The sequence below is a fragment of the Peromyscus californicus genome, unplaced genomic scaffold (genome assembly GCF_007827085.1).
Source record: "Peromyscus californicus insignis strain IS unplaced genomic scaffold, ASM782708v3 Scaffold_4__1_contigs__length_199733344, whole genome shotgun sequence".
NCBI classification, from domain to species: domain Eukaryota; kingdom Metazoa; phylum Chordata; class Mammalia; order Rodentia; family Cricetidae; genus Peromyscus; species Peromyscus californicus.
Genome location: NW_026294562.1, coordinates 184,405,083 through 184,477,171, shown reverse-complemented (window position 1 = coordinate 184,477,171; position 72,089 = coordinate 184,405,083). Strand labels below are relative to the sequence as shown.

General features: G+C 39.6%; 2 protein-coding genes across 2 annotated transcripts; both read left to right on the top strand.

Moving 5' to 3' along the window:
- The first annotated feature begins 25,460 nt into the window (after nt 1-25,460).
- LOC128124174 (killer cell immunoglobulin-like receptor 3DL1) lies at nt 25,461-50,719 on the top strand. Its single transcript, XM_052760367.1, has 7 exons — nt 25,461-25,863; nt 27,013-27,318; nt 36,067-36,360; nt 38,888-39,055; nt 39,629-39,675; nt 39,775-39,906; nt 50,366-50,719. Exons 1-7 carry the CDS (start codon nt 25,461-25,463, stop codon nt 50,717-50,719), a joined length of 1,704 nt encoding a protein of 567 aa, XP_052616327.1.
- A 4,026-nt stretch (nt 50,720-54,745) lies between these two features.
- On the top strand, nt 54,746-65,376 carry LOC128124173 (killer cell immunoglobulin-like receptor 3DL1). Its single transcript, XM_052760366.1, has 5 exons — nt 54,746-54,842; nt 60,041-60,325; nt 61,836-62,141; nt 63,623-63,916; nt 65,330-65,376. Exons 1-5 carry the CDS (start codon nt 54,746-54,748, stop codon nt 65,374-65,376), a joined length of 1,029 nt encoding a protein of 342 aa, XP_052616326.1.
- The last annotated feature ends 6,713 nt before the right edge of the window (nt 65,377-72,089 follow it).

The window sequence follows — 72,089 nt, the reverse complement described above, 5'->3', positions numbered from 1 at the left end:
AGCATTATTCACAATATCCAGAAAATGGAAACAACCTAGATGTCCATCAAATGAAGAATGGATAAAGAATATATTACATTTATACAATAGAGTATTACTCAGCTGTTAAATTAATGACACCAATAAATTTTCTAGCAAATGGATGGAACTAGAAAAGATCACCCTGAGTGAGGTAACCCAGACCCAGAAAGGCAAAAATGATATGTACTCACTTATAAGCGGATAGTAGTCATAAAGTAAAGGAAAAGAATGCTATAATCTACAGACCTTAAGAAGCAAAGTAACAAGGAGGACTCAAGGGAGACACATAAATCTCACTATGAAGGGTAAACAGAATGGACGTCATAGGTGATTGGGGGTAAAGGATATGGATATGAGTGTGTTAATGGGAAGAGAAGGGATCCAATAAGAAGAAAATGGAGAGGAAAAAGTGCAGATAGAGACAATTGGATTCAGGAGGATCTTTGGGGTGATCTATAAAACCTTGTGCAATGGAAACTCGCAGGAATCTATGAGAATGACATTATATAAGACTCCTAAGATTGGGGGATTCAGAGCCTGAACCAGCCATCTCCTTAACAAGTCAAGACTTCCAGTAGAGGAACAGGGGTGCCCATCCAGCTGCATAACTTCTAACCTACAATTTTCCCTGTCAACATGATGTGCTGGGGTAAAGGTGGCACAAAAATTATGGGAGTGGTCAACCCATTACTGGTGCAGCTTATGACTCATACCATGAGAGGGAGCCCACATCCAACATTACCTGAAAGACCAGAACACAGAGGCCTAATAGACCAGAAACTTAGGATAAAATTCAACATGACTAGCAAAAAAAAAGTCAATGAAATGATTCCTAATGATATTCTGCTCTACTCATAGACTGGTACCTAAGCCGGTTGTCATCAGAGAGGCATCACCCAGCAACCAATGGAAACACATGTGGTGATATTTTATTTGTATGCTAATAAAGGAAGTTTGCATGGAGATCAGTGGAAATAGCAAGCCATTTTAAGTAAACACAATAGTCAGGAAGTGGTAGCACAGGCACTTAATCCTATCACTTAGCAAAAAGGGTCTGTGTGTTCAAGGCCACACTAGGGAACAGAGCCCAGCATGGTGACACATACCTTTAATCCAGTACCGACCATAGAGATCTGGAGGTCTGTGCAGAGGGACAGAGAGTAACAGAGTTGTGTAGGAAGAGGAAATGAGGTAGCTGGGCTAAGATAGCCAATGAGAGGACCGAACAGCAAGGCAGTAAAAGCCTGGGTAGACAGGAAGTCATGGCATTTAGAAGCTGCAGAGTGGGTGAGGTAGGTTGGCTGGTGGATCTCACTATTTCCCTGATCTAAGGCTTTAACTCCTATATTCAGCTCCACATTTTTTAATTAATAAGATCATTTGTAATTTGTCAACAAACAGACGCAGAGGTCCACAGACAAAACATTAGACGGATCTGAGGGAATCCTGTTGCAGAAGGGAAGGAAGAATTGTGGGAGTAAGAGGGGTAAAGGGTACCACAAGAAAGCCCACAATATGAACTAACCTGGACTCAGAGAGGCTTGCAGAGCCTGAACTGATGACCAGAGAGCTTACATGGTACTGATCTAGGCCCTCTGCATACATGTTACAGTTCTATAACTTGATCTCCTTGTGGGACTCCTAACAATGGGAGCAGGGACTGTCTCCCATTCTGTTACCTGCTTTTGGAATCCTTTTCTCCTACTATATTGCTAATCAGGCCTTAACAGGAAGGAGATACATGGGCTTGCTGTAACTTGATGTGACATGTCTGGCTGGTATACATGGAAAACCTACCCTTTTCTGAAGAGACAGGAGAAGTGGATCGAAGAAAGAAGGAAAGTTAGAGGAAGTAACAATAGAAAAGATGGAGGGGACACTCAGATTGAGCTGGAAAAAATAGTGAATGAATTTAAACATATAAATAAGAGTATAGGTATCCTTAAATGATGACATTGTCAAGTAAGATACAAGGGAGAAGAGAAGGGATAGCAAGAGAAAGACTCTCTACTCACCTGCTTTGTCCAGTAAGTTCATGGTTTTGTTTTTTTTGGGGGGGGTTTTGTTTTGTTTTGTTTTGTTTTTTTGAGACAGGGTTTCTCTGTGTAGCTTTGCGCCTTTCCTGGAACTCACTTGGTAGCCCAGGCTGGCCTCGAACTCACAGAGATCTGCCGGGCTTTGCCTCCCGAGTGCTGGGATTAAAGGCGTGCGCCACCACCGCCCGGCCAAGTTCATGGTTTTTTAATACAAGCAAAATGAATTTTACCCATCCAAGTAAAACTCTAACTCCCATGTTATGACTGACCCCAAGTATCTTCATTTTGAGAATAATTACAGAATTTTAAACTAAGAAGATATGTATTTATTTTGAGAATAATTTGGTAACATTAAATTAAGAATATTTTGCTTGTAAAAAAGTTGTTTGTAGGACTGGAGAATAGCCCAGTGGGTAAAAGCACTGGATACTCTTCCGTAGGATCTGGAATCAATTTAAAGCACCACATGGCAGCTCACAACCACCTGTAATTCCAACTCCAGAGAATCAAGTGCTGTCTTCTGGAGTCTACAGGTACCAGATATCCCCACTGTACACAGACATACATTCAGGTAAAACACCCATATACAAAAAATAAAAATTTGAAACATAAGTTGAGAAACATCTAATAAAAGGAAATAACTCATTCCAACTATATTAAAAAGATGGTTGGAGTGCAAACTTGTACAGCTACTTTTGAAATCAGTGTGGCGTTTTCTCAGAAATTGGGAATCAATCTTCCTCAAAACCCAGCTATACCACTCTTGGACATATAACCAAGAAATACTCAATCATACCACAGGGATACATGCTCAACTATGTTCATAGCATTATAGGATTTGCCCTACACTAGAAAAGTGGTTTACCCTTCACTGAGGACTTAGCCCTTCACACTGGTTGTTAGCTGTGGGGATCCTTGCAAATGTTATGGGTGGCAAAGAAATTAAACTTGAAAGGCAAGAAGGAAACACATTTCAGCATGACTTAGTTGTCCCCGCTGGTACAAACTTCTGGAATCTGACACCAAGCAGTTTGTTTTAAGTACATTGAAACACAGTACACTTTGAGGGAAAAATCCTGATATAATACAATCCCTAGTACAAAAGGAAGTATAATGGAATCTAATGTCAGAATATTGGTTTGTTCCAAAAGATAGACTGTAGAGATAGGCTACCTGTGTTAGTTTAAGGGCCTTGGGTAGACTCTTGTGTGTTCTCTATCACACAAATAGCTTAGCAGTCATTTGGGCTATTAGCCAACTCTGGTCCTGGTTCTTGGAACAGGAGGGAGTACCTGGCTGTGCAGATAATGTAAGGGACACAAAGACTATTAAGTTTCTGCAGTCCTCATTTTAGGAGCTTGATTTGGCCGGGTCTTTCAGAGAAAAGAGTGATTATATAGACTATTAGCTGCTTCTAGACCTTCTTGTAGGAAATTGATAGGAACTGAGCCTTCAGACAACACAGATCACCAAGGTTTTAATCACATTTAATTTCCATATATCCAGGAAAAATTCAGGCTATACATCTGTTTTTTTAAAAGACAAGCATGGATGGTTAACATTCCTGGTTTCCCTAGTGAACAGTGGACACAAATATTATGTTTTCCCAACATGTATTCATAATGAAAACTTAAATAGAAAGTTTACAAGAAAATGGATGCAAATGGGAATCATAGTTTATCATAAGAGCAAGTTTCAGAAAGATAAATACCACATATTTCATTATGTGGAATAAAAATTAAAAAGTGTATTTCTATATTTTTAATTTTTATTAATTTTTAGATTAGCTAACAAAGTATAGAGTTTCTTTATGGCATATTTATACATATATGTTATACTGTGTGTGTTTGTGTGTCTGTGTGTGTGTGAAAGAGAGAGATAGAAAAAGAGAGAACTAGCCGGGCGGTGGTGGCGCATGCCTTTAATCCCAGCACTCGGGAGGCAGAGCCAGGCGGATCTCTGTGAGTTCGAGGCCAGCCTGGGCTACCAAGTGAGTTCCAGGAGAGGTGCAAAGCTACACAGAGAAACCCTGTCTCGAAAAACCAAAAAAAAAAAAAAAAAAAAAGAACTAATGCTGTCTCTTACAATGATCCATGAGACTTGTAGTGACAGATGTGACAGAGAAGAAGAGGAGAATAAAAGTGGTGGAGAATAAAGGATGGTGGGTAAGAAGTGCATGGAACAGGAAAGCAGAAGAGAGAACCAACTAGAAGTAGAAAGGAAACCAGCAGAAGTAGGGTTGGTAGTGATATAAAGTCTTCCAAGAAAAATTGAAACATTTCTCAGACACATCAGCCAAAGAGTTCTAAAACACTATGTAGAGACAAACAGCCATCTTAGAACATCTACAACGACCCCTCCAGCTTCAGGGACCATCATGAAAGAAGGCTTTGAAATGAGCATAAGAGTTAGAAGATGGGAAGGAGTACAGTGAAAGTCTGGTCTCTGAATAAGACATGACAATACTGCAAATGAACTCACAGCAGCTAGGATTACCTAGTAGATCAACAAACATAAATATGCAACTGTATCCATGGTGTGCTGATGAATAAATTCCTTCAGGAGTATTCTCAAGAGAGGTGTAGCACTTGTTTCTAAATATCTTAGGCAATTGTAAATGGCAGTATTATCTTGGTATATCTGCTAGTGTGAATTGAATTTAAAATATCAATTTGCCAGAATACAGAATAATTTCTAGAGTCTAAGAGTTGTATAAATCACAGAGAGTTTGCTTATGAGCATGTCTGGGGGGGGGATTTTCCTGTTTCGTTTAATTGGTGTGAAGAGACCTGCCCAACATTTAGAGAGTGGCATCATCTCCTAAGGTAGTCCTTAAATCTTTAAGAGTGAAGTAAACAGTTCAGTATAAGGAAACACTTCTTGATCTGATTTTTAATTGTGGGTCCAAATGTGACAGTCCCTGCGATTCACCCAGAGTGATGGAACTGTAAGTGAAACAAACCTTTTCTCCTTTAAAAATAAAAATAAAGATAAAAATGTTTACAGACAAGTGTTAGAATGAGCTTCTAAATTCCTAGAATTGGGCAGGATTGAAGAGATTTAACTCAAGTTTGGGGCTAGTATCTGCTCCATGACTGAATTCTGGTATAACCTAGGCTAAATTTAAGGAGAAAAGAGAGACAGGAATTTGAGCAACATAAGACATTTTTAGGTAAATCCTCCTTTCATATTGGAAATATGAAAAGAAGGATTCTTTGTTTCTTCTGCAATTCCCCACAAGACCAACTAAGTATTTCAAAGAGGAAATGCTTATTTTGCATGTGAAGTAACAAATTTAGAAATGTGTGGTCAGTAACTGAGACCTCACACCTCCTGTGGGTCCTACTATCTCACAAGTACCTGTTGTTCTGAAGGCACACAGACAGGATGCTTACTGGGCTGCAGCTATATCAGCATTTGAACCCACAAATAAAAAAAACTTCCTGTGTCCCCATTGAGTCCTAAACAAAAGTGAGTTACCAAGGGAAAAGGGACTCCCACAAAAGCTAGACTATCTCTTAACAGGAATACTAACTTATTTTAGTGGCAGGCAAGGATAGTCTAATCTCCTTAACATTCTGCTAAGGTAACTGTAATTGTGTCTGGAACTGTGAAGCTTGGTTGCCTCTCTTCAACCCATGGCATACTGTCTTGGTTGCATGATGAATGAAAATTCTTGAGAGGAGACTGAGGGACTGAAAACTCCAAGGAAATCCTCAAGACTGTGCTTACTTTGAAAAGAAAAATATGTTGTAAGTATACAGAAAAACGTATGATATTTAGAGCTATTTAAAAGAATATAATAGGCAGACAGAATGACAAGCAGAGGTAAATAGATAATGGGTAGAAGAAAGATGTGCAAAAATAGATGATTGAAAGATAGATTAATAAATCACAAATTCATAAATAATTGACTGACAGATCATCTGATTGATAGAATGAAGAGGAGAGAAAAAAGATGATGGATAGTTAATAGGTATATATGTATTTAGATAGACAATAGATAGATATTAAATTATAGATAGATAGATGATAGATAGATGATAGATAGATAGATAGATAGATAGATAGATAGATAGATAGACAAATAGATAGATATAGAGATAGATGGATAGACACATACATACATACATACATACATACATCATAGAAAAAATACAAAGATGGCTAGGTACATGATAGATAAATAATAGATTCATAGATGATAGGTAGATAATAGGTGCTAGAAAAATAGATACAAACATGATTAAAGGTCACAGTGACATACATAATGGATATACCCAAACTTATGGTTAGATCATTAAGTACATATATAAAATATTGTAGAGGTATAATAAAAGGAAATTAACAGCAACACCAGAGAGCTCTAGAACAAAAAGGAGAAATCACGCCCAGCAGGAGTAGAGGGCAAGAAATAAACAAACTCATGGTTGAATTTAATGCAGTACAAACAAAATAAATACAAAAAAACAATAAAACAATTTTAGTCATCAGGAAAAATCAATAAGATTCACAAACCCTTATCCAACTTAACTAAACCATAAGAAGAATATCTAAATTAAGAAATAAGACAAAACATGGGACATAAAAACAATAGACAAAAGTAAATCAAAGGAATCATAAGGACATACATTAAAAACCTGTTCTGCACCAAATTGGAAAATCTAGAAGAAATGGATAATTTTCTCTATGCATACCACTTATGAAGGATAAAGATTAAATGAAGATTAGATAAGCAATTAAAGTGAAATCAAAGCATCAATAAAATATCTCCCCAGCAAAAAGAAATAGATTTAGTGCAGAATTCTACCAGAATTTCAAAGAGTTGATGCCAATATTACTCAAGTTATTCCACAAATATAAACACAGGGTATCTGAGGCCACAATTAGCCTGATACACAAACCAAGCTATGGTCCTTCGTAAGTGGTAAAAGGCAATTGTAAAAGGGGAGTCTGCTTTAGCAAATTATGAGAGCACACACTGATTAAATGATGTGTGAATATGTACATGTGAGTTCTGGTGCTTGTAAGGGCAGAAGAGGGCATTGATTGAATCCCCTGGAGCTGGAGTCACAGGCAGTTGTGAGCTTCCTGCAGTGAGCTCTGGGAACTGAAATTGGGTCCTCTGCAAGTTCAGAACACACTCTTTTTTTATAATTTTTTTATTTTTATTTTGCAATACAATTCAGTTCTACATATCAGCCACGGATTCCCTTGTTCTCCCCCCTCCCACACCACTCACCGTCCCCCCAGCCCTCCCCCATTCCCACCTCCTCCAGGGCAAAGTCTCCCCCGCGGACTGAGATCAACCTAGTAGACTCAGTCCAGGTAGGTCCAGTCCCCTCCTCCCAGGCCGAGCCAAGCAACCCTGCATAGGCCCCATGTTTCAAACAGCCAACTCATGCAATGAGCACAGGACCTGGTCCCACTGCCTGGATGCCTCCCAAACAGATCAAGCCAATCAACTGTCTCACCCATTCAGAGGGCCTGATCCAGTTGGTGACCCCTCAGCCATTGGTTCATAGTTCATGTGTTTCCATTCGTTTGGCTATTTGTCCCTTTGCTTTATCCAACCTTGGTCTCAACAATTCTTGCTCATATAAACCCTCCTCATTCTCGCTAATTGGACTCCCAGAGATCTAACCAGGGCCTAGTCATGGATCTCTGCATCCAGATCCCTCAGTCGTTGGATGGGGTTTCTAGCACGACAATTAGGGTGTTTGGCCATCCCATCACCAGAGTAGGTCAGTTCAGGCTGTAACTCGACCATTGCCAACAGTCTGTTGTGGGGGTATCTTTGTGGATTTCTGTGGGCCTCTCTAGCACTTTGCTTCTTCCTATTCTCATGTGGTCTTCATTTATCATGGTCTTCTATTCCTTGTTCTCCCTCTCTGTTGTTGATCCAGCTGGGATCTCCTACTCCCCCAAGCTCTCTTTCCCTCAACCCTCACCCTTCACTACCCTCACTCATGTCCAGGCTGTTCATCAGAACACACTCTTAACGTGTAAGTGATTTCTCTAGCCCTATACACTCACCATTCTTTACCTAAAACACCAGATATGTATTTTATGTCTTGTTGTTTCACTTCATTGTTCAATGGTTGACATAAAAATATCTGAGAATGTTTAATATGTACAATTTGACAAGCTGTTGTAGCATGTTTCCAGATATTTTTATTTTACACGGCTCTTTCCTGACTCTACAGCACATGTTCGTTATTTTAGTAGGACATATACTACTCTTGACAATGAACAGAGATATGAAACATCAATATTCTTATGATGTATTTCTAGAGGATTCTGTCAGAGGCCAAGAAGCTGCAAAACACTGAAAAGAATTGGGAACATTTGAAATAGGAATGACTATTGGCCACAGAAATACTAGGAGTGAAGTATACATAGGTAATATTTAGTAAATACAACATTTTATTATATTGTTAGGCTTTTTCTTCTATATTATTCTACAATTCTAAACTTGAAACTTTTATTAATATATTTTTTCAAATATATTATAATTAAAACATTTTCTCTTTCTTATTCCTCTCAACCTCTCATATACAGCCATTTTCTTCTCTCAAATTCATCTCTATATTTAATTACCATTAAATATCTACATATGTTCCTAACTTTATGAATGTAATCAGATTAATGTGTATAATGTCATTTATATTTACATGATTTTATATCTACATTTCTAACAGATGCCATCTCACAGCAAACATCTTCTTCCTCTGGGTATTACAATCTTTCTTTCCCTTCTTGTATGATGTTGCCTGAGCCTTAGGTGCAGGAGTTCTGCTGTAATAGATCAGCTAGGCCTGGATACCTCATAATTATCTCTTCTCTCTATTGTTTGTTTTGGGGTTTGTATTGGTGTTTGTTTGATGCTGATCAATGGGTCTTTTTTCCCTTCAGGTGTGAGAGCTACATTTCTATGTATCTATAAGGAGAATATTTAGATATTTAGAATGCAATTAGTGATCATACTTCTTTTGAGTTTGTTGCAATTGATAAGTATGAAGCTATTTGCAATCTTCTACACACAGCCATCCAGTCTGATCCAAACCATTTGTTGAAGATACTGTCTTTTTCCAGTGAATGTTTTGAGTTTCTTTAGCAAAGATCAGCTATACATAGATGTCTGCAATTATGTCTTGGTCTTCAAATTGATTCCTTTGAACCTGTCTGTCTTTCTACCAATACTGTGGTGTGTTTATTCACATAGGTCTATATAGTATGACTTGAAGTTAGGAGTAGTGAGACCTCCAGCAGTTCTTTTATTGTTCATGATAGTTTAACTATGCTGTTAGTTTCTCTGTGTATTTACATTAAAGCCAGAAATTGTCCTTTTAAGACCTGTGTAGCATTGTGTTGAAATTTTGATGTGACTGCATAGATGGGATTCTTTAGATTACTTTTGATAGGATGGGCATTTTTACTATGCAGTTCCTACTGATACATGAGCATGAGAGATTCTCCATCTTTTGATTTTTTTTCAACTTCTTAAAACAAATTTCAAATACAGCAAAAACCTACTTGATTTGTTTGTTTGATTTTTAAAATGTGAAATTTTATTATTCTAAATATCTACATGATTAATTAAGAAATTGAAGAACTATAAACTGAAACTGGAATAATAACAGTATAATCATTTTAAATGACACATTAGGACTATTCTTACAATATGAAAAATAATTATTGGACATGTTGCATAGAATGACAGAGGAAACACTGAGTCTCAAATTTAAAAAGCAAAGAACACAACAAAATTTTGAGTACAATAATCAGACTTAACCATTTTGAATAGAGGGAGTGGATTCAAGATGCAACTCAGTTTTAGTCATGTTAAATACTTTTGCTGAAAAGCTAAAGTCGGAACAATTTCCAAGAAGTTATGATCCACAAAATCAATGACATAAGAGATTTTTTTAGCCTAGTATGAGAATACACAAATTTAATCAAAGCACTTGGGAGGCAGATGCTAGTGGGGCTTTGAATTCAAAGCCAACCTAGCCTAGTCTACAAAGCATATTCCAGTATAGCCATAGCTACAGAGAAACCCTGTCACTCACACACACACACACACACACACACACACACACACACACACACACACACACACAAAATGAATGTGGCGGTTAGGGCGGACGTTTCTGTTGGTAAGCTTTCCGTGCTGTGGTCAAGCAGACACCTCCAGCCTCTCACATCCTATGATAAGTTTTATTCTGGTTCTGCCTCTTGTCAGCCTAAACAGCACCATGCTGTCTGTTCTCCTAAACCTGGTCTGTACTGGTGAGTACTGCTGGGAATAGATAGTGTGGAATAACAGGGTGGAAATATCATCTTGGGAGGCTGAATTTGCCTCCCTACAGCAGAAACACTGGCTTCCATGGTTTTTATTAGTACATGAGTTCATCTTAACTAAGCAAGCTCTGATTCTAAAGTACAGAGGCCCAACAGGGACAGGGATGTCAGATGGCCAGGCTACTGAAAAAGAAAGATGAGTTCATCATGAGTTTTTCTTTCCAGGCCTCTTCCTAGTCCTGTGGACAGTGGCACAAGAAGGTGAGTCCATCTTTAAATATTGAGATACTCACAGAGATGCGCCTGCCTCTGCCTCCTGAGTGCTGGGATAAATGGCGTGCGCCAACCTGGGCTACAGAGAAAGTTCCAGGAAAGCCACAAAGCTACACAGAGAAACCCTATCTCGAAAAACCAAAAAAAAAATAAATATTGAGATACTATCCTTTGCAATAGATAGGCTTCATTCTAACAGGAGAGGAGGCATCACAGGTTGTTGGCTGGTGGCTTCTGTGAGTGACTTGTTGGTGAGCCTTCTGAATTTTGAAATTAGAACTATGAAAACCTGTCAATCACTTCTTTCCTAGATTGTCCCAGATACAGCTCTTGGCTGAATCAGACTTCAACGTATATTGGATAAACTTTTAATTTCTGGTTTTTCAACACAGGGTTTATTTGTGCCCTGGCTATCCTAGAATTTACATAGTAAACCAGGCTACCCATGAACTCAGATTTTCACATGCCTCTGTCTCCCAAGTGCTGCAATTAAAAGTGTGGGCCATAACACCTGGTAACTCATGACCAGACACTCTTTCAGCTTGAGGGATTCCACAGACTTTCCTGAGCTTATTGTCAGGAACTCTGTCTGCTACAGTTTTTCTGAGAAAAATTTTATTATCTCTGAAGGAGAGTGTTGTTGACATTTGTAGGCAGAATTTTTTCTTTTTCCTCTCAGCTGGTCATCCTGGTCTCCTGTGTCCTGTAGGTGTTTACTCAGAAGTCTGACGTTAGCTGTACTGGAAGTCATCCATGTTCTTTTCCTCTTTTGTCAATCTGATGTCAGGCTCTCTCATGACAGTTATATGCTCGGTGAGCTTGATGATTGGATTTGAATTTGTTTCATGTCATTTGACCATCTTTAACCTGACCATTTTCAGTTTTCTTCATGTCTCAAGAGAGTTGTACAGTATTTTCTCTAAGTAAGGTATCCTCTCCTTTTTTTTCTAATCTTGGTTTTTCTGCCTTTTTGTAAATATTATACAATTTCTTTGTGATTTTTCATAGAATATTTAAATAATATTCATTCTGCTCCCAAAACTCATTCTAAATGCCACCTCCATCCTCCCAAGTAAACCTCAATGTTCCTTTAACCTTTCTTGAATTTTTATGACTTACAATTTGGTATTTGGATGGTTTCAATTTATTTTCATTGTGTATTCATTCAGGTTTTGTATTTACATGTTTGATCATGTAATGCATGATCTAAGCTCACTCACTCTCCTATATTATCATCAAGAAAACTGTTGGAATGTTCTCTTAACTTCTTAATTTTTATATTTAATTGGTGAATGTGTGAGTGTGAGTGTGTGTATGTGTGTGTGTATATTTGTATGTAGATGCATCATGGCACAAGTGTGGAGGTAGAGGAAAACCTGCTGGAATCAATTTTCTATTTTCACCATGTGCATCCTGGCAATGGCTTTCAGAGAGTCAAGCTTGGCAGAAAGAGCCTTTACCCACTTAGACATCAAGCTGGCCCATATTATCTTCCAATTCAATAGCTGATTTTTTTTGTCTGTGGGGGTGGTTTACAAAATTTTTATGTTGTTGGTGATTCTTTTCAAAATTTCAAAACAGTTTCTACCCAGAGTTTCTTTTTTTCATAGTTAGATTGCATCTTTTTTCTTTTATAAAAGATGTTTTTCATTGTAAATTAAATAATGGAGAATTTCATACATAACTATTATATGTACATTCTTTCCACCCCTTGGAATGTATCCAAAGAACTTGACATCCTGTGGCATAAATGCTTGTTCAGTCATGACCATTGCTGCTCTATTTTCTTTCTTTTTTTTTTATTTATTTTGCAATACAATTCAGTTCTACATATCAGCCACGGATTCCCTTGTTCTCCCCCCTCCCGTCCCCCTCACCTTCCCCCCAACACCCCCCCCATTCCCATCTCCTCCAGGGCAAAGCCTTCCCCACAGACTGAGGTCAACCTGGTAGACTCAGTCCAGGTAGGTCTAGTCCCCTCCTCCCAGGCCGAGCCAAACAATCCTGCATAGGCCCCAGGTTTCAAACAGCCAACTCATGCAATGAGCACAAGATCAGGTCCCACTGCCTGGATGCCTCCCAAACAGATCAAGCCAATCAACTGTCTCACCCATTCAGAGGGCCTGATCCAGTGGGGACCCCTCAGCCATTGGTTCATAGTTCATGTGTTTCCATTCATTTGGCTATTTGTCCCTGTGCTTTATCCAACCCTGATCTGGATGCTGCTCTATTTTCAATAGCCAGGACAAGGAAACAACCTGAATGTCCTTCAGCTGATGAGTGGATAATGAAATTTTAACACATGTACACTGTGGAATTCTGTTCAAAGGTAAAAACAATGCAATTAGCATTGACATAGATAGAACTAGGAAATCTCATACTGAACAAGATAACCCAGACCCAGAAAAACAAATGGCATATTTTCTCTTTTGTCTGTGGCTGATAGCTCCAGTGCTTTATTTGTGTGTTTTATTCTCCTAACAATTGACAAGGATTTTTTTTAATTTTTATTTTACAATACAATTCAGTTCTACATATCAGCCACGGATTCCCTTGTTCTCCCCGCTACCGCCCTCCTCACCTTCCCCCCAGCCACCCTCCATTCCCATCTCCTCCAGGGCAAAGCCTCCCCCGCGGACTGAGATCAACCTGGTAGACTCAGTCCAGGTAGGTCCAGTCCCCTCCTCCCAGGCCAAGGCAAGCGATCCTACATAGACCCCAGGTTTCAAACAGCCAACTCATGCTATGAGCACAGGACCTGGTCCCACTGCCTGGATGCCTCCCAAACAGATCAAGCCAATCAACTGTCTCACCCATTCAGAGGGCCTGATCCAGTTGGGGACCCCTCAGCCATTGGTTCATAGTTCATGTGTTTCCATTCGTTTGGCCATTTGTCCCTTTGCTTTATCCAACCTTGGTCTCAACAATTCTCGCTCATATAAACCCTCCTCATTCTCGCTAATTAGACTCCCAGAGATCCAGCCGAGGCCTAGCCAAGGATCTCTGCATCCAGATTTTTTATTCTTCTTTCATATATTATATTCCTACCACAGTTTCTCCTACTTCCACTTCTCCAGCACACACACACACACACACACACACACACACACACACACACACACACTACTTTTCTTCCCCATATCCACCCTTCCTTCATTTCCCTTCAGAAAAGAGCAAGGCTCCCTGGGATATCAACAGAGCAAAGCACAAAAAGTAACACAAAGCCTAGGCACATATGCTTGTATCAATACTGGACAAGGAAACCCTGTAGGAGGAACACGATCCCAAGGGTAGGTATAAGAATCCTAGACAGCACCAATTCCCAATTCTAGGAGTCCAAGAAGAACACCAAGCTACATATCCATAACACATATGCAGAGTAACTATCTTAGACCCATACAGGTTCCCTGATGAACTCTTTTTTTTTCTCTTTTTTTTTTATTAATTTATTTTGCAATACAATTCAGTTCTACATATCAGCCACGGATTCCCTTGTTCTCCCCCCTCCCGTCCCCCTCACCTTCCCCCCAACCCCCCCCCCATTCCCATCTCCTCCAGGGCAAAGCCTTCCCCACAGACTGAGGTCAACCTGGTAGACTCAGTCCAGGTAGGTCTAGTCCCCTCCTCCCAGGCCGAGCCAAACAATCCTGCATAGGCCCCAGGTTTCAAACAGCCAACTCATGCAATGAGCACAAGATCTGGTCCCACTGCCTGGGTGCCTCCCAAACAGATCAAGCCAATCAACTATCTCATCCGTTCAGAGGGCCTGATCCAGTGGGGACCCCTCAGCCATTGGTTCATAGTTCATGTGTTTCCATTCATTTGGCTATTTGTCCCTGTGCTTTATCCAACCTTGGTCTCAACAATTCTCGCTCATATAAACCCTCCTCATTCTCGCTAATTGGACTCCCAGAGATCCACCCGGGGCCTAGTCATGGATCTCTGCATCCAGATTCCTCAGTAGTTGGATGAGGTTTCTAGCACAACAATTAGGGTGTTTGGCCATCCCATCACCAGAGTAGGTCAGTTCGGGCTGTCTCTCGACCACTGCCAGCAGTCTGTTGTGTGGGTATCTTTGTGGATTTCTGTGGGCCTCTCTAGCACTTTGCTTCTTCCTATTCTCATGTGGTCTTTATTTACCATGGTCTCCTATTCCTTATTCTCCCTCTCTGTTGTTGATCCAGCTGGGATCTCCCGCTCCCCCAAGCTCTCTTTCCCTCAACCCTCGCCTTTCATTACCCCCACTCATGTCCAGGCTGTTCATGTAGATCTCATTCCATTTCTCTGTCACTGAGTGATCCCTGTGTCTTTCTTGGGGTCCTGTTTTCCAGGTAGCCTCCCTGGTGATGTGAGTAGCAGACAAGTCATCCTTGTTTCATGTCTAGTATCCTGCTATGAGTGAGTACATACCATGTTAGTCTTTCTGAGTCTGGGTTACCTCACTCAGGATGATTTTTTCTAGATCCATCCATTTGTCTGCAAACCTCATGATGCCATTGTTTTTCTCTGCTGAGTAGTATTCCATTGTGTATATGTACCACATTTTGTTTATCCATTCTTCAGTTGAAGGGCATCTGGGTTGTTTCCATGTTCTGGCTATTACAAACAATGCTGATATGAACATAACTGAACAAGTGCTCTTATGGTGTGGTTGAGCATTTCTTGGGTATATGCCCAAGAGTGGTATAGCTGGATCTTGGGGGAGATTGATTCCCAATTTTCTAAGAAAGCGCCATATTGATTTCCAAAGTGGTTGTACAAGCTTGCATTCCCACCAGCAGTGGAGGAGAGTTCCCCTAGCTCCACATCCTCTCCAGCATAAGGTGTCTTCAGTGTTTTTGATCTTAGCCATTCTGACAGGCGTAAGGTGGTATCTCAGAGTTGTTTTGATTTGCATTTCCCTGATGATTAGGGATGTTGAGCAGTTCCTTAAATGTCTTTCGGCCATTTGAGTTTCCTCTTTTGAGAATTCTCTGTTTAGTTCTATAGCCCATTTCTTAATTGGACTGTTGGGCATTTTGATGTCTAATTTCTTGAATTCCTTATATATTCTGGATATCAGTCCTCTGTCAGATGTGGGGTTGGTGAAGATCTTTTCCCATTCTGTAGGCTGTCGCTTTGCCTTGTTGACCGTATCCTTTGCTCTACAAAAGCTTCTCAGTTTCAAGAGGTCCCATTGATTGATTGTTTCTCTCAGAGTCTGTGCTACTGGTGTTCTATTTAGGAAGTAGTCTCCTATGCCAATGTGTTCAAGACTACTTCCTACTTTCTCTTCTAGCAGGTTCAGAGTAGCTGGATTTATGTTGAGGTCCTTGATCCACTTGGACTTAAGTTTTGTGCACGGTGATAGATATGGATCTATTTGCAGCCTTCTACATGTTGATATCCAGTTTTGCCAGCACCATTTGTTGAAGATGCTTTCTTTTTTCCATTGTGCACTTTTGGCTTCTTTGTCAAAAATTATATGTTCATAGGTGTGCGGATTAATGTCAGGGTCTTCAATTCGATTCCATTGGTCCACATGTCGGTTTTTATGCCAGTACCAAGCTGTTTTTATTACTGTAGCTCTATAGTAGAGCTTGAAGTCAGGGATCGTGATGCCTCCAGAAGTTGTGTTATTGTACAGGATTCCTTTGGCTATCCTGGGTTTTTTGTTTTTCCATATGAAGTTGAGTATTATTTTTTCCAGGTCTGTGAAGAATTGTGTTGGTATTTTGATGGGGATTGCATTGAATCTGTAGATTGCTTTTGGTAAGATTGCCATTTTTACTATGTTAGTCCTGCCTATCCATGAGCATGGGAGATCTTTCCATTTTCTGACATCTTCTTCAATTTCTTTTTTCAGGGACTTAAAGTTCTTGTCATATAGGTCCTTCACTTGCTTGGTTAGTGTTACCCCAAGGTATTTTATGTCATTTGTGGCTATAGTAAAGGGTGATGTATCTCTGATTTCCTTCTCCGCTTCTTTGTCCATTGTATATAGGAGGGCTACTGATTTTTTTGAGTTGATCTTGTATCCTGCTATGTTGCTGAAGGTGTTTATAAGCTGTATCAGTTCCTTGGTGGAATCTTTGGGGTCGCTCAAGTATACTATCATGTCATCTGCAAATAGGGAAAGCTTGACTTCTTCCTTTCCAATTTGTATCCCCTTAATCTCCTTATGTTGTCTTATTGCTCTGGCTAGAACTTCAAGTACAATATTGAATAAGTATGGGGAGAGTGGACAGCCTTGCCTCGTTCCTGATTTCAGTGGAATTGCTTTCAGTTTCTCTCCATTTAATTTGATGTTGGCTGTTGGCTTGCTGTAAATTGCCTTTATTATGTTTAGGTATGTTCCCTGTATTCCTGATCGCTCCAATACCTTTATCATGAAGGGGTGTTGGATTTTGTCAAATGCCTTTTCTGCATCCAGTGAGATGATCATATGGTTTTTTTCTTTGAGTTTGTTTATATGGTGTATTACATTGACGGACTTTCGTATGTTGAACCACCCTTGCATCCCTGGAATGAATCCTACTTGATCATGGTGGATAATTGTTTTGATGTGTTCTTGGAGTCTGTTTGCCAGTATTTTATTGAGTATTTTTGCATCAATGTTCATGAGGGAGATCGGTCTGTAGTTCTCTTTCTTTGTTGTATCCTTGTTTGGTTTAGGAATTAGGGTAATTGTAGCCTCGTAGAAGGAGTTTGGTAATGTTCCTTCTGTTTCTATTGTGTGGAACAATTTAGAGAGTATTGGTATTAACTCTTCTTTGAAGATCTGGTAGAATTCTGCGCTGAAACCATCTGGTCCTGGGCTTTTTTTGGTTGGGAGACTTTTAATGACTGTTTCTATTTCGTTAGGGGTTATTGGACTATTTAAATAGTTTATCTGGTCTTGATTTAACTTAGGTATGTGGTACCTATCCAGAAAGTTATCCATTTCTTTTAGGTTTTCCAGTTTTGTCGAATAGAGGTTTTTGAAGTATGACCTGATGATTCTCTGGATTTCCTCAATGTCTGTTGTTATGTCCCCCTTTTCATTTCTGATTTTGTTGATTTGGATGCTCTCTCTCTGTCTTTTGGTTAGTTTGGATAAGGGCTTGTCTATCTTGTTGATTTTCTCAAAGAACCAACTCTTTGTTTCATTAATTTTTTGTATTGTTCTCTTTGTTTCTATTTTATTGATTTCAGCTCTCACTTTGATAATTTCCTGGCGTCTATTTTTCCTGGGAGACTGTGCTTCTTCTTGTTCTAGAGCTTTCAGGTATGCTGTTAAGTCTCTAGTGTGAGATTTCTCCAACTTATTTATGTGGGCATTTAGTGCTATGAATTTCCCTCTTAGTACTGCTTTCATAGTGTCCCATAAATTTGGATATGTGGTGTCTTCATTTTCATTGATCTCTAGGAAGTCTTTAATTTCTTTCTTTATTTCTTCCTTAACCCATTGGTGATTCAGTTGGGTATTATTCAGTTTCCATGAGATTGCAGGTTTTCTGTAGTTTTTGTTGTTGTTGAAATCCAACTTTAGACCATGGTGGTCTGATAGAACACAGGAGGTTATTCCAATTGTTTTGTATCTGTTTAGATTTGTTTTGTGGCCAAGTATGTGGTCAATTTTAGAGAAGGTTCCATGGGGTGCTGAGAAGAAGGTATATTCTTTTTTGTTAGGATGGAATGTTCTGTAGATATCGATTAAGTCCATTTGAGTCATGACATCAGTTAAGTCCTTTATTTCTCTGTTAAGTTTCAATTTGGGAGATCTGTCCAGTGGTCAAAGTGGGGTGTTGAGGTCTCCCACTATTAATGTGTGGGGTTTTATATGTGATTTAAGCTTTAGTAATGTTTCTTTTACATATGTGGGTGCCCTTGTGTTTGGGGCATAAATATTCAGAATTGAGACTTCATCTTGGTGGATCTTTCCTGTGATGAGTATGTAATGCCCTTCTTGATCTCTTTTGATTGATTTTAGTTTGAAGTCTATTTTGCTGGATATCAGGATGGCTACACCCGCTTGTTTCTTAAGACCGTTTGATTGGAAAGTCTTTTCCCAGCCTTTTATTTTTAGGTAGTGTCTATCTTTGAATTTGAGATGTGTTTCTTGTATGCAGCAGAAAGATGGGTCCTGCTTTCGTATCCATTCTGTAAGCCTATGTCTTTTTATAGGTGAATTAAGTCCATTGATATTGAGGGAAATTAATGACCAGTGATTGTTCATTCCTGTTATTTTTTGGTGGTGATGTGTGGGTACTTCTATACGTTGGGGTTTACTGCTGTGGCTTTATCTGTTGCCTGTGTTTTCGAGGGTGTATCTGACTTCCTTAGATTGGAATTTTCCTTCTAGTGCTTTCTGTAGGGCTGGGTTTGTTGATAAGTATTGTTTAAATCTGGCTTTGTCATGGAATGTCTTGTTCACTCCATCTATGGTGATTGAAAGTTTTGCTGGGTATATTAGTCTAGGTTGACATCCATGGTCTCTTAGTGTCTGCATTACATCTGTCCAGGTTCTTCTGGCTTTCAAAGTCTCCATTGAGAAATCGGGTGTTATTCTGATGGGTTTGCCTTTATATGTCACTTGGCCTTTTTCCTTTGCTGCTCTTAATATTCTTTCTTTATTCTGTACGTTTAGTTGTTTAACTATTATGTGGCGAGGGGACTTTTTTTGGGGGTCTAGTCTGTTTGGTGTTCTATAAGCTTCTTGTATCTTCATAGGCATTTCCTTCTTTAAGTTGGGAAAGTTTTCTTCTATGATCTTGTTGAATATATTTTCTGTGCCCTTGAGTTGGTATTCTTCTCCTTCTTCGACCCCTATTATTCTTAGGTTTGGTCTTTTCATGGTGTCCCAAATTTCTTGGACATTTTGGTTCATGACTTTGTTGGCTTTAGTGTTTTCTTTGACTGATGAATGTATTTCTTCTACTGTATCTTCAACGCTAGAGATCCTCTCTTCCATCTCTTGCATTCTGTTGATTATACTTGCATCTGAAGTTCCCAATCGTTTTCTCAGATTTTCTATTTCCAGCATTCCCTCTGTTTGTGTCTTCTTCATTTTTTCTATTTCCCTTTTCAGGTCTTGGACTGTTTCCTTCATTTGTTTCATTGATTTTTCTTGATTTTCTCTCAGTATTTTCTTGTTTTCTTCCAGGACTTTATTGATTTCTTCTAATTTGTTTGCCCTTTCCTCTAGTTGTTTACAGCGTTCTTCACATTTTTTTGTCTTTTCCTCTACGCAAGCCTCTAGCTTCTTCATGATGTCATTCATAAGGCTGTTTTCTTCTGCTTCTTCCAATTTCTGATGTTCAGGTCTAGGTGTTGGAGGAGGGCTAGGGCCTGGTGATGCTGTATTGCTATTCATTTTGTTGTATATGTTTCTGCCTTGACGTCTGCCCATCTCCTTGTGGTTCGTTCTTGGCCTTATTCGCACACTTGGTTCAGACAGACCAGTGTTCCAAAACGGAAGTCAGTGTTCCAAAAGGGAAGTCCGGAGCAAGATGGGAGCTGGGGGCCGGCCTCTAAGTCTCAGGAAGAGGCTTGGGGCTCAGGCCGATGGGCGTGGTGGCAGGGCGTGGAGACTGCAGGGTCTGCCAGGGGTCTTGGAGAAGGGGATCCTTCCTGGTGGGGCTAGCAGGGAACCTGCCCGGTGGCCAGAACCTGGGGCCAAGTTGGGCAGGTCTTCCCTGGAGTGGCTGGTGCCCAAGGATGGGGTCTGGGGCAAGGACGGGCACTCACCAGTGTTGTAAAAGGGAAGTCCGAAGCAAGATGGGAGCTGGGGGCCGGCCTCTAAGTCTCAGGAAGAGGCTTGGGGCTCAGGCGGATGGGCGTGGGGGCAGGGCGTGGAGACTGCAGGGTCTGCCAGGGTTCTTGGAGAAGGGGATCCTTCCCGGTGGGGCTAGCAGGGAACCTGCCCGGTGGCCAGAACCTGGGTCCGAGTTGGGCAGGTCTTCCCTGGAGTGGCTGGTGCCCAGGGATGGGGTCTGGGGCAAGGAAGGGTACTCAAGAGTGTTCCAAAAGGGACGTCTGGAGCAAGATGGGAGCTGGGGGCCGGCCTCTAAGTCTCAGGAAGAGCCTTGGGGCTCAGGCGGATGGGCGTGGGGGCAAGGTGTGGAGACTGCAGGGTCTGCCAGGGGTCTTGGAGAAGGGGATCCTTCCCGGTGCTGCTAGCAGGGAACCTGCCCGGTGGCCAGAACCTGGGACCAATTTGGGCAGGTCTTCCCTGCAGTGGCTGGTGCCCAGGGATGGGGTCTGGGGCAAGGAAGGGTACTCACCAGTATTCCAAAAGGGAAGTCCGGAGCAAGATGGGAGCTGGGGGCCGGCCTCTGAGTCTCAGGAAGAGGCTTGGGGCTCAGGCGGATGGGCGTGGGGGCAGGGCGTGGAGACTGCAGGGTCTGCCAGGGGTCTTGGAGAGGGGATCCTTCCTGGTGGGGCTAGCAGGGAAACTGCCCGGTGGCCAGAACCTGGGGCCGAGTTGGGCAGGTCTTCCCTGGAGTGGCTGGTGCCCAGGGATGGGGTCTTCCCTGATGAACTCTTCAGTCTCTGTAACTGAAGGCCATGAGCCCATCCTACTTGAATCCTTGGGACATTTTTTGGTGATGCCTTTACCTCTTTGGCTCCTACAATCCTTCCTTTCCCCTCTTATTTGGGATTTTGAAATACTGCCTAATGTTTGGCTGTGGATCTCTGCATCTGCTGCCACCTATTAATATATCTGGTTTGATGTTGAGGTCTTTGATTCACTTAGACTTTAGTTTTGAAGGGTGATAGATATCCATCCATTTGCATTCTTCTGCTTGTAGGCATCCAGTTAGACCATTTGTTGAAGATGCTTTCTTTTATTTTCCATTGTGTATTTCTGTTTTCTTTATCAAAAATCAGGTGTTCATAGCTTTGCAGATTGACGTTTTGGGTCTTCAATTACATTCTATTGATCAACCTCTCTCTTTTATTTTTCTATCTTTTAATTTTTGGTATTTTAAGTCAGTGTTTATCTGTGTAGTTTTGGTGCCAAATTGCATACATACAGAGTAGTGGACAGCCTTGTGTTTTTCCTGATTTTAGTGGAATTGCTTTTAATTTCCTTCCTTTTAATTTGATGTTGACTAAAGGCCTTCTGGATATTGCTTTTGTTATGTTTAAGTATAATCCTTGTATCCCCAATATCCCTTTATCATGAAGCTATGTTAGATTAATTTCAAAGGCTTTTTCAACATCTAATAAGAAAATTATGTGGATTTTTTTTCAGAATTATATGGTGGATTGCATTGACAGATTTTCATATGTTGAAACACCCATACATCTCTGTGATGGAGCCTACTTGATCACTGTGGATGATCTTTTTGATATGTTCTTGGATGCATTTTACTAGTATTTCATGGAATATTTTTGCATCAATGTTCATGAGGGAGATTGGCCTGTAATTATATTTTTTTGAAACTTGGTATGGTTTGGGTATCAGGGTGACTATGCTTTCATAAATGAAGCAATGTTACTTCTGTTTCTAAGATTAATTTAAGGAATATTGGCATTAGTTCTTAAGTCTGGAAGAATTCTTCACTAGAATCTACTGACTCTGTACTTCTTTCTTTGGGAAACTTTTATGGAGAACTTCTGTTTATTAGGGGTTATAAGACTATGTACATTGTTTATCTGATGTTCATTTTACTTTGAAAAGTGGTAGCTAAGAGAAAATTATTCATTTCTTTTAGATTTTTCAATTTTGTGGATTACAGGTTTTTAATGAGTGCTCTAATGATGCCTTTGTTATTTAGATGTCTGTTGTTATGTCCCACATTTCATTTCTGATTTTGTTAATTTGTATATTCTCTGCCTGCCTTTTAGTTATTTTGGATTAAGTGGTGTAGCTGAAAGGTTTCCCCAACCCAGCCCCACGGACCACAAGCCACTTATAAAATAATCACTTAAGCTCATCCCATTTCTGTGAATCTTTTTGTCACCATGTGTTCTGTGGCTTTACCTGTGAGGAATTACATGCTGCTTCCCAGACTGCAGGCTGTCATCTCCTGACTCAGACTTCCTCTTCTCAGAATTCTCCTTCTCTGCTCATTCTGTCTATACTTCCTGCCTGGCTACTAGCCAATCAGGATTTATTTATCATCCAATTGGAGCAACACATATTCACAGCATACAGATCATCCCACAGCAAGGTAGTGTCCATTCTGTTGATTTTCTCAAAGAATGAACTCTTCATTTTACTGATTCTTTATATTATTTTCTTTGTTTCTCCTTTGTTGATTTCAGCCTTCAGTTAGATTATTTCCTGCTGTCTTGTGTATGTTTGCTATTTTTTGTTCTAGATCTTTCAGGTGTGTGGTTAAGTTGCTAATATGAGATCTCTTTAATTTAAATATGTAGGCACTTAAAGTTATGAACTTTTCTCTTAGCACTGTTCTCATTGTGTCCCATTGGTTTGCGTATGGTGTGCATTCATTTTCATTGAACTGTGTAATGTTTTTCATTTCTTTCTTACTTTGGTCTTGGCCCAGTTTTCATTCAGTATAGGGTTCTTAACTTTCTATGAGTTTGTAGGCTTTCTTTTGTTTCTGTTTTCTAGAATTCCAGCTTCAATCTATAGTGGTCTGATATAATACAGGGGTTATTTCAATTTTCTTATATCTGTAGAAACTTGTTCTGTGAAAGAGGGTGTGGTCAATTTTTGAAAAAAAAAATTCATGATGTGCTGAGGAGAAGGTATATTCTTTAGCATTTGGGTGATATGTGATGCAGAATGTTATTATGTTCATTTGGGACATCATGTCTGTTAGCTCCAGTATTTCTCTGTTTAGTTTCCTCCAATAAGACCACAGCAACCCCAGCAAGGCCACTCCTCCTTATAGCCCACTCCATTTCAGGCCATTGTCTTTCAAATCACCACAGAAATTTATTTTGTTAGATACTAGAATAGCTAACCTAGTCTGCTTCTCATATTCCTTTGCTTAGAAATTCTTTGACCAGTGCATTATTCTGAGATATTGAGGTGATGTTTACCTTTGATATTAGTGGTGTTTCTTGTATGCAACAGAAGGATGGGTCCTGTTTTCACACTATTCTGATAATCTGGATCTTTTTATTGAAGATTTTTGTCCAATGATATTGAAAAATATTAATATCTGATGATTGTTAATTCCTGTTATTTTGGTGGTAGTAGTGGTAGTCCCCTGCCTCTGTGGGGGGGATTGGGGGGAGAGTGTTGGCAAGTACATGAACATACATGTTCTTCCATTATTTGCCTTAACTAGTGTGAAATTATATATTTCCTGTTTCTACATGGGTGTAGTTAAAGTTATTGGGATGAAAATGTCTTTCAAGTATTTTTGTAGGGCTGGATCTTGAGATAGATATTGTTCAAATTTGACTTTATCATGGAATATGTTGCTTTTCCCATATATGGTGATTGAAAGTTTTGCTGGATGGTAGGACAAGAACGGTGGCAGCATGTTGAGTCTTGGAAAACTGAACCTACTGAGTTAGAGAACTACATGTGGTGGAGCGCAGCCTGTCTGTTCTTCATGCTGGTATGGCCTTCACCTCTTCTTCTGACTGTTCTGGCGTGTCCATGAGCAGCAGACATCTGCCCAGGTTTTGTTGGTGGTTTCTTAGACTTCTGTAACTTAATTAAAAACACTCTGGGAATTAGTCATCATGGGTTTAGAGGTCTCCCTTTTTGTGTTACTTCTTGAGTCTCACCATTGTTCTCTGTAATGTTCAAGTCTCTGATTTTAATGCTTATGCTCTTACACTTGGGTGCCTGTGTACTAATAATAAGGAACTCCTCTGCCATGTAGAGGAGTTCACTGTTGGTAAGTGGACCTTTACTATTTAGTATAACTGGTGATAGTAGTCAGGTCAACTTACTGCATCCCTGGATAGGCTGACTTTGGTGTCAGCTTCTGTAGTTCGGCTGGGTTCCTTCTTGTATTTTGAGATCAGATGTTGTTGCTGGATGTACTCCCTGGTGCTTTATGAGGCCTCAAAACACTCTGTAATGAGGGACAGTCTCTGGCTAAGACCTATGACGGCTGTTAGGTGGCCAGTGTTGCAAGATGTCCACCAGAGCTGACTGGTAGTATAGCTTGGAGTCTACATGGTCTTCATTACAGAGAAGAGCTATTGTCTCATTGCTCAGGAACATCCACAAATGGATACAGATAAATGAACAGGATTATTGGGCGGATCATTATGAGTTCAAAGGCATTCTAAATACAAATAAACAAGTTGCTGAACTATACTAGACTCCCAATATTTCACATAAAAGGAGCCTTGAAATGATGAAGGAAGTATCTATCAGCCTCTAGCTTATCATTCTTAGTGTAGAAACATGAGTCTGTATAAACTCTGTGAATAAAAATTTTTACAAATGTACATAAGGAGCAAAGTAGTTCAAAAGACTCATTCCTCACCATTGTTATACATCTTCTCAATTCTGTGGTCCTGGCGGCTATCTCTCCATCATCCATGAGTTTTGGAATATTCATGATATACTTCTCATCTGAATATTGTTAGATTTCTACAGTTGGTGAATGAAGTTACTGATAGGAGTGGACATTAGGGGTTACTCACAGAAGCAAGGGTGACTCAAACCTTACTCAAAGCACACCCCAATATGAGTGAATATCATGAAGCCAAAACCCTGAAGGCAGTGCACAACTTGCGGGCAGCCAAACAGGTCTTAGACATTAGCACTCAGAGCTCAGCTGGTCCAGTATCTTACCCTTTCTATAGAGTTGGGAAGGGCCACTGATGAATCTTGAATGTTTCATCTTTGCATGACATAGAAAGTTTGTTTACATTCTGAATATCCTGAACATCTCAGACTCTTGTATTGAAGAAGGGATGTATCAATTCAGAGAAAAGTGTTATACAAAGGACCCCAAAGAAGAGAAAATTGGAGACTCAGCTCTCAGGGATGAAGGAGCATCATTAAATATTTTCTCTGTGCATCCCTCTGCAGGATATGATGACAAGCCTTCACTCTCTGCCCGGCCAAGCCATATTGTTCCTTTGGGACAGCGTGTGGAACTTCAATGTGACTCTAATAGAAGCTATTATGCATTCATGTTGTACAAAGAACATGGTAATCCTATCCCTCAGATCCAGGGAAGACCATTCAAGAAGAAATTTGTCTTGGATCCTGTGACATCAGCACATGCAGGGACATACAGATGCCAAGGTTTTAATTATCATTACCTTTTTAAAAATTCAGCCAACAGTGACCCTGTGAAGATCATAATTTCAGGTTAGAGATGATGTTTTGAGTGCCTTTCATTTCCCCAAATCTCCCAACCCTGGAATTTTCAGTGTTAGTAAGAGGTTTGGACTTATAACGAATATTCAAACAGAGAAATATATAATGTTCTGGGCATAATAAGATATACAATGTCATGCATTTTTCTAGTCCCTAAGGCTTCCTGTGTGTTCAATAAGTCAAGGAAAAGTTGGGCTGGAAGATGGAACTCAGATCTTAACCAGTTGATATCAGGATGCAAGAATATCCTGAATTGTTCCAGGTCTGGAGAACTACAAGGGTTTATATAACAAAATAGGGAAAAAATCAGTTGTGGGCAAAACAAATCATCATGAGGAGACACCGTGTCACAAACTCTAAACATGGAGGAAAGGTCCAAGTGCCAAGGAATGCATGAGGCTCTAGAAGCTGGAAGGCAAAAAAAATGGATAATTTCCTAGTGATTTCAGCAGTTACTATCCCTGAAGAAACCTGATTTATGCCATTTGACCTTTTCAGAATTCTGATCTCCACAATACTTGTATTCATTTTATGAATCAAATTTGTGGTAATTTGTTATGCTAGCAATTGGAAATTAATATAGGAACTCATGTCAAGAGCAAATTTAGAAGCATGGAAGGAATGATCTGAGATCAGTAAAGTCAGGATGTTAATTCATCAACATGTTAGGAGGAAACAATGCTTTGGATTCTGGATCAGGAATGTCTTATGGTGATTTGAACCATGCATATGGCTAGAACTGTTTTCCTGATAACCATGTTCAATAATAATTCCTTCATTCTGCCAAGGATTATACTTTATCCAAAGCTGATAAAAAGGACACATAGAGCAGCCTGGTGTGAAAAATGGCCATTTTTCCTGCACTTTCTAGTCTTAGAAAAAGACAATAGGGCCTATGAAAAAAAGGGTTTAAAACACACATTCTTGCAACAAGCCAGTGGGAAAATATTGTGCTAATCCTAGAGTCAGATAAGTAGGAAATGGACACAGAAGGATGGAGGAGTCTGTGTCTAGAGTTGAAATAGACAAGAACAAGTGCACTGGAGCACTAACAGGGAGCACAGACCAATTGAGGGAGAACCATAGGTCTTCAAGGAAACAGAGATTTTGATCAGGTTCATACAATTTCTTTATCCTTAGGAATCTACAAGAAGCCTTTCCTTTTGGCCTTACAAACTCCCCTGGTGGATTTAGGAGAGAAGGTGACACTGGAGTGTCGATCAGAGATTATGTTTGAAACCTTCATTTTGACATCACATAAAAATGGAACAATCAAGGACTCTTTAAAGCTTTCTGCAGAACATCATCTTGGGGTTTCCCAGGCCAACTTCTCAACAGGTCCTGTGACACCTGACCATGCTGGAACTTACAAATGCTACGGTTTTTACAATCGCTCACCATATGAGTGGTCAGACTCTAGTGACCCCATTGATATAAATATCACAGGTAAGAGGGTGCAGACACGCTTTTCATTTTCTTTGTGACACAGAGAAATATTCTATACACTAAAAGCTGTGGGAGGCCACAAGAAAATGAGTGTGGGAAATTTATTTGAAGGCAACCTTGGTGAGCATTTTACTGACATAGACAATGAAAAACACACAAGAACAGACCATTGGTTATAACATAAAGCATAGATACAGGAAGGTGCAAAGGAGTCCTAAGTAGAGATACATAGAAAATGGCAATTAGATGAGCAGAATATGAACCAGAGAGAATGAAGTCTTTCTACTAATGTTCAGAAATTTTTTACTTCTACCTCAATAAGAAGTCTGTCAAGATCATGTGTCTGACCTGAGACATAATTGAGCTTGTTAATATGAATCCTTATGCCTTCACACAGGTGAAACCCAGAAAGGACTATGAATTAGTAAAGATGGAATGTGTGCTAAGAGAAAAACTACAAAAAGACAGAAGCCTGAATGGAAACTTTGAAAGTAGACATGGAAAAATTATAGCAGATGTTAAATATGTTAAGACAGATCTTGTCAGATACAGGATATGTCTGGTTCTCTTGGTAGAAGTCTTATAAAGGCAGAAGCAAAAACCAAATTCTGAACTAAGTTCTTGGGAAGTAGATGACAGATCACACTTGATCAGTTCACACACTAAGAGGAAAAGAGAGGGAAGATCACCATGGCCATTGTTCAAGAGAAATATATATAGATATAGATAGAGATATAGATAGAGATAGATAGATATGGAATATTCTGTACTTTGAAAAGAGAGACTAATTAACACAGATATGTAAACAGAAACAAGACGTACCAAGAAAAATAGAATGATATTAGATTCTAGATTTTTTTTTTTAGATTTTTTTTTAATTTATTTTGCAATACAATTCAGTTCTACATATCAGCCACGGATTCCCTTGTTCTGCCCCCTCCCATCCCCCTCACTTTCCCCCAACCCCCCCCCATTCCCATCTCCTCCAGGGAAAAGCCTTCCCCACAGACTGAGGTCAACCTGGTAGACTCAGTCCAGGTAGGTCTAGTCCCCTCCTCCCAGGCCGAGCCAAACAATCCTGCATAGGCCCCAGGTTTCAAACAGCCAACTCATGCAATGAGCACAGGACCCAGTCCCACTGCCTGGATGCCTCCCAAACAGATCAAGCCAATCAACTGTCTCACCCATTCAGAGAGCCTGATCCAGTGGGGACCCCTCAGCCATTGGTTCATAGTTCATGTGTTTCCATTCATTTGGCTATTTGTCCCTGTGCTTTATCCAACCTTGGTCTCAACAATTCTCGCTCATATAAACCCTCCTCATTCTCGCTAATTGAACTCCCAGAGATCCACCCGGGGCCTAGTCATGGATCTCTGCATCCAGATCCCTCAGTAGTTGGATGAGGTTTCTAGCACAACAATTAGGGTGTTTGGCCATCCCATCACCAGAGTAGGTCAGTTCGGGCTGTCTCTCGACCATTGCCGGCAGTCTGTTGTGTGGGTATCTTTGTGGATTTCTGTGGGCCTCTCTAGCACTTTGCTTCTTCCTATTCTCATGTGGTCTTCATTTACCATGGTCTCCTATTCCTTGTTCTCCCTCTCTGTTGTTGATCCAGCTGGGATCTCCCGCTCCCCCAAGCTCTCTTTCCCTCAACCCTCGCCTTTCATTACCCCCACTCATGTCCAGGCTGTTCATGTAGATCTCATTCCATTTCTCTGTCATTAGGTGATCCCTGTGTCTTTCTTGGGGTCCTGTTTTCCAGGTAGCCTCCCTGGTGATGTGAGTAGCAGACAATTCATCCTTGTTTCATGTCTAGTATCCTGCTATGAGTGAGTACATACCATGTTTGTCTTTCTGAGTCTGGGTTACCTCACTCAGGATGATTTTTTCTAGATCCATCCATTTGTCTGCAAACCTCATGATGCCATTGTTTTTCTCTGCTGAGTAGTATTCCATTGTGTATATGTACCACATTTTGTTTATCCATTCTTCTGTTGAAGGGCATCTGGGTTGTTTCCATGTTCTGGCTATTACAAACAATGCTGATATGAACATAGCTGAACAAGTGCTCTTATGGTGTGATTGAGCATTTCTTGGGTATATGCCCAAGAGTGGTATAGCTGGATCTTGGGGGAGATTGATTCCCAATTTTCTAAGAAAGCGCCATATTGATTTCCAAAGTGGTTGTACAAGCTTGCAGTACCACCAGCAGTGGAGGAGAGTTCCCCTAGCTCCACATCCTCTCCAGCATAAGGTGTCTTCAGTGTTTTTGATCTTAGCCATTCTGACAGGCGTAAGGTGGTATCTCAGAGTTGTTTTGATTTGCATTTCCCTGATGATTAGGGATGTTGAGCAGTTCCTTAAATGTCTTTCGGCCATTTGAGTTTCCTCTGTTGAGAATTCTCTGTTTAGTTCTATAGCCCATTTCTTAATTGGACTGTTGGGCATTTTGATGTCTAATTTCTTGAATTCCTTATATATTCTGGATATCAGTCCTCTGTCAGATGTGGGGTTGGTGAAGATCTTTTCCCATTCTGTAGGCTGTCGCTTTGCCTTGTTGACCGTATCCTTTGCTCTACAAAAGCTTCTCAGTTTCAAGAGGTCCCATTGATTGATTGTTTCTCTCAGAGTCTGTGCTACTGGTGTTCTATTTAGGAAGTGATCTCCTATGCCAATGCGTTCAAGACTACTTCCTACTTTCTCTTCTAGCAGGTTCAGAGTAGCTGGATTTATGTTGAGGTCCTTGATCCACTTGGACTTAAGTTTTGTGCACGGTGATAGATATGGATCTATTTGCAGCCTTCTACATGTTGATATCCAGTTTTGCCAGCACCATTTGTTGAAGATGCTTTCTTTTTTCCATTGTGCACTTTTGGCTTCTTTGTCAAAAATTATATGTTCATAGGTGTGCGGATTAATGTCAGGGTCTTCAATTCGATTCCATTGGTCCACATGTCGGTTTTAATGCCAGTACCAAGCTGTTTTTATTACTGTAGCTCTATAGTAGAGCTTGAAGTCAGGGATCGTGATGCCTCCAGAAGTTGTGTTATTATACAGGATTCCTTTGGCTATCCTGGGTTTTTTGTTTTTCCATATGAAGTTGAGTATTATTTTTTCCAGGTCTGTGAAGAATTGTGTTGGTATTTTGATGGGGATTGCATTGAATCTGTAGATTGCTTTTGGTAAGATTGCCATTTTTACTATGTTAGTCCTGCCTATCCATGAGCATGGGAGATCTTTCCATTTTCTGACATCTTCTTCAATTTCTTTTTTCAGGGACTTAAAGTTCTTGTCATATAGGTCCTTCACTTGCTTGGTTAGTGTTACCCCAAGGTATTTTATGTCATTTGTGGCTATAGTAAAGGGTGATGTATCTCTGATTTCCTTCTCCGCTTCTTTGTCCATTGTATATAGGAGGGCTACTGATTTTTTTGAGTTGATCTTGTATCCTGCTATGTTGCTGAAGGTGTTTATAAGCTGTATCAGTTCCTTGGTGGAATCTTTGGGGTCGCTCAAGTATACTATCATGTCATCTGCAAATAGGGAAAGCTTGACTTCTTCCTTTCCAATTTGTATCCCCTTAATCTCCTTATGTTGTCTTATTGCTCTGGCTAGAACTTCAAGTACAATATTGAATAAGTATGGGGAGAGTGGACAGCCTTGCCTCGTTCCTGATTTCAGTGGAATTGCTTTCAGTTTCTCTCCATTTAATTTGATGTTGGCTGTTGGCTTGCTGTAAATTGCCTTTATTATGTTTAGGTATGTTCCCTGTATTCCTGATCACTCCAATACCTTTATCATGAAGGGGTGTTGGATTTTGTCAAATGCCTTTTCTGCATCCAGTGAGATGATCATATGGTTTTTTTCTTTGAGTTTGTTTATATGGTGTATTACATTGACGGACTTTCGTATGTTGAACCACCCTTGCATCCCTGGAATGAATCCTACTTGATCATGGTGGATAATTGTTTTGATGTGTTCTTGGAGTCTGTTTGCCAGTATTTTATTGAGTATTTTTGCATCAATGTTCATGAGGGAGATCGGTCTGTAGTTCTCTTTCTTTGTTGTATCCTTGTTTGGTTTAGGAATTAGGGTAATTGTAGCCTCGTAGAAGGAGTTTGGTAATGTTCCTTCTGTTTCTATTGTGTGGAACAATTTAGAGAGTATTGGTATTAACTCTTCTTTGAAGATCTGGTAGAATTCTGCGCTGAAACCATCTGGTCCTGGGCTTTTTTTGGTTGGGAGACTTTTAATGACTGTTTCTATTTCGTTAGGGGTTATTGGACTATTTAAATAGTTTATCTGGTCTTGATTTAACTTAGGTATGTGGTACCTATCCAGAAAGTTATCCATTTCTTTTAGGTTTTCCAGTTTTGTCGAATAGAGGTTTTTGAAGTATGACCTGATGATTCTCTGGATTTCCTCAATGTCTGTTGTTATGTCCCCCTTTTCATTTCTGATTTTGTTGATTTGGATGCTCTCTCTCTGTCTTTTGGTTAGTTTGGATAAGGGCTTGTCTATCTTGTTGATTTTCTCAAAGAACCAACTCTTTGTTTCATTAATTTTTTGTATTGTTCTCTTTGTTTCTATTTTATTGATTTCAGCTCTCACTTTGATAATTTCCTGGCGTCTATTTTTCCTGGGAGACTGTGCTTCTTCTTGTTCTAGAGCTTTCAGGTATGCTGTTAAGTCTCTAGTGTGAGATTTCTCCAACTTATTTATGTGGGCATTTAGTGCTATGAATTTCCCTCTTAGTACTGCTTTCATAGTGTCCCATAAATTTGGATATGTGGTGTCTTCATTTTCATTGATCTCTAGGAAGTCTTTAATTTCTTTCTTTATTTCTTCCTTAACCCATTGGTGATTCAGTTGGGTATTATTCAGTTTCCATGAGATTGCAGGTTTTCTGTAGTTTTTGTTGTTGTTGAAATCCAACTTTAGACCATGGTGGTCTGATAGAACACAGGAGGTTATTCCAATTGTTTTGTATCTGTTTAGATTTGTTTTGTGGCCAAGTATGTGGTCAATTTTAGAGAAGGTTCCATGGGGTGCTGAGAAGAAGGTATATTCTTTTTTGTTAGGATGGAATGTTCTGTAGATATCGATTAAGTCCATTTGAGTCATGACATCAGTTAAGTCCTTTATTTCTCTGTTAAGTTTCAATTTGGGAGATCTGTCCAGTGGTCAAAGTGGGGTGTTGAGGTCTCCCACTATTAATGTGTGGGGTTTTATATGTGATTTAAGCTTTAGTAATGTTTCTTTTACATATGTGGGTGCCCTTGTGTTTGGGGCATAAATATTCAGAATTGAGACTTCATCTTGGTGGATCTTTCCTGTGATGAGTATGTAATGCCCTTCTTGATCTCTTTTGATTGATTTTAGTTTGAAGTCTATTTTGCTGGATATCAGGATGGCTACACCCGCTTGTTTCTTAAGACCGTTTGATTGGAAAGTCTTTTCCCAGCCTTTTATTTTTAGGTAGTGTCTATCTTTGAATTTGAGATGTGTTTCTTGTATGCAGCAGAAAGATGGGTCCTGCTTTCGTATCCATTCTGTAAGCCTATGTCTTTTTATAGGTGAATTAAGTCCATTGATATTGAGGGAAATTAATGACCAGTGATTGTTCATTCCTGTTATTTTTTGGTGGTGATGTGTGGGTACTTCTATACGTTGGGGTTTACTGCTGTGGCTTTATCTGTTGCCTGTGTTTTCGAGGGTGTATCTGACTTCCTTAGATTGGAATTTTCCTTCTAGTGCTTTCTGTAGGGCTGGGTTTGTTGATAAGTATTGTTTAAATCTGGCTTTGTCATGGAATGTCTTGTTCACTCCATCTATGGTGATTGAAAGTTTTGCTGGGTATATTAGTCTAGGTTGACATCCATGGTCTCTTAGTGTCTGCATTACATCTGTCCAGGTTCTTCTGGCTTTCAAAGTCTCCATTGAGAAATCGGGTGTTATTCTGATGGGTTTGCCTTTATATGTCACTTGGCCTTTTTCCTTTGCTGCTCTTAATATTCTTTCTTTATTCTGTACGTTTAGTTGTTTAACTATTATGTGGCGAGGGGACTTTTTTTGGGGGTCTAGTCTGTTTGGTGTTCTATAAGCTTCTTGTATCTTCATAGGCATTTCCTTCTTTAAGTTGGGAAAGTTTTCTTCTATGATCTTGTTGAATATATTTTCTGTGCCCTTGAGTTGGTATTCTTCTCCTTCTTCGACCCCTATTATTCTTAGGTTTGGTCTTTTCATGGTGTCCCAAATTTCTTGGACATTTTGGTTCATGACTTTGTTGGCTTTAGTGTTTTCTTTGACTGATGAATGTATTTCTTCTACTGTATCTTCAACGCTAGAGATCCTCTCTTCCATCTCTTGCATTCTGTTGATTATACTTGCATCTGAAGTTCCCAATCGTTTTCTCAGATTTTCTATTTCCAGCATTCCCTCTGTTTGTGTCTTCTTCATTTTTTCTATTTCCCTTTTCAGGTCTTGGACTGTTTCCTTCATTTGTTTCATTGATTTTTCTTGATTTTCTCTCAGTATTTTCTTGTTTTCTTCCAGGACTTTATTGATTTCTTCTAATTTGTTTGCCCTTTCCTCTAGTTGTTTACAGCGTTCTTCACATTTTTTTGTCTTTTCCTCTACGCAAGCCTCTAGCTTCTTCATGATGTCATTCATAAGGCTGTTTTCTTCTGCTTCTTCCAATTTCTGATGTTCAGGTCTAGGTGTTGGAGGAGGGCTAGGGCCTGGTGATGCTGTATTGCTATTCATTTTGTTGTATATGTTTCTGCCTTGACGTCTGCCCATCTCCTTGTGGTTCGTTCTTGGCCTTATTCGCACACTTGGTTCAGACAGACCAGTGTTCCAAAACGGAAGTCAGTGTTCCAAAAGGGAAGTCCGGAGCAAGATGGGAGCTGGGGGCCGGCCTCTAAGTCTCAGGAAGAGGCTTGGGGCTCAGGCCGATGGGCGTGGTGGCAGGGCGTGGAGACTGCAGGGTCTGCCAGGGGTCTTGGAGAAGGGGATCCTTACTGGTGGGGCTAGCAGGGAACCTGCCCGGTGGCCAGAACCTGGGGCCAAGTTGGGCAGGTCTTCCCTGGAGTGGCTGGTGCCCAGGGATGGGGTCTGGGGCAAGGACGGGCACTCACCAGTGTTGTAAAAGGGAAGTCCGAAGCAAGATGGGAGCTGGGGGCCGGCCTCTAAGTCTCAGGAAGAGGCTTGGGGCTCAGGCGGATGGGCGTGGGGGCAGGGCGTGGAGACTGCAGGGTCTGCCAGGGTTCTTGGAGAAGGGGATCCTTCCCGGTGGGGCTAGCAGGGAACCTGCCCGGTGGCCAGAACCTGGGGCCAAGTTGGGCAGGTCTTCCCTGGAGTGGCTGGTGCCCAGGGATGGGGTCTGGGGCAAGGGAGGGTACTCACCAGTGTTCCAAAAGGGAAGTCCGGAGCAAGATGGGAGCTGGGGGCCGGCCTCTAAGTCTCAGGAAGAGGCTTGGGGCTCAGGCGGATGGGCGTGGGGGCAAGGCGTGGAGACTGCAGGGTCTGCCAGGGGTCTTGGAGAAGGGGATCCTTCCCAGTGGGGCTAGCAGGGAACCTGCCCGGTGGCCAGAACCTGGGGCCAAGTTGGGCAGGTCTTCCCTGCAGTGGCTGGTGCCCAGGGATGGGGTCTGGGGCAAGGAAGGGTACTCACCAGTGTTCCAAAAGGGAAGTCCGGAGCAAGATGGGAGCTGGGGGCCGGCCTCTAATTCTCAGGAAGATGCTTGGAGCTCAGGCGGATGGGCGTGGGGGCAGGGCGTGGAGACTGCAGGGTCTGCCAGGGTTCATGGAGAAGGGGATCCTTCCCGGTGGGGCTAGCAGGGAACCTGCCCGATGGCGAGAACCTGGGGCCGAGTTGGGCAGGTCTTCCCTGGAGTGGCTGGTGCCCAGGGATCTAGATTCTAGATTTTTATTATATATAGGATGGCATGTTTACAGGTCATGAAATTAGCAAGTGACCATGGGAAGAAAGTTTAATAGAGAGGGGTGGGAAACAAATGAAAGACATATGACATGGAGGAGGAAATGAGGGATGTAAAGAGATCAGCAAATCTGGTAGAAGGGATGGAAGAGGGAGAAAAATGAACAAAAGGAGCTGTATGAGGATGTCATAACAAAGACTCTTACTTGGTATGCTAATTAAAACAAAATCATGAGTAACTCTAATTGAACCCATTGACTTGCAGAACAACTGAAAAAATTGAAATATAGAGAAGACCAATTAGTAAAATGAATGTGATTATTGGAAGTAGAAGGGCAATAAAGAATACTAGCCCTAATATGGTTAATATTATATATCTATAATTATATATAATAATAATATTTAAAACACTAAATGATATATAGTTCAATTTTAAAACTTAAAATAAGCACAAAAATATATTTGTTTGCATAGGAATATTTCATTATGAAGTTGAGTGCTAGATAAAATTAATTATGCTCATACAAACAAACTTTAAAAGACAGATGGATGAACCTGTGCAAATAGAGGCAGAAAATATCATTAAGCAAAAATATTTGAGTACAGAGTGAGGTCATAGACTAAAGATGGTAACAGAGAAATAAAGGGAGAGAAGGAGAGAAAGAGAGGAGAGGAGAAAGGGAGAAATAGAGAGAGGGAGATGGTAAGAGGCAGAGAAATCAAAGAAATAGACACATGTAGAGGGAACACTGAGGAGTGAAAGAACACTGGTAACGAACTAACTCTCTCTTCCTCTTTTCTTCCAGGTTTATACAAGAAACCTTCTCTGTCAGCCCTGATGGGCCCTGTGGTGATGTCAGGAGAGAACGTGACCTTGTCCTGTGTCTCTGACCTTCAGTTTGACATGTTCCATCTGTCCACAGAAGGGGTACCCAAGGGACATGGTCTGCCTTCAGTGAAGAGCCACAATGGAACATTCCAGGCCAACTTCCATCTTGGTCCTGTGGTCCAGGCAGGGAACTATAGCTGCTATGGCTCTTTTAGGAACTCTTCCCATGTGTGGTCAACCCCAAGTGACCCTTTGTACATTCTTGTCACAGGTAAGAGAACTTCATATATATCTCATATCTTGTGATTAATGAAATACTGAGGTCATGTCTCAGGATCCTCCAATTGATGATAGAGAGAAAGTAGCATTTGGAGCTACAGAGAAGGACTGCTGTGAGTCTTAATGTCACGTGTGTGGAATTAAACATATATTTGTATATGTGTGTTACATTTATATATGTGTATATACACATGTGATGTGTATATATGTACATGTATGTATGCATGTATGTGCAAATATGACATGTGTACATATATATGTGAATATGCATAGCTTTATATACATATGTAACAATAATTTTCAGTGAAGAAGAGGCTATTAATTTAAGAGTGTTGTGGGGATATGAGAAAGCTTGGAGGAAGGGTTTCTGGGAGGGACTGGAGAGAGGAAAGGGATGGGAAAGGGAAAGAATTATATTTCAACTGAAAACCTATTGTAAAAAACACTCAATTTGGGACTTGGTAGCAGATATCAAAGCAACAAACAGAAAGCCTCCTGAACACATTTTATATGACTTTGCATCCATACTGGGATATCTATGAATAGAGGCAGACATTTCAATGGGTCAGGACAGAGTCATTAGGGATGAGGTTCATATCAGTTTGGGCAAAGCAGAGATGGAGCAGCCCTCCAGATCTCTTGCTCACATACATCTTCCCACAGCATTCCTATGAATCAGCAAAACTTGAAATCCAAGGAGAGAGTCAACACATAGAAGCAATCCACTAAATGTCATTCTATAACTCTACAGGCTCAGCACTAAGAGGTGGAGTGGGTGGTGGTCACTGTCCAAATTTAAAACACTTTCCTTAAGGGGAAGACAGACAGCCTCTGATGAACGTTCTCCCTCTCCTGTTCCCTTCTCTAGTTAACTCAACAAGAAACTTCACTTCTTGCACAGAAGCAGACTTCACAACCAGTGAGTAATTGATTGCTCTTCTATTGTGGAAACTTATGGACCAAAAGCTCTTTGGCTTATTTTGTCTCAGCTCCTTCCTGACTCTGTATTCTTATCATCATCATCTCCCCTCTCTGATTCTTGAACTCTTCAACATTAGAAGTTGTTTAGGAGCAGTTTGGGAAATTTAATGATTATGCATCTTTAATTTCTGTACCTGAGACCTTGGTGAGTGAAAAGAAGAGTAAATTTTACTCCCTTTTCAGGATCAATGAAGTGCTCATTCTAACTCTAATCCTCCTGGGGAGGAGGTGATGGGACATGAAGAAGGAAAGAAGTGAGAAGAAGGGAAGACTTTATATAAAAATACTACTTCTGATGGATTAGACTTGACTTCACTTTTTTCCCCAAAGAGAAATAAATGTTTAGTTCAAGGTGTTACAGAAGCAAGGAAGATCTAATGAGAACTGATATCAAATTCAGATTGAGTTACTTAACATATTATTTTAACCTAGTGCCCTGCAGTGTTCTGCCACTAGCATAACACCAATATATTCCTGGATGTGTGGACTTCTGCTGGAGCATAGTCAATTTAGTAGTAACAACACTCCTAAAACTGACACTCATTCTCCCAACAGTCACCAATAGCTTCTAACCCCTTGACTAGGGGTGGGACCTCATGTCCAACTCCACTCTCCATGCTGGGTTTTGGTCATGCTTGAACTTGCACCATTTTGGGGCATGCTATATCAACCTCTTGTGAAGTTCATATATTCACCTGCCCTCAGTGTACAGAAGACAGCTTTCTTATAGTTATCCATAGACTCTTTGTGCAGTCTCTTCTTCCATATCTTTTCAATGATGCTGTGTAGCTAGAGTTTTCCTGCCTGGCCCACGGTCAGGGCAAATTTCTCTCACCTGCCAGTCCCACAGCTGCTCAGACCCGACCAAGTAAACACAGAGACTTACATTGCTAACAAACTGTATGGCCGTGGCAGGCTTCTTGCTAACTGTTCTTACAGCTTAAATTAAGCCATTTCTATAAATCTATACCTTGCCACATGGCTCGTGGTTTATCGCATCTTCACATGCTGTTTCTCATCGTGGCAGCTGGCAGTGTCTCTCTGACTCAGCCTTCCACTTCCCAGTTTTATTCTCCTCCTTGTCCCGCCTATACTTCCTGCCTGGCCACTGGCCAATCAGTGATTTATTTATTGACCAATCAACAACACACTTGACATACAGACCATCCCACAGCAATGCTGAACATTTGGAGAAGGATTTGAGATGTAAACATCTCATTTAGTGCCACAATTCTAGAGTCTCTTCATCTCCACAGCGTGCCCAGTTGTGGGTATCTGTAATAATCACCATCTGTCCCAAATATAGATTCCTCTGATGAGAGTTGAGAAATATAGTCATATCTAGGTATAATAATAATTCATTAGAAGTCCATTTAATACTGATTCCATTGAGCAGGTAATTATTAGTGGGTTCTCCATCAAGACTCTTGTCCTAAAGCAATATTATATCAATTATCCATCAATTGATAAATACTATGCAATCTGTTAAAATGGGGATAATAAGATTTTCCTTTTATTAGGTTCACATCTTCCTCCAGATAACCACAGGAAAACGCATATTCTGATTGGACTGTCAGTGACCACAATCCTTGTCTTCCTCATCATCCTCCTTTATTCTTGTTGCTCTACCAAAAAGAGTAAGTCTCAGGAACAAGTCAGTGAATGTCATCTGAGTAGTGTGAGAGAACAAGACCAGAGAAGTAGAGGTATGCTTTCTTAATTTATAAAAAAAAAAATACTTTGACCAAGACAGGGAAACTAAGGCAGAGCTTTCTAGGGAAAATCCACAGCCCTTGCCCTTCCCCACATTTTTCAGATCACTGAATAATTCCTCAATGCATCTTCGCATCCAAAGCATGCACTAATAACAAGGAGAAGGTTTAACAAGAGTGTGTGTGTGTATGTGTGTGTGTGATGTGTGTGTGTGTGTGTGTGTGTGTGAGAGAGAGAGAGAGAGAGAGAGAGAGAGAGAGAGAGAGAGAGAGAGAGAGAGAGAGAAAGAGAGAGAGAGAGATTGGGAAGCAGGGAGAAAAGGAGGAATGGAAGGGGAGGGAGGGAGGGAAGTAGGAGGAGGGCAGAGAGTATGTGCTGAAGAAAATGTTATACAGCATTGTAGAATGGGGCTGTGAACATAAAGCAGCAGAAAATCTGGTTCTAATTTGCAATGGGTGAGCAACCTTGGGTTTTACCATATCTCTCACTAGTAATTCTGATTTTATATGAGAGTGCAGAAGTACTTTATTATATGTGTTTGATTACTTCTGTCCCCTAAAATGCAGTCATCATGGACCAAGACTCTGACGTGAGAACAATACTGAACAGTCAGGTAATGTCCTGAGTCTGCCCTCTTCCATACAGTTTAATATTCTTCACTCTCTGCAAGAATGTGTGCACACAACATCACTTGACATTTGCCTCTTTCTAGGACCCTGAAAGAGAAGAAGTGCAGGAGGTGACATACTTAGAATTTGATCAGATGATCTTCAAACAAAAATTGACCACTCCCGATTCCCAGATTCCCAAGGAATTTTCCACAGATCCCAGTGTATACATGGAAGTCAGGAAATGTTAAGCTGAGATGAAAGATCTTCTTCACCCCATGAGTTCTCAAAGAAAGATCTGAGGAAGACCACAGTCCTTTCTCCAGTAAAGACCAGTAGATGCAGTGAAACAACAGCTGGAATGTCAAGACAGAGGTCTCTCTCTAACTTTGGGACCATGCTTCTTATTCTAATATGGTTCTGAACGTGGCTTTCCTTTACTTACAAAGGTTATGGTCCTTGCAACCCACTCAACAGAAATCAAAATCTTTTGCTTAGTTCATGGGTCTCTATTTCATTTCACTCTGGCAGACCTCTACAGCCTGACTAGCTGTAAGTTCATGATGTACTTGAAGCTGTAACCATGTTGAGTATCTCACGATTGCAGATCAACAAGATCAATAAGATACTCTTTATTAGTGTATCTTACTAACATGTAATCATGTTATACAACATAATGGGTTTGAAAACAATTTCATATATGTTATATTATATTCACACTCAGTTACCCAAACTTGTCTTTCTAACTCTGCTGCTGATATCATTCTGAAAGCCTACTCTTAACACTGGGTTTCACCATTTGCTGTACTGTGCACCCCAAATGCTGTATGTCAAAGTCCTCTCTCACCAGAACCATCCTCCTATTTCTTTAATATTTCAATGTATACATCCCCATTATTGAAACACTTTCTAAGGTGTGGTTGAAGTAAGCACCTCATTCTCTTATTTTTCAATTACCTTCCTGTTGAAAAGTTAGTTCCTCAGAATTAGAACATTGCCTTTTGGAGGAGAAACAATTAAGTCACCAGAACTAAACTAAACTTCAAAAGGCTCAGGAAGATCCAGAAACATACGGAATTCACAAAGGTCCTCCCTAATTTCATATGAGTAATAACAAAAGCTGAGGAGACCCTCCAGTTTACCAAGCTGCACAATATGCAGGGATGTAGGTTTCCTTTATCTTCACCCACGCTAACATTGGCTTTTGTAAGTCCACCAAATTTAGTGTTACCCATGCTCCCGTAAGTATCTCCTCATACACTGGGATGGCTAATGTCACATTGACGGCTAACTATATGTTTTAAAGTTTAAAATTGCTGTGATTAAAATAAGTAGATGTCAATATTGAATTTGCAAGTGTTAAAGTCTGCTTAGTGATTATTTTTGTCATTGCCTGGTATTGTATAAATTTAACAATTCTTTTTCTGTTTCTAGAAATAAAAGCTTTCTTTGTACCAGATGATATTCTGTTTGCACATAGACAGAATATTTACTTTAGATACTTGGCCTTTAAAAATCACCTGACTGAGGTGTCTGGGTGCTGCTTGATCTCTGAGATTCCTAGTACAGTGTGGACCTCAATATAGTAAAAATTATCTGACCAGGTTGTAGTCTGGAAAATGGAGCTCAGGGAAGAAGGTGAAATTGGGAGCTGTTGGGTCAGCTTTAGGGAATCTTAGCTGGCAGTGAGTAGTGTCTTACCCTGGGTCCTTAGATCCAGCCTTGCCTTATGCAAGAAGAAGCCTTACTCTGAAGTCGTGGGCTAAAATAAAACATAGGAAGAAATAAATAAATCTCATAAATAATGCCAAAAAAGCTAAGTCAGGTGAAGGAAACTCTTCAAGACATGAAAATGGAAATAGAAGCAGTAAAGAAAACATAAAAGGAAGGACTTTGGAAATAGAAAATCTGAGTAAGTGAACAGGAACTACAGATGCAAACATCACCAACAGAATATATGAGATAGTAGAGAGAATCACAGGCACAGAAGATACATTGGAGGGAAGAGATGAATCGGTCAAACAAAATGTTAATTCTAAAACATTCTGAACAGAAAACATCCAGGAAATCTGGGACATTATGAAAAAGCCAAATCTATGAATAAGAGGAATATAAGAAAAAGAACCCCAGCTCAAATGGGCAGGAAATATATTCAACAAAATCATAGAAGAAAATTTTCCCAACCTAAACACAAAATGCCTATGAGGAACAAGAAGCTTACAGAATACCAAACAGATAGGACCAGAAAAAATGTCCCCACACCATATAATAATCAAAACATGAAGTAAAAACGACAGATTATTAAAAGCTGCAAAGGAAAAAAAGCCAAGGAACATATACAGGCAGAACTGTGAGAATTACACCTGACATCTTAATGGAGCCTTTAAAAGCCAGAAGAGCCTAGATTGGTGTTTTATAGACTCTAAGAGAACACAGACACAAGCACAGAATATGATACCCAGCAAAATTTTCAAACACCATAGATGGAAAGAGCAATATATTTCATTTCAAAGTCAAATGGAAACAATATCTATGCACAAATACAGCCCTAGAGAAGGTACAAGCAGGAATATTTTAAACCTGGGAGGATAACTACACCCATGAAAACACAGGCAATAAATAAACACACACAAGCAAAAGCCAGAGATGTGAAACACACACACACACACACACACACACACACACACACACACACACACACTACCAACAACAACATCATAATAATAGGACTTAACAACCAGTGGTCATTAATATCTCTCAGTAGCAATGGAACTCAATTCTCCAATAAAATGACACAAACACTAACAGAATGAATATGGAAACACAATCCATCCGTTTGCTGCATACAGGGAACATACCTCAACACTAAACATAGACATTGTCTAAGAGTAAAAGGATGAAAAAGTGTTTCCAAGCAAATGGACCTAAGAAGCAAGCTGATGCAGCTATTCTAATGTCCAACAAAATAGACTTTCACTGAAAATTAATTAAAAGGGATAGAGAAGGATATTTTAAACTCTAAAGGAAAAACCCAGTGAGAGGACATTGTAATTCTTCACATCTATGCCCCAGACACAGAGGCACATACATTTGTAAAAGAAACATACCTAAAGCTTCAATCACACATTGAACCTCACACATTAATCGTGGGATACTTCAACAACCCACTTCCCCCAATGAAAAGGTTGTCAGGACAAAACAAAAGAGGCATAATAGTGCTAACATGATTTATGAACCAAATGGGTCTAACAGATATCTACAGAACATTTCACCCAAACACAAAAGAACATACCTTCCTCCCAGCAAATCTTTCCAAAATTAAACTTATAGTGAGTCACAAAGCAACTCTCAACGGACACAAGAAAATTTAAATAAGCCCCTGCATCCTCTCAGAACACCATGAATTAAAGATGTATTTCAACAATAACTAAAACAACAGAAAGCCTACAAACTCATGGAAACTGAATAACTGTCTGCCTAATCACAACTGAGTCAAGGAATAAATGAAGAATGGAATTAAAGACTTCCTAGAATGAATGAAAATGAATGTACATACTACCCAAACTTTTGAGACATAATAAAAGCAGTGTTATGGGGAAAGTTTTACGTGTCTTCATAAAGAAATTAGAAATATGTCATACTAGCAACATAACAAGATACCTGAAAGGTCTAGAACAAAAAACAAGCAAACACACCCAACCTACATCTAACAGAGGGCTGATTTTCAACATATATAAAGAACCCAAGAAAATAGGCATCAAAAAAATCAAATAATCCTGTGATGATATATTGTGTAAGAAATAAAGCTTTCCTGAGGTTCAGAAGGCATTAACAGGCACTAGATTAAACATAGAAGCTAGGCAGTGGTAGCATACACCTTAAATCCTAGCACTCAGGAGGCAGAGACATGTTTGGATCTCTATGAGTTCAAAGCCACACTGGACTACTTGAGATTGATTCCGTCTAGGAGAGAAAGAGAGCAGGCAGTGCTGGCACATATCTTTAATCCTAGTACTTGAGAGTCAAGCCCTTAATCCAAGTTCTTGAGATCTCATGCCTTTGCTATCAGTATTTGGGAAGAGCACATGCCATTAATCCCAGCATTAAGAAGAAATAAAATGGCTGGGCAGAGAAAGGCATATACGGTTTGAGGATACAAGAACTAGAGCCTTTTGGCTGAGGACTCAGAGAAATTCAGTCTGATGATTCATGGGGACAGGATGAGCTGAGGAGTTGGCAAGGTGACAAGTGGCTGTGGCTTGTTTCCTCTGATCTTTCAGCATTTACCTTGATATCTAGCATTGAGTTTTTATTATACGGCCAATGAGAATTTGTGAATAAAATCCGATTAAAAATGAGGTATGGATCTAAATAAAGAACTCTAAACAGAGGAACCTCAAATGGCTGAGAAGCACATACAGAAATAATCAACATCATTAGCCATCAGGGAAATTAAAATCAAAATGACTTTGAGATTCCATCTTACACCTGTCAGAATGGCTAAGATCAAAAACACAAATGACAGTTTATGCTTAAAAGGATGCGGCACAAGGGGAACACCTCTCCACTGCAGGTGGAAGTACAAACGTGCACAGGCACTTTGGAAGTCAATATGGTGGTTTTGCAGAAAATTGAGAACTGACCTACCTCAACACCCAGCTATACCACTCCTGTGCATATACCCAGAGAACACTAACATATTACAAGGACACTTGTTCAACTATGTTCACAGCAGCATTATTAACAATATCCAGAAAATGGAAACAACCTAGATGTCCATCAAATGAAGAATGGATAAAGAATGTATTACATTTATACAATAGAGTATTACTCAGCTGTTAAATTAATAACACCAAGAAATTTGCTAGCAAATGGATGGAACTAGAAAAGATCACCCTGAGTGAGGCAACCCAGACCCAGAAAGGCAAAAATGATATGTACTCAATTATAAGTGGATAGTAGTTATAAAGTAAAGGGAAAAATCCTATAATCTACAGACCTTAAGAAGTAAAGTAACAAGGAGGGCTCAAGGGAGACACATAAATCTCACTATGAAGGGTAAACAGAATGGACGTCATAGATGATTGGGGGTAAAGGATATGGATATGAGTGTGTTCATGGGAAGAGAAGGGATCCAATAAGAAGAAAATGGAGAGAAAGAGTGCTGAGAGAGACAATTGGATTCAGGAGGATCTTTGGGGTGATCTATAAAACCTTGTGCAATAGAAACTCCCAGGAATCTATGAGAGTGGCATTATATAAGACTCCTAAGATTGGGGGATTCAGAGTCTGAAACAGCCATCTCCTTAACAAGTCAAGACTTCCAGTAGAGGAACAGGGGTGCCCATCCAGCTACATAACTTCTAACCTACAATTTTCCCAACATATTGTGCTGGGGTAGAGTTGGCACAAAAAATATGGGAGTGGTCAACCCATTACTGGTGTAGCTTATGACTCATACCATGAGAGGGAGACCACATCCAACATTACCTGAAAGACCAGAACGCAGAGGCCTAATAGACCAGAAACTTAGTATAAAATTGAACATGACTAGCAAAAAAAGTCAATGAAATGATTCCTAATGATATTCTGCTCTACTCATAGACTGGTAACTAAGCCAGTTGTCATTAGAGGCATCACCCAGCAACTGATGGAAACACATGTGGTGATATTTTATTTGTATGTTAAAAAAGAAAGTTTGCCTGGAGATCAGAGGAAATAGCAAGCCATTTTAAGTAAACACAATAGTCAGGAAGTGGTAGCACATGCCCTTAATCCTATCACTTAGCAGGCAGGATCTGTGTGTTCAAGGCCACACTAGGGAACAGATCCCAGCATGGTGACACATACCTTTAATTCCAGTACCAACCATAGAGATCTGGAGGTCTATGCAGATGGACAGAAAGTAACAGAGCTGTGTAGGAAGAGGAAATGAGGTAGCTGGGCTAAGATAGCCAATGAGAGGGCCGAACAGCAAGGCAGTAAAAGCCTGGGTAGACAGGAAGTCATGGCATTTGGAAGCTGCAGACCTGGTAAGGTAGGTTGGCTGGTGGATCTCACTATTTCCATGATCTGAGGCTTTCACTCCTATATTAGGCTCCACATTTTTTAATTAATAAGATCATTTGTAATTTGTCAACAAACAGACGCAGAGGTCCACAGACAAAACATTAGACGGATCTGAGGGAATCCTGTTGCAGAAGGGAAGGAAGAATTGTGGGAGTAAGAGGGGTAAAGGGTACCACAAGAAAGCCCACAATATGAACTAACCTGGACTCAGAGAGGCTTGCAGAGCCTGAACTGATGACCAGAGAGCTTACATGGTACTGATCTAGGCCCTCTGCATATATGTTACAGTTCTATAACTTGATCTTCTTGTGGGACTCCTAACAATGGGAGCAGGGGCTGTCTCCCATTCTGTTACCTGCTTTTGGAATCCTTTTCTCCTACTATATTCCTAATCAGGCCTTAACAGGAAGGAGATACATGGGCTTGCTGTAACTTGATGTGACATGTCTGGCTGGTATACATGGAAAACCTACCCTTTACTGAAGAGACAGGAGAAGTGGATGGAAGAAAGAAGGAAGGTTAGAGGAAGGAACAATAGAAAAGATGGAGGGGACACTCAGATTGGGCTGGAAAAATAGTGAATGAATTTAAAAATATAAATAAGAGTATAGGTATCTTCAAATGATGACATTGTCAAGTAAGATGCAAGGGAGAAGAGAAGGGATAGAAAGAGAAAGACCCTCTACTCACCTGCTTTGTCCAGTACGTTCATGGTTTTTAATACAAACAAAACTAATTTTACCCATCCAAGTAAAACTCTAACTCCCATGTTATGACTGACCCCACATATCTTTTTTGAGAGTAATTACAGAATTTTAAACTAAGAAGATATGTATTTATTTTGAGAATAATTTGGTAATATTAAATTAAGAATATTTTGCTTATAAAAAGGTTGTTTGTAGGATTGGAGTATCCAGTGGATAAAAGCACTGGATACTCTTCCATAGGATCTGGAATCAATTCCTCTGCACCACATGGCAGCTCACAACCACTGGTAATTCCAACTCCAGAGAATCAAGTGCTTTCTTCTGGAGTCTACAGGTACCAGATGTCCCCACTGTATACAACATGCATTCAGGTAAAACACCCATATACAAAAAATAAAAATTTGAAACATAAGTTAGTAAGCATCTAATAAAAGGAAATAACTCATTCCAACTATATTAAAAAGATGGTTGGAGTGCAAACTTGTATAGCTACTTTTGAAATCAGTGTGGCGTTTTCTCAGAAATTGGGAATCAATCTTCCTCAAAACCCAGCTATACCACTCTTGGACATATAACCAAGGAATACTCAATCGTACCACAGGGATACATGCTCAACTATGTTCATAGCATTATAGGATTTGCCCTACACTAGAAAAGTGGTTTACCCTTCACTGAGGACTTAGCCCTTCACACTGGTTGTCAGCTGTGGGGATCCTTGCAAATGTTATGGGTGGAAAAGAAATTAAACTTGAAAGGCAAGAAGAAAACACATTTCAGCATGACTTAGTTGTCTCCCTGGTACAAACTACTGGAGTCTGACATCAAGCAGTTTGTTTTAAGTACATTGAAACACAGTACACTTTGAGGGAAAAATCCTGATATAATACAATCCCTAGTGCAAAATGAAGTATAACGGTATCAAATGTCAGAAAATGGTTTGTTCCAAAAGATAGACTGTAGAGATAGGCTACCTCTGTACGTTTAAGGGACTTGGGTAGACTCTTGTGTGTTCTCTATCACACAAATAGCTTAGCAGTCATTTGGGCTATTAGCCAACTCTGGTCCTGGTTCTTGTAGCAGGAGGAAGTACCTGGCTGTGCAGATAATGTAAGGGACACAAAGACTATTAAGTTTCTGGAGTCCTCATTTTGGGAGCTTGATATGGCCTGATCTTTCAGAGAAAACTATGATTATATAGACTATTAGCTGCTTCTGGACCTTCTTGTAGGAGATTGATAGGATCTGAGCCTTCAGACAACACAGATCACGAAGGTATTAATCAAATTTAATTCCCATATATCCAGGAAAAATTCAGGCTATGCATCTGTTTTTTGAAAAGACAAGCATGGATGGTTAACATTCCTGGTTTCCCTAGTGAACAGTGGGCACAAATATTTTTTCCTAACATGTATTCATAATGAAAACTTAAATAGAAAGTTTACAAGAAAATGGATGTAAATGGGAATCATAGTTTATCATAAGAGCAAGTTTCAGAAAGATAAATACCACATACTTCATTATGTGGAATAAAAATTAAAAATTATATTTCTATATTTTTAATTTTTATTAATTTTTAGGTTAGCTAACAAAGTATAGAGTTTCTTTATGGCATATTGACACATATATGTTATACTGTGTGTGTGTCTGTGTGTGTGTGTGAAAGAGAGAAGTAGAGATACAGAAAGAGAGAACTAATGCCATCTCTTACAATGATCCATGAGACTTGTAGTGACAGATGTGACAGAGAAGAAGAGGAGAATAAAAGGGGTGGAGAATTAAGGATGGTGGGTAAGAAGTGCATGAAACAGGAAAGCAGAAGAGAGAACCAACTAGAAGTAGAAAGGAAACCAGTAGGAGTAGGGGTGGTGGTGATATAAAGTCTTCCAAGAAATATTGAAACATTTCTCAGACACACCAGCCAAAGAGTTCTAAAACACTATATAGAGACAAACAGCGATCTTGGGACATCTACAATGACCCCTCCAGCTTCAGGGACTATCATAAAAGAAGGCTTTGTAATGAGCATAAGAGCTAGAAGATGGGAAGGAGTACAGTGAGAGGCTGGTCTCTAAATATGACAAGGCGGTACTGCAAATGAATTCACAGCAGCTGGGATTACGTAGTGGATCAACAAACATAAATATGCAACTGTATCCATGGTGTGCTGATGAATAAATTCCTTCAGGAGTATTCTCAAGACAGGTGTAGCACTTGTTTCTAAATATTTTAGGCAATTGTAAATGGCAGTATTATCTTGGTATATCTGCTAGTGTGAATTTAATTTAAAATATCAACTTGCCAGAATACAGAATAGATTCTAGAGTCTAAGAGTTGTATAAATCATAGAGAGTTTGCATATGATCATGTCTTGGGGGGAATTTTCCTGTTTAGTTTAATTGGTGAAGTGAAGAGACCTGCCCAACATTTAGAGAGTGGCATCATCTCCTAAGGTAGTCCTTAAATCTTTAAGAGTGAAGTAAACAGTTCAGTATAAGGAAACACTTCTTGATCTGATTTTTAATTGTGGGTCCAAATGTGACAGTCCCTGCGATTCACCCAGAGTGATGGAACTGTAAGTGAAACAAACCTTTTCTCCTTTAAAAATAAAAATAAAGATAAAAATGTTTACAGACAAGTGTTAGAATGAGCATCTAAATTCCTAGAATTGGGCTGGATTGAAAAGAATTAACTCAAGTTTGAGACTAGTATCTGCTCCATGACTGAATTCTGGTATAACCTAGGCTAAATATAAGGAGAAAAGAGAGACAGGAATTTGAGCAACATTAGACATTTTTAGGGAAATCCTCCTTTCATGTTGGAAATATAAACAGAAGGGTTCTTTGTTTCTTCTGCAATTCCCCACAAGACCAACTAAGTATTTCAAAAAGGAATTGCTTATTTTGTATGTGAAGTAACAAATTTAGAAATGTGTGGTCAGTAACTGAGACCTCACACCTCCTGTGGGTCCTACTATCTCACAAGTATCTGCTGTTATGAAGGCACACAGACAGGATGCTAACTAGGCTGCAGCTATATCAGCATTTGAACCCACAAAAAAAAACACCTTCCTGTGTCCCCAATGAGTCCTTAATGAAAGTGAGTTACCAAGGAAAAAAGGACTCCCACAAAAGATAGACTATCTCTTAACAGGAATACTAACTTATTTTAGTGGCAGGCAAGGATAGTCTAATCTCCTTAGCATTCTGCTAAGGTAACTGTAATTGTGTCTGGAACTGTGAAACTTGGTTGCCTCTCTTCAACCCATGGCATACTGTCTTGGTTGCATGATGAATGAAAATTCTTGAGAGGAGACTGAGGGACTGAAAACTCCATGGAAATCCTCAAGACTGTGCTTACTTTGAAAAGAAAAATATGTTGTGAATATACAGAAAAACATATGATATTTAGAGCTCTTTAGAAGAATATAATCGGCAGACAGAATGACAAACAGAGGTAAATAGATAATGGGTAGAAGAAAGATGTGCAAAAATAGATGATTGAAAGATAGAATAATAAATCACAAATACATAAATAATTGACTGACAGATCATCTGATTGACAGAATGAAGAGGAGAGAAAAAAGATGATGGATAGTTAATAGGTATATATGTATTTAGACAGACAATAGATAGATGTTATATATTATCTATAGATAGATAGATGATAGATAGACAGATAATAAAGAGATAGATGATAGATGGATAGATAGATAGATACATACATACATACATACATACATATAGAAAAAACACAAAGATGACTAGATACATGATAGATAAATAAGAGATTCATAGATGATAGATAGATAATAGGTGCTGGAAAAATAGATACAAACATGATTACAGGTCACAGTGACATACATAATGGATATACCCAAACTTATGGTCAGATCATTAAGTACATAAATAAAATATTGTAGAGGTATAATACAAGGAAGTTAACAGCAACACCAGAAAGCTCTAGAACAAAAAGGAGAAATCACACCCAGCACAGAGTTCCTCTGCGAAGAACACACCAGAAATTTGTCATCGCCACATCCACAAAAGTTGACATCAGCAAAGTTAAAATCCCCAAACACCTGACTGACGCTTACTTCAAGAAGAAGCAACTGTGCAAGCCCAGACACCAGGAGGGGGAGATCTTCGACACTGAGAAGGAGAAATACGAGATTACAGAGCAGCGAAAGGCTGATCAGAAAGCTGAGGACTCGCAGATTTTGCCAAAGATCAAAGCTGTTCCTCAGCTCCAGGGCTACCTGCGATCTCAGTTCTGACGAACAGGATGTATCCTCACAAACTGGTTTTCTAAACTGCTAACAACCTAATTAAACAACTTCATGTTTCTTTGAAAAAAAAATGAACAAACTCATGGTTGAATGTAATGCAATACAAACAAAATAAATACAAAGAAACAATAAAACAATTTTAGTCATCAGGAAAAATCAATAAGATTAACAAACCCTTATCCAACTTAACTAAACCATAGGAAGAATATCTAAGTTAAGAAATAAGACACGAGATCCCAGCCGGATCAACAACAGAAAGGGAGAACAAGGAATAGGAGACCATGGTAAATGAAGACCACATGAGAATAGGAAGAAGCAAAGTGCTAGAGAGGCCCACAGAAATCCACAAAGACACCCCCACAACAGACTGCTGGCAATGGTCGAGAGACAGCCCAAACTGACCTACTCTGGTGATGGGATGGCCAAAACCTCCTCCAACTACTGAGGGATCTGGATGCAGAGATCCATGGCTAGGACCCGGGTGGATATCTGGGAGTCCAATTAGCGAGAATGAGGAGGGTTTATATGAGCGAGAATTGTTGAGACCAAGGTTGGATAAAGCACAGGGACAAATAGCCAAACGAATGGAAACACATGAACTATGAACCAATGGCTGAGGGGTCACCAACTGGATCAGGCCCTCTAAATGGGTGAGACAGTTGATTGGCTTGATCTGTTTGGGAGGCATCCAGGCAGTGGGACCAGGTCCTGTGCTTATTGCATGAGTTGGCTGTTTGAAACCTGGGGCCTATGCAGGATCGCTTGGCCCGGCCTGGGAGGAGGGGACTGGACCTACCTGGACTGAGTCTACCAGGCTGATCTCAGTCCGTGGGGGAGGCTTTGCCCTGGAGGAGGTGGGAATGGGGGGTGGGCTGGGGGGAAGGTGAGGGGGGTGGAAGGGGGGAGAACAAGGGAATCCATGGCTGCTATGTAGAACTGAATTGTATTGCAAAATAAAAATAAAAAAAATTAAAAAAAAGAAATAAGACACGAACATGGGGCATAAAAAATAGACAAAAGTAAATCGAAGGAATCATAAGGACATACTTTAAAAACCTGTTCTGCACCAAATTGGAAAATCTAGAAGAAATGGATAATTTTCTCTATGCATACCACTTATAAAGGATAAAGATTAAATGAAGAGTAGATAAGCAATTTAAGTGAAATCAAAGCATTCAATAAAATATCTCCCCAGCAAAAAGAAATAGATTTAGTGCAGAATTCTACCAGAATTTCAAAGAATTGATGCCAATATTACTCAAGTTATTCCACAAATATGAAAACAGGGCATTTTCTGAGGCCACAATTAGTCTGATACACAAACCAAGCTATGGTCCTTTGTAAATAGTAAAAGGGGAGTCTGTTTTAGCATAGTATGAGAGCACACGCTGATTAAATGATGGGTGAATATGTGCATGTGAGTTCTGGTACAGTTAAGGACAGAAGAGGGCATTGATTGGATCCCCTGGAGCTGGAGTCACAGGCAGTGGTGAGCCTCCTGTTGTGAGCACTGGGAACTGAAGTTGGGTCCTCTGCAAGTTCAGAACACACTCTTAATGTGTAAGTGATTTCTCTAGCCCTATACACTCACCATTCTTTACCAAAAACACCAGAAATGTATTTCTATGTCGTGTTGTTTCACTTCATTGTTGAATGGTTGACATAGAAATATTTGAGAAAGTTTAATATATAAAATTTGACAACTTATTGTTGCATATTTTCAGACATTTTTATTTTACACAGCTCTTTCCTGACTCCACAGCACTTACTCTTTATTTCAGTAGGACATATACCATTCTTGACAATGAACGTAGAAATGAAACATCAATATTCTTATGATGTATTTCTAGAAGATTCTGTCAGAGGCCAAGAAGCTGCAAAACACTGCAAAGAATTGGGAACACTTGAAACTAGACTGAATATTGGCCACAGAAATCCCAGGAGTGTAGTATGCATATGTAACATTTAGTATCTGCAATATTTTATCATATTATTAGGCTTTTTCTTATGTATTATTCTACATTTCTAAACTTAAAATTTTTATTAATATATTTTTTCAAATAAATTATAATTAAACCATTTTTCCTTTCCTTACTCCTCTCATCCTCTCATACACAGCATTTTCTTCTCTCAAATTCATCTTTATTTTTAATTACCTTTATATATCTACATATATTCCTAATTTTATGAATGTAATCAGATTAATGTGTATAATGTTATTTATTTTTACATGATTGTATATTTACATTTCTAGCAGATGCCATCTCACAGCAAACATCTTCTTCCTCTGGGTATTACAATCTTTCTTTCCCTTCTTGTATGATGTTGCCCGAGCCTTAGGTGCAGGAGTTCTGCTGTAATTGATCAGCTAGGCCTGGACACCTCATAATCATCTGTTCTCTCTATTGTTTGTTTTGGGGTTTGTATTGGTGTTTGTTTGATGCTGATCAATGGGGTTTTTTCCCTTCAGGTGTGAGAGCTGCATTTCTATGAATCTTTAAGGAGAATATTTAGATATTTAGCATGCACTTAGGGGTTATAATTGTTTTGAGTTTGTTGCATTTGATAAGTATGAAGCTATTTGCACTTTTCTACATGCAGCCACCCAGGTTTATCAAAATTATTTGTTGAATATACTGTCTTTTTTCCATTGAATATTTTGAGTTTCTTTATCAAAGATCAGATATGCATAGATGTTTGGAATTATGTCTGGGTCTTCAATTTGATTTCACAGATGAATGTGTCTGTCTTGTACCAGTACTGTGTTGTGTTTATTAATGTAGGTCTATAGAATGACTTGAAGTTAGGAGTGGTGAGACCTCCAGCAGTTCTTTTATTGTTCATGACAGTTTAACTATCCTGTTATTTTTCTGTGTGTTTACATTAAAGCTGAAATTGTCTTTTTAAGATCTGTGTAGCATTGTGTTGGAATTTTGATATGACTGCATAGATGGGATTCTTTAGTTTACTTTTGATAGTATGGCCATTTTTACTATGCAATTCCTACTAATACATGAGCATGAGATATTCTCTCATTTATTGATATTTTCTCAACTTCTTAAAACAAATTTCAAATAAAACAAAAAACTTACTTGCTTTGTTTGTTCAATTATTAAAAAGTGGAATTTTATTATTGTAAATACCTACATGATTAATTAAGAAACTGAATAACTGTAACCTGAAACTGGAATAGTAGCAGTATAATCATTTTGAATGACAATTTGGATTGCTCTTACAATAGAAATAATAATTATTGGACATGCTGCATAGAAAGCCAGAGGAAACACTGAGTCTCAGATATAAAAAGCAAAAGAACACATCAAAAGTTGGAGTACAATAATCAGATTTAACCGTTTTGAAACAAGGAAGTATGTCTAAGATACAACCAAGCTGCAGTCATAGCAAATACTTTTGCTGAAAAGCTAAAGTCTGAACAATAATCAAAGCTATGGTCCAACAAGGCAATGGTAAAAGCGGAGACTTTTACTACCTGGTAAGAGAACCCACACTTTTAATCTAAGCACCTGGGAGGCAGATGCTAGTGGGGCTTTGAATTCAAAGCCAGCCTAGTCTGCTCTACAAAGTACATTCCAGTATAGCCAGGGCTACAGAAAAATGCTGTCACACACACACACACACACACACACACACACACACACACACACACACACACAAATGAAAGTCGCAGTGACAGCGGATGTTTCTGTTGGTAAGCTTTCCGTGCTGTGGTCAAGTAGACACCTCCAGCCTCTCACATCCTATATTAAGTTTTATTCTGGTTCTGCCTCTTGTCAGCCAAAGCAGCACCATGCTGTCTGTGCTCCTAAACCTGATCTATACTGGTGAGTCCTGCTGGAAATAGATACGGTGAAATAACAGGGTGGAAATATCATCCTGGGAGGGGGGCCTGATCTGTCTACAGCAGAAACACTGGCTTCCATGTTTCATATTAGTGCATGAGTTCATCTTAACTGAGCTCTAATTCTAATGTACAGAGGCCCAACAGGGACAGGGATGTCAGATGGCCAGGCTACTGGAAAAACAAAGATCATTCATCATGAGTTTTTCTTCCCAGGCCTCTTCCTAGTACTGAGGACATTGGCACAAGCAGGTGAGTCCATCCTTAAAACCTTGAGATAATATCCATCAAAATAAATAGATTTTATTCTAACAGGAGGAAAGGCATCACAGGGTGTTGGCTGCTGGCTTCTGTGAGTGACTTGTTGGTGAGTGTTTTGAATTTCAAAATTAAGACCCTGGAAACCTGCCTATCAGTTCTTCCCAGATTGTCCCAGACACTGCCCTTAGTAGGGTCAGGCATCAACTTTGATTGGATGAACTTTTACTTTTTGGTTTTTCAACACAGGGTTTCTCTGTGTTACCCTGACTATCCTAGAGTTTACTTTGTAGACCAGGCTACCCATGAACTCAGATATTCACCTGGCTATGCCTCTCAAGTGCTGCAATTAAAAGTGTGGGCCACAGCACCTGCTGGATAATCAATTTTTTAAAAACGTATCTTCCATATTGCTACATTCCCTCCTGACCACCTCCAAGTGTATTGAAATTATGTTATAATTTATGACTTTTTAGATATATATGTCACTGGACAAATTATGGGATTATTTTTGTCTTTAAACATCTGTGCTACAGATAGAATTTGTGTACCATCACCACACTATTGTAACATCTAATTTTGTTTTGCTTTGGTGAGCTACTTTTACATTTTCAACATGAAGATATTTTCATGTAACTCATTGCCAGCCTTTTCTTTCAGCTCCAATAACTCCACAGCATTTCCTGAGCTTACTGTGATGGACTTTGTCTGCTGCTGTATTTCTGAGAAAATCTTTATATATTTCATTTCTGAATGACAGTGTTGCTGATATTTGTAGACAGTGTTTTTTCTGTTTTCCACTATCTGGTCACCCTGGTCTCTTGTGTCCTGTAGATAATTGCTCAGAAGACTACCATTAACTGTACTGGAAATGCCTCTTGTGTTCTTTGCTTCTTTGGTCATTCTGATATCAGGATCTCTTATGATAATTATATATTCTGTGATCTTGACTATTTGGTTTGAATTTGTTTCATGTCATTTGCCCATCTTGGACCTGACCATATTCATTTTTTTCATGAATGTTGTATGGTTTTTTCTGCTTCCTTTTATTAGCTATTTTTATGTCTTTTTGTAAATATTTTACAAATTCTTCGAGAATTTCATACCATACTTTTTTTAAATTTTATTTTATAATTTAATTTAATTTTACATATCAGCCACGGATTCCTTTGTTCTCCCCCCTCCTGGCCCCTGCCTTCCCCCCAGCCCATCTCCTATTCCCACCACCTCCATGGCTAAGACTCCCCTGAGGATTGAGTTCAACTTGGTAGATTCAGTCCAGGCAGGTCCAGTCCCCTCCACCCAGGCCGAGCCAAGTGTCCCTGTATAAGCTCCAGGTTCCAAACAGACAGTACATGCACTGAAGACAGGTCCAGGTCCCACTGCCTGGATGCCTCCCAAACAGATCAAGCCAATCAACTGTCTAACCCATTCAGAGGGCCTGATCCAGTTGGGGGCTCCTCAGCTATTTGTTCATAGTTCATGTGTTTCCATTCGTTTGGCTATTTGTCCCTGTGCTTTTTCCAAACTTGGTCTCAACAATTCTCACTCATACAAGCCCTCCTCTTTCTCTCCAATTGGAATCCTGGAGCTCCACCTGGGGCCTAGCCGTGGATCTCTGCATCTGGTTCCCTCAGTCATTGGATGAGGTTTCTAGCATGACAATTAGATTGTTTGGCCATCCTATCACCAAAGTAGGTCAGTTCAAGCTGTCTCTCGGACATTGCCAGTAGTCTATTGTGGAGGTATCATTGTGGATTTCTGGGGACCTCTCTATCACTTTGCTTCTTCCTATTCTCATGTGCTCTTCATTTATCATGGTCTCTTATTCCTTGTTCTCCATCTATGCTCTTGATCTATCTGGGATCTCCCACTCCCCTAAGCTCTCTTTCCCTCGACCCTTGCCCTTCATTATCCCCACTCACATCCATGTTGTTCATGTAGATCTCATCCATTTCTCTATCATTGGGTGATCCTTGTGTCTTTCTTGGGGTCCTGTTTTCTAGGTAGCCTCCCTGGAGTTGTGAGTAGCAGTCTAGTCATCTTTGTTTTACATCTAGTATCCTCCTATGAGTGAGTACATACCATGTTTGTCTTTCTGAGTCTGGGTTACCTCACTCAGGATGATTTTTTCTAGATCCATCCATTTGAGGAATTGCTCAACATCCCTAATCATCAGGGAAATGCAAATCAAAACAACTCTGAGATACCACCTTACACCTGTCAGAATGGCTAAGATCAAAAACACTGAAGACAGCTTATGCTGGAGAGGATGTGGAGCTAGGGGAACTCTCCTCCACTGTTGGTGGGAATGCAAGCTTGTACATCTACTTTGGAAATCAATATGGTGCTTTCTTAGAAAATTGAGAATCAATCTCCCCCAAGATCCAGCTATACCACTCTTGGGCATATACCCAAGGAATGCTCAATCATACCACAAGGGCACTTGTTCATATCAGCATTGTTTGTAATAGCCAGAACCTGGAAACAACCTAGATGCCCTTCAACTGAGAATGGATAAATAAAATGTGGCACATATACACAATGGAATACTACTCAGCAGAGAAAAACAATGACATCATGAGGTTTGCAGGCAAATGGATGGATCATACCATACTTTTAATAATATTCAACCCACTCCCTAAACTAATTTTCGGTGCTACCGCCATCCTCCCATATAAACCTCAATGTTCCTTTACACTTTCTTGAATTTTTATGACTTATAATTTTTGTGACTTATAATTTAGTATTAGGATAGTTTCAAAATTATCTGGTCATTCTTTTAATTGTATTTTATTCAATTTCGGTATTTACCTCTAATTATAAAGTGTCCAGTCTATGCTTACTCATTCTCCTATTTTATCATCAAGTAAACTATTAAAATGCTCTCTTAACTTTTTAAAGTTTACATTCATTTGATGTATGTGTGTCTGTGTGTGTGTGTGTGTGTGTATATACTATTTTAAAAGTATGGAGGTCAGAGAAATATCTACTGGGATCAGTTTTTTCCTCTCCCCACTTGGGTCCCAGCAATGATTTTCAGAATCAGGCTTGGTAGCAATAACCGTTACCTACTTAGACATTAAGCTGGTCCATAAAATTTTCCAATTCAGTAGGTGTATTCTTTGTCTACAAGGGTGGTTTCCAAAGTTTTTATGTTGTTTGATGAATCATTTAAAAAATTCATAACAATTTCAACCTAGAGTTTTTTCATAGTTAGATCACATCTTTTTTCTTTAATAAAAGATGATTTTCTCTATAAATTTAATATGTTTGAGACTTTCATACATGAGTACTATATGTTCATCATGTCCACCCTTCAGCATATATCCAAAGAACCTGACGTCCTATGCCATGGATGCTGGTTCAGTCATGTTCTTTGCTGCTCTGTTCTCAATAGCCAGGACACGGGAACAACCTGAATGTCCTTCAGCTGATGAGTGAATAATGAAAATGTACCCTATTTTGGTGAGTCCAATACAAAATTTGTATATAATATAGAAAAATCCAATTCAATGTAAAATATTGAAAACAAGTATTTCCTTTTTAAAAGTAGATGCAATAATCTACCTTTTTATGATATCCATATTCTTTCTTTTTTCTTTTCTGAGTAGATTTAAAAATCTACCTCTTATGTTATCATCTCTATATCTTCTCTTTCCTTTTAGAGTATATTCAATAAACAAACTTTTATTCTATTATTTCTATATTTTTAACAGTAGATTCAATGATCTACCTCATATCTATATCCTCTTTTCTCTTTTCCTTTTTTTAAACAAAAACCTATGAATCTAATCTCCTTGTTTAGCTTTTTTCCTGAACATTAACAATTAGCAACTTGTAACCAACCATCATAAACAATGACACTATCCATAACCTAAATAACCAAAAACTACCCACCCCACCTCTTGGGAATGTGGGTGTCATTTTCTTAAAATTACTTCCTGCTTTTTTGGGGCGAAAATATCTTTAGGGGATCCTGAAAAGAAAATTTTGGGGTTAATTATCAAGTCCTGTATCATTTGTCCAGTCTTTGCATAATAGGAAAATGCAGTCTTAAGTCCTTGCTCAAGTAGTCTGTGAATCTGGATCATCTCAGCTAGCCATCTCAAAATTGTCCTGAGCAGTTTTTAGTCCAAAGCAGATCGTTCAGTGGTGTTAATCAGCTTAATGGAATTATCATATTCCAAGTGGAATCATCCTTTTGAAGATTTCAAAGCTGCTGATAGGCGTGGTCATGGTTCCCTGCAGAATTTTCTTTTCTTTTTTTTGTGCCTCCTCTGTGAGTGTAGTTTAGGGGTTACTTACAGAAGCAAGTGATAACTCAAAACAGTACTGAAAGCACATCTCTATATGAGTGCTTATCATGACAGCCAAAGCTCTGGAACTCTGTGCATAACTTGGAGGCTACTCAACAGGTCTTAGAAATCTCCTTCTAGAGCTCAGCTGGCCAAGTAGCTTACTCTTTCTATAGAGTTGAAAGGGTTACTCATGAATCCTGAATGCCTCAGCTTCCCAGGGCATATGATGTTTGTTTACTTTCTGATTATCCTGAGCCCCTCAACCTCTCACATTGAAACATGGATGTTTCAATTCAGAGAAAAATGTTATACAGAAGACCCCAAAGGAAATGAAAATTGGAAGTTCAGCTCTCAGGGATGTGTAGCAGGAATCTTAAAGGGTCTTGCTAATAAAAACAAACCTGGGGAGCCAGGTATTGGGATGAATGCTGGAAGATCAGAGAAGCAACAAGCCACAGCCACCTCACCTTGCTAATTCCTCAGCTGACCCTGTTTTCTCAGACTGGAAGCTTTTCAGTTCTTATCCAGAATGAATCTCAGCTGAACTGTTGCTCAAAGCCTAAAAACTTAAGAAGCCTAGTTCCTGGTGCTCACACCTTATATATCTTTCTGCTTTCTGCCCTCACTTCCTGGGATTAAAGGCATGAGTCACCATGCCTGGCTGTTTCCAGTGTGGCTTTGAACTCACAGAGATCCGGATGGATCTTCGCCTCCCAAGTGATAGGATTAAAGGCATGTGTGCCACCATTTTCTGGCCTCTATCTCTAGTGGCTGTTCTGTTCTCTGACCGCAGATAAGTTTATTCGGGTGTACAGTATTTGGGGGAAGACAATATCACCACAGCAATGAAGGAGCATCATTAAATTTTTTACTCTGTGCATCTCTCTGCAGGATATCATGATAAGCCTTCACTCTCTGCCTGGCCAAGCCATATTGTTCCTTTGGGACAGCATGTGGAATTTGAATGTTACCATCATAATGACTATTACATATTCAAGTTGTACAAAGAACATGGTAATCCTATTCCTCAGATCCATGAAAGAATATTCCAGAGGAAACTTGTCTTGGGTCCTGTGACACCAGCATATGCAGGAACATACAGATGCTATGGTCTTAATTATCAATCCCCTGATGAAACTTCAGCACACAGTGACCCTCTGAAGATTATAATTTCAGGTCAGAGATGACATTTATTGTATTTTTTCATTCCCCAAAATCTCCAAACCCTGTAATTGTCTGAAAGAGTATTAGTCAGAGGCTTGGACTTATAAGGAATATTCAACATAGAGAAATATATAATGTTCTGGGCATAATATGATACACAAGGATATGCATTTTTCTAGTCCCTAAAGCTTCCTGTGTGTTAAGTAAGTCAAGGAAAATTTGGGCTGGAAGATGGAACTCAAATCTTAACAAGTTGACATCAGGATGCTAGAATATCCTGAATTGTCCTGGGTCTGTAGAACTACAAGGGTTGATATAACAAAATCAGGAAAAATTCAGTTGTGGGCAAAACAAATCATCATGAGGGAGACCCCCTGTCACAAACTCTGAACATGAGGGAAGGGTCCAAGTGCCAAGGGATGCATGAGGCTCTAGTGGCTGGAAGGAAAAAAGTGGACACTTTCCTAGGGATCAGTAGTTACTATCCCTGAAGATAATTGATTTAGGCCATTTAAGCTTTTCAGAATTCTGATCTCCACAATTCTTGTACTCTTTGTGAGAATCAAATTTGTGGTATTTGTTATGTTAGCATTTGGAAAATAATATAGGAACTCATGTCAAGGGGAAATTAAGTAGCATGAAAGGGATGCTCTGAGAGCAGTAAGTCAAGATGCTAACTCATCAACATGTTGAAAGGAAACAATGTTCATGATTCTGGATCAGGAATGCCTTACAGAAGTTTGAACCACAGAGAGGGCTGAAATGTTTCCCTGATCACTATGTTCAATACCAATTACTTTATCCTGCCAAGGATTATACTTTATCCAAAGTTGCATAAAAAAGGACACATAAAGCAGCCTAATTTGAAGCTTGGCATGTTTCCTGCATTCCCCAATTTTAGAAAAGGACAATATGCTGTGGGATAATGCTTTTGGACACTAGTTTAATAAAATGCTGATTGGCCAGTAGCCAGTATAGGAAGGAAAAACAGAGAATTCTGGGAAGAGGAAGGCTGAGTCAGGAGACACCATCCCTCCATCCAGGGAGCAGCATGGAATGGCACACAGGTAAAGCCACAGAACATATGGCAACATATAGATTAACAGAAATGGGCTGAGTTTAAGTGTGAAAACTAGTAAGTAGTTAGTCTGAGTTAATGGCCAGCAGTTTTAATTAATATAAGCCTCTGTGTGTTTACTTGGGTCTGAGTGGCTACGGGACTTTGGTGCCACAGGAGCCAGGCAAGACCAGGAAAACTTTCCCACTACAACAATAGGGTCTATGGAAATAGGGTTCAAAAGACATTCTCACAACAAGCAAATGGGATAATATTGTGCTAATTCTAGAGTCAAACACGTGGAAAATGGACACAACAATGGAGGATTCTGTATCCAGAGTTGAAATAGACAAAAAACAAGAGCACTGGGGCACTAGCAGGAAGAACAGATCAATTGTGGGAGAACCACAGGTCTTCAAGGACACAGAGATTTTGATCAGGTTCATACAATTTCTTTATTTATAGGAATCTACAGGAAGCCTTTCCTCTTGGCCTTACGAAATCCCCTGGTGAATTTAGGAGAGAAGGTGACACTGGAGTGTCATTCAGAGATTATGTTTGAATTTTTCACTTTGACTTTTCACACAAAAGGAATAATCAAGGACTCTTTGCAGCTTTCTGCTGAAGATCATCTTGGGAGGTCCCAGGCCAAGTTCAAAATAGGTCCTATGACACCTGATCATGCTGGGAATTACACATGTTATGGTTCTTACAATCACACAACGTATGAGTGGTCTGAATCCAGTGACCCCATTCACATAAAGATCACAGGTAAGAGCATGTTACCTGCTCATCATTCTCTTTGTGATACAGAAAAATATTCTATACACTAAAAACTGTGGGAGGCCACAAGGAAAATTAGTGTGGGAAATTTACATGAAGCCAACCTTGTTAAGTGTTTTACTGACATAGACAATGAAAAGAAATACATAAGAACAGACCATTGGTTGTAACATCAAGCACAGATACAAGGAGGTGCAAAGGAGTCATAAGTAGAGATAAACAGAAAATGGCGATTGGGTGAGCATGATATGAACCTGAGAGAATGAAGGCTTTCTATTAACATTCAGAAACTTTTTGACTTCTACCTCTACAAGAAGTCTACCAAGAGAACCAGACATATAATATGTATGACCTGAGTCCAAATACTTAGTTGGGCTGGTTCTTAATGAATCCTTATACCTTCACACAGGTGGAACCCAGGATTTGCTGGGAATTAGTAAACATGGAATGTGTGCTAAGAGAAAAACTACAAAAAGACAGAAGCCTGAATGGAAACTTTGAAAATAGAGATGGAAAAATCATAGCAGATGTTATATATGTCAAGACAGAGCTTGTCAGACACATGATATATCTGGCTTTCTTGGAAGAATTCTTATAGAGGTAGAACTCAAAAACAAATTCTAAACCAAATGCTTGGGAGGCAGACAATAGATCACACATGAGCAGTACACACACTGAGAGGAACAAGAGAGGGAAGATCACCATGGCCACTGTTCAAGAGAAATATAGATATTTATGGATTATTCTGTACTTTGAAGTGAGATTAATTAGTGGAAGTTGAGGGACAATTGAGAATAATAGCATTAATATGATTTATATTATACATATATAAATATATATGTAACAGCAATTTTTTTTTTGGTTTTTCGAGACAGGGTTTCTCTGTGTAGCTTTGTGCCTTTCCTGGATCTCCCGCTGTAGACCAGGCTGGCCTCGAACTCACAGGGATCCGCCTGCCTCTGCCTCCCGAGTGCTGGGATTAAAGGCGTGCACCACCACCGCCCAGCGTTGTAACAACAATTTTTAAAACAATTTAAATATATGAAATGGTGTAACTCTATTTCAATTTCAAAAATTAAGAAATGTTTTAAACCAAGTATAAAATATATATTATGTATGCAAATGAATATTTCATAATTTTGTCAATTACTAGATAAAATTTATTATGTTATAAAAACATATGTTAAAACACAGATTGACTGAACCAATGAAAACAGAGGCAGAAAATGTAAAAAGCAAAAACTGTCATAAAATGTTTGAGTAAGGAGAGAAGTCATAGACTAAATATGATAACATAGAAAGGAAGAGAGAGAAGGAGAGAAAGAGAGGAGAAGTGGAGAAATTGAGAGAGGGAGATGGTGAGAGGCAGGAAGATCACAGAAATGGAATCAGGGAGAGGAAACACTGAGCAGTGAATAAACACTAGTAAGAAACTCTCCCTCTAACTGTCTCTGGCTCTTTTCTTCCAGGTTTGTACAAGAAACCTTCTCTGTCAGCCCTGATGAGCCGTGTGGTGATGTCAGGAGAGAATGTGACCTTGTCCTGCATCTCTGACCATCTGTTTGACATGTTCCATCTGTCCAGAGAAGGGGTGCCTCAGGGGCATGGGCTGCCTGCAGTGCAGAGCCACAGTGGGACATTCCAGGCCAACTTCCTTCTTGGTCCTGTAATCCAGACAGGGAACTATAGATGCTATGGCTCTTTCAGTAACTCTTCCCATGTGTGGTCATCCCCAAGTGACCCATGGTACTTTCCTGTCACAGGTAAGAAAACCTCATATAGATCTCATATCTTGTGACTAATGAAATACTAAAACCATGTGTGTGTAAGATATTTATATACTTATATGTATATATGTGTATATATATGTATATAAATATGTATATATGTGTATGCATATATGACTTATATGACGCACATACATACATATATATGTAAATATGCATATCTGTAGATATACATATACCAATAATTATCAGAAAAAAAGAGGCAATCAGCTTAAAAGTGCTGTGGGGATATGCAAAAGCTTGGTGAAAGGGTAAATGGAAGGGGCTAGAAACAGGAAAGAGAGGAAGAAAGGAATACACTTTTATTTCATATTTAGTCTATGACTTCTCTCCTTACTCAAACCTTTTATAAAAGACATGGAACTTGAGACATGGTATCAGATTACAAAATGATAGACAGGTAGCCTCCCAAACACTCCTTATATCACTGCACCCAAACTGGGAGATCTGTGTGTCCAGGCAGATATTGAAACAGGTCAGGACGGACTCATTAGGGATGGGGTTCAAATCAGTTTGGGAAGAGCAGAAATGGTGAAGCCCACCTAAACTCTCAATCACACAGATCTCCCCATAGCATTCTTGTAGCTGTGTGGTCCCTACATGAGTGTGTGGGTTCATGCGGGTCCATGGAATGAAGACACAGAGGCATCTTATGAATGAATCTAGCCTATCATGGCTGCAGGGGGGTCTAGCCTCAAAGGACTGAAGCACTCTTCCCTTCGCCTAGGACAAATTTATTTACTCCTTTTTCCAGTTTAGATAGTTAATTTCCATACCTTCAAAGCAATGCAAAAGGAGCTCCCAGAGACCAAATGCCAGGTGCAAAATACATGAATTATCAGGTACCTCGGTTTTCCAGGTTTCCTGGAACAAGTTTTGCATAGGCCTTTGATCCTTGGAGGACTGTCTGATCCTTGACTTTCAAACAAGATTCACATAGGGCAATAAGGGAAACAAAAGCTAAGAGAAACAAAAGGTGTGGCTAAACAAAGGAAGGATTGGGGCTAGGTGCTGCTCTCTGGAGCCAAGCCAGGAGCTCAGCAGGAATGCCACTACACATTCTTCTTGAATCATAACAACTTGAAATCCAAAGAGAGAGTCTATACCTAGAGGAAAACCACATAATGGTACCCTATGACTCTAAAGGTTCGACATTAAGGGGTTTAGTAGGTGCTGGTCACTGTCCAAACTCAAAAAACACTCCATAGATGAAGGCACACAGGCTCTTGATGACCTTTCTCCCTCTTCTGTCCCTTTCTCTGGTAATCTCCTCAAGAAATTGCACTTCCTGTACAGAACCAGATTCCAAAACTAGTAAGTAATTGATCCCTCTTCTCTACTGTGGAAACTTAGGGACTAAAATCTCCTTGGCTCATTTTTTTGTCTCAGTTCCATCTTGGCTCAGTAGCATTATCATCATCATCTCCGCTCTTTGATTCTTGAAACCTGCAACATTAGAAGTTGTTTAGGCGCAGCTAGGGAAATATAAGGTCTATTCATCTCTAATTTCTGTACCTGAGACATTCTGTGAGTGAGAAGGAGAGTAACTTTACTCCCTTCTCAGGATCAATGAAGTGTTCATTCTAGGTCTGTTCCTCCTGGGGAGAAGGTGATGGAGACTGAAGAAGGAAGCAAGTGAGCAGAAGGGAGGATTTGTATATAAAAATACCACTTCTGACAGAATAGCCTTGACTTCACTTTTTCCCTACAAGAGAATTAAATGTCTAGTTCAAGGTGTTGTAGAAGTAGAAGTTGCAAAGCAGCTTAACTGAGCACTGGTGTCAATCTCAGATGGAGAAACTGAACACGTGATATACACAAAGGGTCCTGCAGTTTTCTGCCAATGGCATAATACAAATATATTCTTGGATCTGTGCATTCTGCTGAGCCATAGTCAATTTACTAGTAACAACACTCCTAAAACTGACTCTCCTCTGAATAGTTATCAATTGTCTATAGTACCTTGGCTAAGGGTGGGACTTCATGTTCACCTCCAGTCTCCATGCTAGGATTTTTTTTCTAGCTTGAGAATGCACAGGTCTTGGGAATGCAGTCACAACCTCTTGTGGAGTTCATATATGTGTCTGCCCTACTGTGTCCAGAGACATTATCCCTGTAATTATCCATATATATGTATATATGTACATATATGTGTATTCCATATATATATATATATATGTGTGTGTGTGTGTGTGTGTGTGTGTGTTATGTATTAAAACACTATACTCATCAAGCTATACATATATTTATATAAAACATTACAATATATCAATATATAAATACATACAACACTAACAATAATAATAATCAAAGAAAAAGAGAATATCACCTAAAGAGTAGGGGTGGTATGGGAAGTTTGGAAGAAGGATACCTGGAAAGTGCTGGAGACATGAAAGGGAGAGCGAAGGGATATAATTATATATGGATTAAAAACTTTTAAAATAAAAACAGATGAAGTTTGAATAAGGGTATCAGATTATAAAATAATGGACAGGGAGCATCCTAAACAATCCTGACCTTGCTTGGCCAGACACACCAGGACATCTTATGTACACACAGATATAGAAAGTAGCCAAGAAAGACTCATAATCGATGAGGTTGGGATTAGTTAGGTAGAGCAGAGATGGAGCAGCCCCCTGACAACTCTATCACATAGATCTCTCCACAGTATTCCTATTGTCTCACCACACATTGAAATCCAAGGACAGAGTGCCATCCTCTAAGCAAACCATATAAAGGCATCCTATAACACTGACACTCAGAACTAAGGGTGAAGTGGATGCTGGTCACTGACCAACCTGAAAGGACTTTCCATAAGAGGAAGACAGACAGCATCATTGACCTCTCTCTCTCTCTCTCTCTCTCTCTCTCTCTCTCTCTCTCTCTCTCTCTCTCTCTCTTCTTCCCATTAAATAGTAAACACATTCAGAAATTGCTCTTCCTGCTCAGAACCAGACTCCAAAACTAGTGAGTGAATTACTCCTCTTCTTTATTTAGAACTGTAGGTAAACAAGTACCTTGGGTCATGTGCTGTGTCAGCTGCCTCACAGCTCTGTAATGTTTGCCTGGTCATCTCTCTTGTCTGATTCTCAAACTCTTCAATATCAGAAGTTATTCAGGGGCAGCATGGGATCAATGGGGGCTCTCAATAACTACTGTCTTCACCTGAGACCCCTGTAAGTGAATAGAAGGGGAAATTTGACTCTCTTCCAAATAACAGTGAGGATATCATTCTACCCTATTAGTTCAGAAGAGGGGATGATCAGGCCTGAAAAAGGTAGGAAGCAATCTGTGATGGAATGGCCTTGACTTCACTTTCTCCCTTTGGGAGAAGTTAATGTTTGGTTCAGTGGTGTTGTAGATATATTAATTCTACAGGAGATTAACTGAACACTGGTATGAATCTCAGGTTAAAGCACTGAACACATGACCTTTACATTATATTCTGCCATTTTTTCTGTCAGTGGCATGAGGCTGACAATATGCAAAAACTTATGCACAAGTCACATGAAATAGAATTACTTACAAGCAAACTATAAGATATAAAAGTTGAGGTTTCAAGGTATTGGAGTTTGCAAAGGTTAAGGAATGATGCAGAATGGCAGTGGCACTATATAAATACCTTTTGTCTGCATAGTTCTTCATGGAAAATGAAAGACTGCCCATCCTGGAGTTTGTACTCTGAAGCCATAGGAACATACAGCTAAACTATATGGCATTTGTAGTGTAGGCAGTAACAGAGCCCAGGTTATTCTGGAATGTTTGTCCTTACCTCTATTCACACCATATAGAGCACATGTTATATTTACTCTTAGAATTTCATTTGAGAAAATGCAGAACATATAGTCATATGACATATACCATCTAGATCCATATTTCTTATTACTTCATTTGCATTAGATTTTTGAGAATTTCAACCAATGGGCTTTAATCCTATACACCCCTGTAGCTAGAGTTTTCCTGCCTGCCCACAGTCAGGACAAATCTTTGTCACCTGCCAGTCCCACAGCCGCTCAGATCCAACCAAGTAAACACAGAGATTTATATTGCTTATAAACTGTATGGCAATGGCAGGCTTCTTGCTAACTGTTCTTATAGCTTAAATTAACCCATTTCTATTAATCTATACCTTGCCATGTGGCTCGTGGCTTACCAGCATCTTCAATGCTATTTCTCATCATGAAGGCTGGCAGTGTCTCTCTGACTCAGCCTTCCACTTCCCAGCTTTATTCTCCTCCTTGTCCCACCTATACTTCCTGCCTAGCCACTGACCAATCAGTGATTTATTTATTGACCAATCAGAGCAACACATTTGCCATACAGAACATCCCACAGCACTTCTCCCCTTTTTTTTTCAAAAAGGAAGGTTTTAACCTTAACAAAGTAAAATTACATATAATTTGGGAATTTGGGCGTAACTTCTCTTACTACTTCCTGCTGGAGGGGGGCGCTGTATCTTTTGGGGATACAAAGAAAATTTAAGGATTATGGAATACTCCATGAGGACGTATTGTCTGAGCCAGTTGCCTTCAAAAGATTCTGGATGTTGGATCAACTGGGCCATGGTGTCATCGGAGACCTTTCAGGGGGTCTTCCCTGGTCAAACCTGATGTATCTTAATCTTGAACAAATCCATAGCCTCTGGCTTTCTGTGGAAACAAAAGCAGAGTCTCCTTTCCAAAGCAACACATCCTTACATCCATATTTTGAAGTCAAGGTATCTTTAAAATATACATTTTGGCATAACTCAACAGCTTTTACAATCAAATGTTTTTCTGCAGTTAAAAATCCCAAAGACAACACAATCCAGATTCTCTGTATAATATTCATCTTTATGTGGCTTATTTTTTATATTAATTTTACTGTCTCTTTAAAGACTTTATATTTTAAAACTATGTATTTGTTTATATAACTATATATATCACCTTTTTTTCTTTCAAGCCTACGTATATTTTACACACATTGTAAACTATTACATCTGAATCTGTCTTATTGTGAATCTATTGCTTTAAACTGCAGCAGCTGTGGCTGCTGGCTCTGCCCACCTCAGCTTCCCAACATGGCGGTGATACATTTACCACCAGCTCTGGGAGCTATCATGGGTCTCTATGCTTTTATTCAAGCAGCGTGTAGCCCAGAAACCTCTTTTTTTGTTTTTTACTAGCAAAGGCTAAATCCACCACACAGCTTAATGTGCCACTTGCAGAGGCATCATTCCCGCCATACTGCAGGTCAAGTGCACACACTAGGAATCCGCCAGTAGCTCAAACCAGCAGCTGCTGCTCATTTGAGAGAGACAATTAGGAAGCTGTTTTTAGCTCTGTTTTAGAATCTTTTCTCAGGTTTTAGGTGGAAACTCTTGCCACCATGTTGGATGCCATTTGTAGCTAGAGATTTCCTGCCTGCCCACAGTCAGGACAAATCTTTGTCACCCGCCAGTCCCACAGCCGCTCAGACCCAACCAAGTAAACACAGAGACTTATATTGGTTACAAACTGTATGACCATGGCAGGCTTCTTGCTAACTGTTCTTACAGCTTAAATTAAGCCATTTCTATTAATCTATACCTTGCCACATGGCTCGTGGCTTACCGGCATCTTCACATGCTGTTTCTCATCATGGCAGCTGGCAGTGTCTCTCTAACTCAGCCTTCCACTTCCCAGCTTTATTCTCCTCCTTGTCCCGTCTATACTTCCTGCCTAGCCACTGACCAATCAGTGATTTATTTATTGACCAATAAGAGCAACACATTTGCCATACAGAAAATCCCACAGCACACCCCCTTTCTCAAATCCTCCTGGACCTACCCAACCCAGCTGTTATCTTTTTGTCCATGAAGTTCAATTTGTGATGCCCATATATTCATGAATGTGTGACCTCTCACTGGAGCATGGTCAACTTACTTGTCACAACTCTCTTGAAACTGACTCTCCCAACAGCTATCATTTCCTTATAGCTCTTGACTAATGGTGGGAATTCATGTCCATGACCTCAGTGCATGCTAGGATTTGGTCTAGCTTGCCCATATACTGATCTTGTGCATGCTGTCACTCTGGTTTTGAATTCATCTATGCAACTGCCTTCCTCTCCCCAGGAGATACTATTTCTTTTTTGTTATCATAAACCTCATTCAGTCATTTTTGACCCATCATTTTCACAATTAACCCTGAGACTTTGTAGAATTAGATGTCATGTAAATATCACATTTAGAGCCAAGTATTCCACAGTCTTTTATGCTCTGCACTTTGGCTATTGTGGGTACCTGTATTGATCACAATATATTACAAATATAAATTTCCTGCTGAGGTTTGAGAGATGCATTAATATAGGGATCCAAAGCAAAGTCACAGGAGCCAGTTTAATACTGTGTGCATTTAGCAGAATGAGAATAGTAGCTTCTTCATCCAGAATCTTGTCCTAAAGATTAATAATGTATTTGTTATCCATCGATCAATAAATGTTAGGCAATCTATTACAGGAATCCTATGATTGTCATCTTACTTATTGCATTCATATGTTCCATCAGATAATCATGGGCTCCTGTATATTCTGATTAGACTGTCATTCTACATGATGGTTTTCTTCCTCATTTTCCTCATCCATTCTCGGTGCCATGCAAAAAGGAATGTATATCAAGAAGAAGGCAGTGAGTATCATCTGAGTAGCATGAGAAATTGAACCTGTAAGAGTACGTGTGTGTGGTCTTCATTTACTTGGCCTAGGACATTGACACTGATGGGGGGCTTTACAGAGAGAACAGCTAAGTCTTTGTTCTTTCCCTCAGCTTTTAGACAAATGACTAATTCTTCACTGTATATTCATATTCAAAGCAGACTAATATCTAGAAGAAGATTTTATGAAAGAGAGCACTAAAGAGAGATCTAGTAACATAAAGCAAGAATGAGATGGGGCTGGAACATAATGATGTAGAACACCTGATTCTGCTGTGTGGAAGAAGAGAAACCTTGGGTTTGATCATATCTCTCAATACATTGATATTTGAAATGAGCATTCAGAAGTGCTTTCTGAGGTGTTATTAATTACATCTCCCCTCTAAAATTGCAGCATCAATGACCAAGGGTCTGAAGTGAAAAGAATATGGAAAAGATAGGTCCTCATGAACTCACTTTTTCATACATGGTGGGTCTTACATCCCCTCATACTCCATAAGAACATGTGCATACAAAAGCACTCAATATTTGCCTCTTTCTAATACCACGAAGGAAAATAAACACAGAATGTGACATGCACAGAATTTGATCAGTGGGTCTTCAAACAGCAATTTATCAAGACCAGTTCCTCAGCTCAAGGAAGCCTCCACGCATATCAGTGTGTGCATGGGAGTTATGAAATGACAAGCTGAAATCAAAGATTGTTGGTACCCTATGAGTTCTCAAAGAAAGATATTAGGAATTCTTCTGTAAAGACCACAGCTCTTTTGGAAGCAAAAATGAATGGATGCAGTGAAACAATTGCTGAAATCATAGGATAGAAGTCTCTAACTTTGGGGCTGTCTGTCATTATTCTGATATGGATCTGAATGTGGATTTCCTACACTTTAAATGCTGTGGTTCTCACTTTTCCTTTGGACAGAAATCAATCTATAATGTGTAATTAGACTTGAAATGTTAAAGCCTGATAAGGGTTCATTTTTGTAATTGCCTAATCTTGCACTTGCATGTTTCTGTAAATTAAAGCTTTCTGTGGAGCAGATGTCCCTCTGTTTGCCTGAAGATAGAGTGTAATGTTAGGTACTCTGGCTTTTAGATCCCCTAATTGAGGTTTCCTGGGGCTGCCTTTGGGAACCCCAAGTCCCAGGTATGTATCTGGTGTCAGCATGTGAATAAAAACCTTTGCTTTCTTAAAATGTATTAATGATCAGAGAGGTGAATCTCTGAATGACCCCACACTCATAACACCATGATCCTGTAAGTAATCATAATAACCTTCTTAGTTCAATAAAATAGACCTGTCTGGATCATTTATTGGATCTGTCATTGGTGTCCTATCTGCTAGAATCAAGAGATGTATGCTCATGTTTTACCAGAAAGATTCACACAACCTTTGTACACGCTAACAATCTTAAATATGTTTTTTGTTGCTGTGATAAAACCCCATGATCAAAAGCTAATTGAGGTAAAGGGTTTAT

Excerpts from the sequence above, each read along its gene's own strand:
- LOC128124174 (XM_052760367.1), top strand. The coding sequence starts at position 25,461 with ATGTATCAATTCAGAGAAAAGTGTTATACAAAGGACCCCAAAGAAGAG. Across the intron at positions 27,319-36,066 it reads CATTGATATAAATATCACAG|GTTTATACAAGAAACCTTCT; the intron begins GTAAGAGGGTGC and ends CTTTTCTTCCAG. Across the intron at positions 36,361-38,887 it reads TTTGTACATTCTTGTCACAG|ATAACCACAGGAAAACGCAT; the intron begins GTAAGAGAACTT and ends ATCTTCCTCCAG.
- LOC128124173 (XM_052760366.1), top strand. The coding sequence starts at position 54,746 with ATGTCAGATGGCCAGGCTACTGGAAAAACAAAGATCATTCATCATGAG. Across the intron at positions 60,326-61,835 it reads TCTGAAGATTATAATTTCAG|GAATCTACAGGAAGCCTTTC; the intron begins GTCAGAGATGAC and ends CTTTATTTATAG. Across the intron at positions 63,917-65,329 it reads ATGGTACTTTCCTGTCACAG|TTCCATCTTGGCTCAGTAGC; the intron begins GTAAGAAAACCT and ends TTTTTGTCTCAG.